Source organism: Oncorhynchus mykiss, chromosome 13, assembly GCF_013265735.2.
Source record: "Oncorhynchus mykiss isolate Arlee chromosome 13, USDA_OmykA_1.1, whole genome shotgun sequence".
NCBI classification, from domain to species: domain Eukaryota; kingdom Metazoa; phylum Chordata; class Actinopteri; order Salmoniformes; family Salmonidae; genus Oncorhynchus; species Oncorhynchus mykiss.
This window is the reverse complement of record NC_048577.1, coordinates 12,660,122-12,731,221: the sequence shown is the minus strand read 5'-3', so window position 1 is coordinate 12,731,221 and position 71,100 is coordinate 12,660,122. Positions and strand designations below refer to the sequence as shown.

General features: G+C 44.2%; 5 protein-coding genes across 8 annotated transcripts in view; 2 read left to right on the top strand and 3 right to left on the bottom strand.

Annotated features, from left to right (window-relative positions):
- The window catches only part of LOC118938209 (kelch-like ECH-associated protein 1B), a 21,677-nt gene extending 12,997 nt beyond the window's left edge, over positions 1 to 8,680 (top strand). For all 4 annotated transcript variants that reach the window (XM_036940242.1, XM_036940240.1, XM_036940244.1 and 1 more), the window contains exons 5-9: positions 616 to 912; positions 1,579 to 1,958; positions 3,825 to 4,030; positions 4,291 to 4,467; positions 6,490 to 8,680. In XM_036940242.1, the coding sequence (XP_036796137.1) occupies positions 616 to 912; positions 1,579 to 1,958; positions 3,825 to 4,030; positions 4,291 to 4,467; positions 6,490 to 6,767 (1,338 nt within the window). In that variant the 3' untranslated portion in view covers positions 6,768 to 8,680. The remainder of the gene's footprint in view (positions 1 to 615; positions 913 to 1,578; positions 1,959 to 3,824; positions 4,031 to 4,290; positions 4,468 to 6,489) is intronic.
- Positions 8,681 to 10,803: 2,123 nt separating this feature from the next.
- On the top strand, positions 10,804 to 19,538 carry LOC110485637 (volume-regulated anion channel subunit LRRC8C). The gene is made up of 4 exons (XM_021556737.2): positions 10,804 to 11,396; positions 14,153 to 14,301; positions 16,537 to 16,670; positions 16,939 to 19,538. Exons 2-4 carry the CDS (start codon positions 14,161 to 14,163, stop codon positions 19,118 to 19,120), a joined length of 2,457 nt encoding a protein of 818 aa, XP_021412412.2. The 5' UTR covers positions 10,804 to 11,396; positions 14,153 to 14,160; the 3' UTR covers positions 19,121 to 19,538.
- Positions 19,539 to 24,585: 5,047 nt separating this feature from the next.
- On the bottom strand, positions 24,586 to 26,842 carry LOC110485642 (cyclin-dependent kinase 4 inhibitor D). The gene is made up of 3 exons (XM_021556746.2): positions 26,601 to 26,842; positions 26,096 to 26,265; positions 24,586 to 25,639 (listed from the first exon to the last, which is right to left on the bottom strand). The coding sequence occupies exons 2-3, from the start codon at positions 26,237 to 26,239 to the stop codon at positions 25,247 to 25,249; spliced, it is 537 nt and encodes a 178-aa protein (XP_021412421.2). The 5' UTR covers positions 26,240 to 26,265; positions 26,601 to 26,842; the 3' UTR covers positions 24,586 to 25,246.
- A 409-nt stretch (positions 26,843 to 27,251) lies between these two features.
- LOC110485639 (AP-1 complex subunit mu-2) lies at positions 27,252 to 33,820 on the bottom strand. The gene is made up of 12 exons (XM_021556741.2): positions 33,589 to 33,820; positions 31,855 to 32,011; positions 31,562 to 31,629; positions 31,232 to 31,362; positions 30,175 to 30,322; positions 29,509 to 29,635; positions 29,231 to 29,373; positions 28,771 to 28,842; positions 28,536 to 28,694; positions 27,961 to 28,086; positions 27,684 to 27,759; positions 27,252 to 27,514 (listed from the first exon to the last, which is right to left on the bottom strand). Exons 1-12 carry the CDS (start codon positions 33,628 to 33,630, stop codon positions 27,489 to 27,491), a joined length of 1,275 nt encoding a protein of 424 aa, XP_021412416.1. The 5' UTR covers positions 33,631 to 33,820; the 3' UTR covers positions 27,252 to 27,488.
- A 12,505-nt stretch (positions 33,821 to 46,325) lies between these two features.
- LOC110485636 (low-density lipoprotein receptor-like) lies at positions 46,326 to 70,595 on the bottom strand. The gene is made up of 18 exons (XM_036940239.1): positions 70,218 to 70,595; positions 58,323 to 58,448; positions 58,010 to 58,132; positions 56,994 to 57,371; positions 56,585 to 56,707; positions 56,328 to 56,450; positions 55,848 to 55,970; positions 55,515 to 55,643; positions 55,054 to 55,225; positions 54,729 to 54,956; positions 54,298 to 54,416; positions 53,896 to 54,035; positions 52,011 to 52,152; positions 51,736 to 51,888; positions 51,132 to 51,407; positions 50,240 to 50,403; positions 47,970 to 49,908; positions 46,326 to 47,655 (listed from the first exon to the last, which is right to left on the bottom strand). Exons 1-17 carry the CDS (start codon positions 70,294 to 70,296, stop codon positions 49,873 to 49,875), a joined length of 2,634 nt encoding a protein of 877 aa, XP_036796134.1. The 5' UTR covers positions 70,297 to 70,595; the 3' UTR covers positions 46,326 to 47,655; positions 47,970 to 49,872.
- Positions 70,596 to 71,100: the final 505 nt, after the last annotated feature.

Below are 71,100 nucleotides of genomic sequence, written 5' to 3'. Positions count from 1 at the left end.
GTCACCGTCACCGTCAGGCCATTCAGCTGCTAAACAGATGAATGGCTTTTCTCAGATCTGTAGTCTCTTCCTGTAATTGGTGTCTTTGAAAAGTCAGAGTCCGTTTCCTCAACTGACTTGCTGTGTTTAGTTAAGGGAAACGTCAAGGCTTTGCTAGGGTGGAGCACCACCACCTGCACCACAGTGTGTCATCACTGAGCAAATAGTCTCAGCTGTTACTGTGCACCATCTTCGTTTCTTTTCTTTCTTTGGCCCTCAATATGAATAATCCTACTATTGTGTGGTAGTGGGTTAGGTGAGTGTGTGTTGGGTTAGTTTTGTGTGTGGGCTCATGGGGGTTTACCTGTATGTTCAATGTACAGGCAGTCAGTCTGCATGACTTCACAGGGAGTCAGACTGAAACTGTAACCATGGAAGAGCTGGTTGGCTGGCTGGTTAACAGGAAGAGATGTCTCCTATATATTCTTCAAAGATCACTGATTGTCTCTCTCTCACACACACACACACACACACACACACACACACACTCCCACAACCAAAAGAATGATCATGAGTCATAATAAGATGAATACCAAAGGTGTGATTCAGCCTTCTCCTCCTCCTTCTCACCTTTAGGTGGCGACCCAGGAGGAGTTCTTCAACCTCTCCCAATGCCAGCTGGTCACTCTCATCAGCCGCGACGAACTCAACGTGCGCTGTGAGTCGGTGGTCTTTCAGGCTTGTGTGGCGTGGGTCCGGTACGACCGGGAGAACCGGCGGCCCTACGTCCAGGCCCTGCTCCAGGCCGTGCGGTGCCACTCCCTCACCCCACACTTCCTCCAAGCCCAGCTGCAGTCTCTGGAGTGGGACGACCAGTGTAAAGACTACCTGGCTCAGATCTTCCAGGACCTCACCCTCCACAAGCCCACCAAGGTGAGATGGTTGGTTGGTATTCTGGGTAATAAAACCTGTTTACAGTTGAAGTTCTAAAGCCTCACCCTCCATTGTTTCTGATGTGCATCAATGGCCTTGCTGCTGTATCTAGCACTTAACGTCCAATACTGATGCCAAGAACCCTGATTAAATCAAGTTTTAAAAAATCTACAAAGCCGGCCTCCCGAGTGGCGCAGCGGTCTAAGGCACTGCATCGCAGTGCTTGAGGCGTCACTACAGACCCGGGTTCAATCCCAGGCTGTGTCACAACCGGCCGTGACAGGGAGTCCCATAGGGCGGCGCACAATTTGCCCAGCGTCGTCTAGGTTAGGGGAGGGTTTGGGTTTTACTTGGCTCATCGCTCTCTCCTTGTGGCGGGCCGGGCTCCTGCAGGCTGACATCAGTCGTAAGGTGAAAAGTGTTTCCTCCAACACATTGGTGAAGCTGACTTCCGGGTTAAGCGGGCGGGTCTTAAGGAGAGTGGTTTGGCGGGTCATCGACCTTTCGCCTCTCCAGAGCCCGTTGGGCAGCGATGAGACAAGATTGGAATTGACATTGGGAGGGAAAAAAGGGGATATATAAATATATATATATTTCCAATGTATTTGTCTCCAAGGTAATCTCCTGATGGATCAATTGATTGATACATTTATGTGGTCCTCCTAGGTGATCTCGTGCCGCACGCCCAAAGTGCCCCAGCTCATCTACACGGCAGGGGGATACTTCCGTCAGTCCCTGTCCTATCTGGAAGCCTACAACCCCTGTACTGGGGCCTGGCTGAGGCTAGCTGACCTTCAGGTCCCCCGGAGTGGCCTGGCTGCCGTGGTCATCTCTGGGCTGTTCTACGCTGTCGGAGGAAGGAACAACGCTCCTGACGGGAATATGGACTCCAACACGTTGGATTGTTATAATCCCATGAACAACTGCTGGTTGCCTTGTGCTCCCATGAGTGTACCCAGGAACAGGATAGGAGTGGGGGTGATTGACGGGATGATCTATGCTGTCGGAGGGTCGCATGGATGTATTCATCATAACAGCGTGGAGAGGTTCGTAGAACTGAGATCTGATTGGGAGGTTTGATGAAGGGAGCGGGAGTTGTGTTTTTTGTGTCCTTAGGTTGGGGTTATGATTGGTTAGGTATGTAGGATTGGAACAGTGCCCTTTGCGCCATAGGACTTGCTCTTTTCTGCACGGAGCAAAGTGATGTTATACAAGGAAGTAAACTCAGCAAAGAAAGAAACGTCCCTTTTTCAGGACCCTGTCTTTCAAAGATCATTTGTAAAAATCCAAGTAACTTCACAGATCTTCATTGTAAAGGGTTTAAACACTGTTTCCCATGCTGGTTCAATGAACCATAAACAATTCATGAACATGCACCTGTGGAACGGTCGTTAAGACACTAACAGCTCACAGACGGAAGGCAATTAAGGTCACAGTTATGAAAACGTAGGACATTAAAGAGGCCTTTCTACTGACTGAAAAACACCAGAAGAAAGATGCCCAGGGTTCCTGCTCATCTGGCTGAACGTGCCTTAGGCATGCTGCAAATGTAGGCATGAGGACTACAGATGTGGCCAGGGCAATAAATTGCAATGTCCGTACTGTGAAACGCCTAAGACAGCGCTACAGGGAGACTGGACGGACAGCTGATCATCCTCCCAGTGGCAGACCACGTGTAACAACATCTGCACAGACCACGTGTAACAACACCTGCACAGGATCGGTACATCCGAACATCACACCTGCGGGACAGGTACATGATGGCAACAACAACTGCCCGAGTTACACCAGGAATGCACAATCCCTCCATCAGTGCTCAGACTGTCTGCAAAAGGCTGAGAGAGGCTGGACTGAGGGCTTGTAGAGCTGTTTTAAGGCAGGTCCTCACCAGACACCAATGTCGCATATGGGCACAAACCCACCATCGCTGGACCAGACAGGACTATCAAAAAGTGCTCTTCACTGACGAGTCGCGGTTTTGTCTCACCAGGGGTGATGGTTGGAATCGTGTTTATCGTCGAAGGAATGAGCGTTACATCGAGGCCTGTACTCTGGAGCGGGATCAATTTGGAGGTGGAGGGTCCGTCATGGTCTGGGGCAGTGTGTCACAGCATCGTCGGACTGAGCTTGTTGTCATTGCAGGCAATCTCAACTCTGTGCGTTTAAGGGAAGACATCCTCCTCCCTCAAGTGGTACCCTTCCTGCAGGCTCATCCTGACATGACCCTCAGCATGACAATGTCACCAGCCATACTGCTCATTCTGTGCATGATTTCCTGCAAGACAGGAATGTCATCGTAGGCCATGGCCAACGAAGAGCCCGGATCTCAATCTCATTGAGCACATCTGGGACATGTTGGATCGGAGGGTGAGGGCTAGGGCCACCCCCCCCGCCCCCCCCCCCCCCCCCCCCCCCAGAAATGTTTGGGAACTTACAGGTGCCTTGGTGGAAGATTGGGGTAACATCTCACAGCAAGAACTGGAAAATCTGGTGCAGTCCATGTGGAGGAGATGCACTGCAGTATTTAATGCAGCTGGTGGCCAAACCCCCCTTTGTTCACGGACACATTATTACATTAGTCACATGTCTGTGGAACCTGTTCAGTTAATGTCTCAGTTGTTGAATCTTGGTATGTTCATACAAACATTTACACATGTTAAGTTTGCTGAAAACAAACGCAGTTGACAGAGAGGACTTATTTTTTTGCTGAGTTTATATACAGTATTTTATTTTTTATCTCAAGGAAAGTATTTGTTGTTTGTGCCTAAAAATAAACCAGGAAGAAATGATTTTGTCACGATTTTCCAACCTCACACTAAATATAGTCCAGTTGGTTGATTTTGTGGGCGTGTCTCTATCCTGCCCCACAGGTTTTGTCGGTGTGTTTGACTGACTGTCTCTCCCCTCCTCAGGTATGACCCAGACAGGGACCAGTGGCACCTGGTGGCCCCCATGTTGACACGGCGTATCGGGGTGGGCGTGGCGGTCATCAACCGGCTGCTGTACGCGGTGGGCGGGTTCGACGGCACACACCGCCTCTCCTCCTCAGAGTGTTATAACCCAGAGAGGGATGAGTGGAAGAGCATGGCTGCCATGAACACTGTGCGCTCTGGGGCAGGTGAGGAACAAAGGGACAGAATGTACGCTCTGATTCTCTACCCTTCTCTCGACACATGTACTTACACGCCCCTTAAGGCACGGACAGGAATGTGGTGGAAACTCTCCAGCCATGCTTGCACAAATCCAATGTTTTCAAATCGATTTTAAATGCACTTTCCTGGGTAAAGGGTGGAGATTCAGAGTGAAACCTGCAAGTAGGCCTAAAGTCCTACCTGTGTCAAGAAGGCCCTTCTAATAATGAACTTTGACCCATATCAGGTGTGTGTGCGCTGGGGAACCGTATCTACGTGATGGGGGGCTACGACGGCACCAACCAGCTGAACACAGTGGAGCGCTACGACGTTGAGACTGACACCTGGAGCTTTGCAGCCTCCATGAGGCACCGGCGCTCCGCCCTGGGGGTCACCGCGCACCATGGGAAGATCTATGTACTGGGTGGGTATTGTAAAAGCAGGTTCTACTGCAACAATGCTTTAGCGTAATTATGAGTCATTTGCTTCGGGGGCAAGAATTCTTTCTTTGAACACCGTAAACAAAGCCCCGGAGTCCTCCCCAAATACCCATTTTGTTTTTGCTAATACATTATGACAGAATCAACCCCCATATGATGTGCAGTATTTAGTACCACAGTGTTTAGGTCACATTTAGTTTTCCAGTGTCGAAGTGACAGAGAGAAGCACATCTTATTGTTTTTATTTATTGATTTATTTTGTTACATTTTTATTTATTTTTTACCATTTGTCGAGAGACCTATCTGGTGGTGTCTCACGGAATTGCAGGACTGATTATTGGCAAGTCAGTTTATAATTGGCAGCTAGCTCCATTTGAATGATACAGCAGCAACACCTGGTCGACAGCATCGGCTTTTAGGCCTCCTGCTCCGGCTCCTAGAGGGAAGTGGTGTGAGGTGATGCAGAGGCTCTCCTCGTAGGGCGCTTTTAGGCCTCCTGCTCCGGCTCCTAGAGGGAAGTGGTGTGAGGTGATGCAGAGGCTCTCCTAGTAGGGCGCTTTTAGGCCTCCTGCTCCGGCTCCTAGAGGGAAGTGGTGTGAGGTGATGCAGAGGCTCTCCTCGTAGGGCGCTTTTAGGCCTCCTGCTCCGGCTCCTAGAGGGAAGTGGTGTGAGGTGATGCAGAGGCTCTCCTAGTAGGGCGCTTTTAGGCCTCCTGCTCCGGCTCCTAGAGGGAAGCGGTGTGAGGTGATGCAGAGGCTCTCCTAGTAGGGCGCTTTTAGGCCTCCTGCTCCGGCTCCTAGAGGGAAGCGGTGTGAGGTGATGCAGAGGCTCTCCTAGTAGGGCGCTTTTAGGCCTCCTGCTCCGGCTCCTAGAGGGAAGCGGTGTGAGGTGATGCAGAGGCTCTCCTAGTAGGGCGCTTTTAGGCCTCCTGCTCCGGCTCCTAGAGGGAAGCGGTGTGAGGTGATGCAGAGGCTCTCCTCGTAGGGCGCTTTTAGGCCTCCGGCTCCTAGAGGGAAGCGGTGTGAGGTGATGCAGAGGCTCTCCTCGTAGGGCGCTTTTAGGCCTCCTGCTCCGGCTCCTAGAGGGAAGCGGTGTGAGGTGATGCAGAGGCTCTCCTCTTAGGGCGCTTTTAGGCCTCCGGCTCCTAGAGGGAAGCGGTGTGAGGTGATGCAGAGGCTCTCCTCGTAGGGCACTTTTAGGCCTCCTGCTCCGGCTCCTAGAGGGAAGCGGTGTGAGGTGATGCAGAGGCTCTCCTCGTAGGGCACTTTTAGGCCTCCTGCTCCTAGAGGGAAGCGGTGTGAGGTGATGCAGAGGCTCTCCTCGTAGGGCACTTTTAGGCCTCCTGCTCCGGCTCCTAGAGGGAAGCGGTGTGAGGTGATGCAGAGGCTCTCCTCGTAGGGCACTTTTAGGCCTCCTGCTCCTAGAGGGAAGCGGTGTGAGGTGATGCAGAGGCTCTCCTCGTAGGGCACTTTTAGGCCTCATGCTCCGGCTCCTAGAGGGAAGCGGTGTGAGGTGATGCAGAGGCTCGCCTCGCAGGGTGCTTTTCAGGACTACTGCTGAGGTGTGGTGGTCTTATTTGCGCTTTTACAGTCCCCAAAGCATGACCCATGTGGGTGCTACCAGCCTGATCTAGAGAGGAGGAGCTGTGAACATCGACAGACAACGAGGTACTTGGTGAAGAGCTCCATGGCCTGTCTTGTCAGATGTCTCTACCTCCCTGCCTGGCTGTTCCATCAATGCTTCCTCCGGCCATAATACTACCTTTCTGAACTGCCCATGATGAAAGACCTTCGCCCAATAACTACCAGATCCTCCTACATTTTTTATTGTTAAATTGTTTTGTTTTGAAAAGCAACTTTGCGATTCAACGTGTAATGAAAAGCACTATATAAAATGCATGTATTATTATTTACATTTGAGATACAATTCTCGATATGTTATAAAAGTGTTTTAAATCCCATCCTATGCCCTAAAGAGTGCTTCTCCTCTCCTCCTCCGTTCTACAGGAGGTTATGACGGGAACACGTTCCTGGACAGCGTGGAGTGTTATGACCCGGAGACGGACACGTGGTCGGAGGTGACCCGCATGATGTCGGGACGCAGTGGCGTGGGCGTGGCCGTTACCATGGAGCCCTGCCAAAAGGACCTGGCCCAGTGTCTGAAGCATGAGAGGACGGAGGTCACTGGCGGTTGTGAGGGTGTTAGTTTGGGGTGTTCAGGGACAGGAGGGGACTCTGGATCGCACCATAACTCCAGACACGGTGCCTTCGGCAAGGGGACTTGAGTCGTACGCTCTCCACCATCCCTGGCTCAGTCCTCTTCAGTCTTCCATGGAAAAGCGCCCCCGCCTTGAATAGAAGACAGAAACACAGGTCTTCTGAAAAACACAAGATCGCAGAGGCCCTCCCTAGCCATGTTGGTTTCACACAACTTCAGTCATATGTGACAAGTTGTTTAATGATAAATTGTATATAGTTTATGATCTAGCACGTCGATTCACTCACTGTTCCCGTGATAACAATGCAGATGGGCAAAGAAATAGGAGTTCTAGATTGTTTAATCTGTTCAAATCTACTTCTATGTGCTCCATCCCATACCACCACAGTAGCACTATAGCGCCCTCTTGGACCAATGTTTCCCTGGTCTACACCAAGAGGAGAAAGGGCTGTACAATATATTTGAAAGGCTACTAACTAACCTCTGTCTACTAAATTAGTAGTCACTTTTTTTCTATTTCAAGACCAGCCTGTGCAGATAAACCAAATATTTTGGGGAGGGGAAGAAATATACAAAATTGCATACCTTCAAACAACAAGTGTAAGACAAAGTACCTTTTGCTGAGAATTTTCCTGAACAGCAGTAAATGCAAACTTGTAGTGTATTCAAGGTTTAAAAAGGCTTCTATAGTTTGAATTTTCCACTGAAAATTTTAGATTTGATTTTACCTAACGAAAAATGTATCAACCCTACACAAAAATGTCCCTTAATTATAATCCACATAATTCACATTTCCTGTTGCTGAAGGATTATTTTCCTACTGTAGCAAACTGGCTCAAATTAAAGATCCTACATCTGTAGTACTTTTGGCAAAGTCTGTGGACAAATGGGGAATTTTAGGGTTTTCCTTATATAAGTGCCATTACTATGCCTGCTGGCATGATTACCACCATCAGTATACAGACCACTCTCTGGTGGCAAGAAAGCACGTTGGTGCTTGGGCCAAGGGTTGGAGACTTAGCCTACAGTGGTCGAAGTAGGCCTAGAGAGCCCCAAGACTGAGTCTAGATACAATCGGCTCAGTAGCGTCGCAAACCAATCATAAAGAATTTATGGGACGGGAATGTACTGAAAAGTGTTTAGAGTAGGGAACTCACAAGGACCGCCCATAAGGACAAAAGAAGTGTCAATTAATTTTCAAACATTGCACACAAATATATCTCCAATCTCCCCCCTGCGATTGCTTTTGGGTTTTAACACTCGTACACACATCTGCCCAAACCACGGGTCAAGTGACCATTGTTGTGCATTAAGTCACATTTGATAATGTCACTAAATGGGAAGATGAGGAGAAAAGGACTGAATCCCAAATGGCACCCTATTCCCTATGTCGTGCACTACTTTTGACCAGAGCCCTATGGGCCCTTATCAAGAGTAGTGCACTAAATATTTCCTAATGACTCGTACTGAATTGAATTCCGCTGCTCTCTCGATGGAGAAGGAATGTCAGTGGGCCGGAGCCTGCCAAAACTAAATTGGGAATAGAGTGCTATTTAGTACAGGCTACTTAAAGAAATGTATTTGTAACAGCGGTTTAATTAAACTACAAACGTTTTTTTAAGTGATGTTTTATACATTGATATTATATTCCAATGGAGTCTTGTACAGAAGAATTTAAGACCTGAGGTTTTTTATTTATTAATTTTGTCCTTTTTTTCTTGTTTGCTTTGACTGACTACGACTTTGTATTACAATTGGACTCTGATATTGTTTTCCTGCTAATGAGAAGCATGCATTGTATTTAGGCATGCCTGTTGAATGCCTACATTTGTAAAGAAAGGTTGCCTCTTTTGAAAGGGACTTTTTTCCTCTTCTTAGTAGTTAAAGAAATAGAATATTTAAAGAAATGCTTTGTACATTTTTCAGCAAACAAACACTGTACAAAACACATTGTATATTAAAATATGTTTATTTTAACAGTGGCATATGTTCCTTTGTCGAAATCCCAGTTCTGGGCTCATATTCACACAGTCTGATTTAGAAGTGCTGATTATAGGATACGTTTTTGCCTTTTCGATCAAAATGAAGAGGGTGATCTGAGCCTAGTTTAGCAATACTCCAATTAGCATTGAGAGAACGGCACCTGGATCCGGTTCGTTAGAACCATCGATGAACTTGGCCTTACGATACTTTCGGGAAACCGGGCCCTGATCGGGGAGTGTCTGCACAAAGACAGTACAGTACGACGATGGGCAGAAACTGCTTCTCCAATAGAAATCCCCGATCACGCTCCTAGGCGATGTCATGGCGACTTTGGCTGGCTAAGATCATGCGCAGAGACACGTAATCGGTTCTAACGGTCGTCTCGCGTCAAATCAAAGGCATGCCGTCGATATATTGTTGTTTTTGACGAAAATGAGAACTTGTCAGTTTGTCACTTTCAGGAGGTTAGTCATAACATGCTCAGCTACTTAAGACACTGTCTCGAATCTCGGTTGTGCCTTTCAGTTTCGAAAACGTTTACAACCAAGGAATACTTTTTCCACTTCTCTAATTGACTTCTCTAACGCCAAACTCCGGCATGGTCTGCTTCACAAGCGTTCCCAGAAGTCTCGCAATATTGCACCTCTGGGTTTAGAAACTCTGTGGTCTGCATCACGTTGCCACAAGATGGCGCCTAAACACAGATTTTCGTCATACCACCAGATGTCCACGATATCACAAGTTATTGATGATAACATTGATGATGTGGATTTTTGATTAAATTTGCAATATTAAAATAATAGTTAACATATTTTACTATTAAGGGTTTGTTTCATATTTGTTCAATATTATTTCTTATTTTATAATAGCTGTAGGCTGTAAACCAAGTAATTAATTGTAAGTACTGGCCATTCATAATGACTTGACATTTCACATTCCCTTGGTGAATCTGGCAGCGGAATGCAAAATAGGGACTGGGCTACAGTAGATTTAGATAAGTAGCCTAAACTCAACTCCATATACACTACATGACCAAAAGTATGGGGACACCTGCTCGTCGAACATCTCATTCCAAAATCCTGGGAATGAATATGAAGTTTGTACCCCCATTTGTTGCTACACTCCACTCTTCTGGGAAGGCTTTCAGATGTTGGAACATTGCTGTTGGGACTTGCTTCCATTCAGCCACGAGCATTAGTGAGGTTCGACACTGATGTTGGGCAATTAGGCCGGGCTCGCACTCAGCGTTCCATTTCATCCCAAAAGTGTTTGATGGGGTTGAGGCCAGTCAAGTTCTTCCACACAGATCTCGACAAACCATTTCTATATGGACCTCGCTTTGTGCACGGGGGTATGGTCATGCTGTAACAGGAAAGGGCCTTCCCTAAACTGTTGCCATAAAGTTGGAAGCACATAATCATCTAGAATGTAATTGTATGCTGTTGCATTAAGATTTCCCTTCAGTGGAACTAAAGGGCCTAACCCGAACCATGAAAAACAGCCCCGGACCATTATTCCTCCTCCACCAAACTTTACAGTTAGCACTATGCATTGGGGCAGGTAGCGTTCTCCTGGCATCTGCCAAAACCAGATTCGTCAGTAGTACTGCCAGATGTGGAAGAGTGATCACTCCAGAGAACACTGCTCAAGAGTCCATTGGAGGCAAGCTTTACACCACTCCAGTCGACGCTTGGCATTGCACATGGTTATCTGCGTTATTGTTATTGGGTGCTGCAATCTATAGTTTTTGCAAAAAATAGCATTTTATGTGATGCCTGTCAAATTGCGCCGCGAAATCCAATAGAGTTCGAAGTTTGCCACTTCAAGCATGCACTGCCAGTCTTATGGATCATTTTATAAAGATACATTATTTAACGCTGTGTACGTGTGCTTGTCCTGATTGTTATAGAGTTGTCAGTGGGTGTTGCAATCCATAGTTTTTTATTTAAAAAAAATGGCATTCTATGCATCCCCTGCCAAAACTAAGCTGTTCCTTCTCTGTTAACAATGGCTCCCTTGGTGGAGGTCGCGTAAAATGCTATTTTTATTTTTAAAAACTACTGGTTGCAGCACCCAAAGAAAATAACGCAGTTACACAGGCCAAACAGTTACAAGGTACACATTACAGAATGGGCATTTCTGCAAGTATCGACTGATACTGACTCAATGTAGTCGGAGGTACACTCTGCCGACCCGCAACTCGGCTCCATTGAAAAGTATGCAGTTGAGTTATATAAATGACTATACAGACCAAGAAAGAAACAAAAAATGCTGAATAATAATGATGATGCACTTCTCTTCATTCTAGATCAATGTCAAGGTGACATTCCTATTTAATAGCCTATGTAAGCAAAAAATAGACACATCCGTAGATTTTTTTTTTGCCACACTGTCACTGGGTGGGCCAGTCAAAGGAAGATTAAGCGTCGATGCGTCGTACGTATTTTAGGAGGCGGAAGGCTTGCATTACCTGTATGGACTTCGACAATCCTGTGTGGCGTGGTAGGCTACTGAACGACACCTCACACTCAAACAACTATCTCAAACTTAAACTTGGTTCCATGTTGTCATCGACTAAAAGCCGAAAACAATAAGTATTTCCCCGCCTCAATAGCCAATGGACCTGACTGGCAGCGATGGGTCAGAGTTCTGATACTTTTTGTTAGGAGGGCAACTCGCGGACTACCCCCCCGTGGATCTCGCACGAGCTCAGGTAAATTGCCCGCTCTGAAACAATTCATATCAGAAATATTTGAGAACTGTTGGTTCTTTGAACGTATTCTTTTTATTTCATACATTTGAACTTAAAAAATAACTCTCATTAATTGTTTTGAAAATATATTATGTGAACTCATAGTCTAAACCTGTACTTTTGTAAACGAAAATTGTGTATTCAATTTTGTCTGACAGATGCTTTTCTCACAAGGAATGGCAGGAGCCATAACGAACTGTGAAATAAATTGTCTCGTGCAATAAGCTGTGTTTTCCTGATTCATTGTGTAGTGTACTGTATGTAATACATGAGTCATAAAGTGTCCGTTTTTAAAAAATATAGGATAAGTTATAGGCAGGCTACCCTATAAAAGTGTAGGCTACTTTCACAAAGCATGTTGAAATGTTTATGGTTTTGGTCAATATAAGTAAAGTTTTCAGAATGAAATAGTTGCATTCTCAGTCATTAGCTAGGCTATTTGCTTTAAATACACTGACACGAGGGAGACAAAACTACTAAGCCTGTTGTGAAATGGTCATGAACCTCTTGAATTTAAAACACCCAAGATATGATTACCTCAACTGTATCACTTTCCTTAGAGACCTCTCTGTTGATCAGCCATTGTTGTCTTGTCATACTATGCCGAACAAAAATATAAACACAATATGCAAACATTTAAAAGGTTTTACTGAGTTACAGTTCATATAAGGAAATCAGTCAATTGAAATAAATTCATTAGGCCCTAATCTATGGATTTCACATGACTGGGAATGCAGATATACATCTGTTGTTCACAGATACATTTAAAAAAGGTAGGGATATGGATCTTGCCTAGTTAAATAAATAAATAAAAATGTAAATAAGAAAACCAGTCAGTATATGGTGTGACCACCATTTGCCTCATGCAGTGCGACACATCTCCTTCACATAGAGTTGATCAGTCTATTGATTGTGGCCTGTGGAATGTTGTCCCACTCCTCTTCAATGGCTGAACGAAGTTGCTGGATATTAACGGGAACTGGAACACGCTGTCGTACACGTTGATCCAGAGTATCCCAAACATGCTCAATGGGTGAAATGTTTGTTGTGTATGCAGGCCATGGAAGAACTGGGACATTTTCAGCTTCTAGGAATTGTGTACTGCACATTTTAGAGTGGCCTTTTATTGTCCCCAGCACACGGTGCACCTGTGTGCACACAGGTTTAATCAGCTTCTTGATATGCCTCACCTATCAGGTGGATGGATTGTCTTGGCAAAGGAGAAATGCCCACTAACAGGGATGTAAACAAATTTGTGCACAAAATTTGAGAGAAATAAGCCTTTATTGCATAAGGAACATTTCTGGGATGTTTTGTTTCAGCTCATGAAACATGGGACCAACACTTTACATGTTGCGTTTATGTTTTTGTTCAGTGTACTTTGGCCACTTTGGACTACAGTTCCGGCTACAGGCCGGCCCCTCGTTTTCCCATGCAAGGCTCATAGATACTGTAGGAGACACCTCAGGAGAAATATATTCTATTCCCTCCCCAACCCCTTTTGAAAACACAAAATACATCTTTCTTCCTAAATTATAGGTTATTATCAGGTTGCTTATAATCCAGTCTTTGTGTCAGATGAGTTTTCTAAGCAAATTGGCATTTAGTGTCATGAATCTTACCCTGGAGGTTAGTCACGGGACCTTGGCTTGCTGTATAAAGCAGGCAGACAGGCATTCGAGGCATTCAGTTACTGTCCGATTGAACATTAGAATGGGCAAAACGAGTGACCTAAGCAACTTTGAGTGTGGTATGATCGTTGGTGCCAGGTGCACCGGATCCAGTATCTCAGAAACGTCCGCCATCCTGGGGTTTTCACGCATGACACTGTCTAGAGTTTACAGAAAATGGTGCAACAAATAAAATGGCCCCATCCTGCCTGGTATCAACGGTACAGGCTGGTGGCGGTGGTGTACTGGTGTGCGGAATTTCTTCCTGACAAATGTTAGGTCCCTTGATAGCAATTGAGCAACATTTGAACGCCATGCACCGAAAAAGTCAGGCCGTTTGGAGGCAAAGCGGGGCCCGACCCAATACTCAATGGGTGTACCTAATAAATTGACCACGTTCGTTACTCATCAAATTTTCACTGAGCAACTATCTTCATTTACTCCCGTTACGGCCGGTATGCAATTCCAAAAAAGGTTGCTTGTAAATGTTTACTTAGAAGAAGATAGTCGCTCAGCGAAACTCTTTGGTGAGTAACAAACATATTTTGACATTATAACTCTTGCAGAGTTGGTGAATGAGAGTTTGAATCGGAGCTTCCTGGGTGCTAGAGAGGTCTCTAACGCACAGATACTGGGGCACCCTGTAGGCAGCTCTGCAGAGTGGTCACTATCTGGCACAGCCACAAAGACATAAAATCAGATTTTAACCCTAACCCACACTGCTAACCCTACTCCCTAACCTTAACTTTAAATACAGACCAAAAAGCTCATTTTTGCAATATATTCAATTTTGACTTTACAGCTTGCCCATATAGCAGAAATCGTTCGGTTCTGCCTCCAGGACAAAATTCATGACAGTAAACGTCAACCTGCATCTTCTAATGTGGGGCAGGCTTACTATAACCTTAAACATGGATATTTTGTAATATAGTGACTATAACTAAAGCCATACATTATGTTGCTTATGATATGCTTATTTTTGGTTTAATCCTCAACTGGTCACTTCGTCATTATTTCTGCATTCTCTTCTTCCTCACTTTGCTACAGTGATCAGGATGATACCAGTAACTGAGTTCCGGAACTTTGCCTCATCACAGAACCCCGAGTTCCGGGTTCTAAAGCCATGGTGGGATGTGTTCTCGGAATACCTATGTATCGCCATGCTCATGATCGGAGTGTTCGGATGCACCTTACAGGTAAGACTAAACTCAAACAAACTAATCACCAATGAAGGTATACATTTTCATTGAACGAAGAGTAGATTTAAGTCAAAACTGGAACATTCACTGTCTTCTTGGTAAGCAACTCCAGTGTAGAGTTGGCCTTGTGTTTTAGGTTATTGCCCTGCTGAAAGGTGAATACATCTCCCAGTGCCTGGTGGAAAGCAGACTGAACCAGGCTTTCCTCTAGGGTTTTGCCTGTGCTTAGCTCCATTTAATTTGTATCCTGAAAAATCCCCCGTCCTTAACAATTACAAGTTTACCCATAACATGATGCAGCCACCACTTTGCTTGAAAATATGGAGAGTGGTACTCAGTAATGTGTTGTATTGAATTTGTCCCAAACATAACAATTTGTATTCAGGACAAAAAGTGTATTGCTTTTCCATTTTATTTGCAGTTTTACTTTAGTGCCTTGTTGCAAAACAGATGCATGTTTTGGAATATTTATATTCTGCACAGGCTTCCTTCTTGTCACTCTGTCATTTAGGTTAGTATTGTGGAGTAACTACAATGTTGTTGATCCATCCTCAGTTTTCTACCACAGCCATTAAACTCTAACTGTTTTAAAGTCACCATTGGCCTCATGGTTTCCTTCTTCTCCGGCAACTGAGTTAGGAAGGAGGCCTGTATCTTTGTAGTGACTAGGTGTATTGATACACCATCCAAAGTGTAATTAATAACATCACCATGCTCAAAGAGATATTCAATGTTTGTTTTTTATTTTATTTTTACCCATCTACCAATAGGTGCCCTTCTTTGTGAGGCATTGGAAAACCTCCCTGGTCTTTGTGGTTGAATCTGTGTTTGAAATTCACTGCACGACTGAGGGACCTTAGAGATAATTGGATGTGTGGGGCACAGAGATGAGGTAGTCATTCCAAAATCATGTTAAACACTATTATTGCACACAGAGTGAGTCCATGTGAGTTATGTGACTTGTTAAGCAGATTTGTACTCCTGAATTTATTTAGGCTTGACATAACAAAGGGGTTGAATGCTTATTGACTCAAGACATTTCAGATTTTCATTTTTACTTCATTTGTAAGAAAAATAAAATAATTCCACTTTGACATGGGGTATTGTGTGTAGGCTAGTGACCAAAAAATCTCAATTTAATCAATTTTAAATTCAGGCTGACCCACCTGAGGAAGTCAAGCATTCGTAAGGCACCGTTCTAATCGAAGGGGGGGGGGGTATTTTTCTTAGAATATTTGTTGTTTTTTTGTTGTGATTTATCAGTGGGTGCTGTAGCACCCTCAGCACCTTTACTTCTTGAGGCTATGGAGGCCGATGACATCAGTCAGGGTAATTATTGAAGTTTGCAGTTTTGTCTAAAAAAAATACAATTTTGTTCCAAAATTTTTATTTTTTTTTACCTTTAAGTGTGTGTATATTACTGTATTTATTCTTGGGATATTGTTTTTCAACAGGAAAAATTCAAAAGATAGCTGGAGTGCGTCTTTAAAGCACATAGCAGATTAGCCCCCGGGGCATCATTGCAACAGCTGAATGTAAGCACCTAATGGAACTGTTGGATCTTGACAGATGTTGTCGGTGTGTAGCCTGTAGCGATAAGAATAGGAGTGCCTACAGTATATGAAATAAAAATACTTGGCATTACTTACTTTATATAAATGAAATATACTTTTACCTGAATAAGTTTACCTGTTATTAGTGATATGTGAGGACAACTTAAAAAGTAAATTAATGTACAATCCCATATAGAAAGCATTTGGCCCTGGATAATGAAAACATTTGAGATTTGATTAGTGTGTCCTGTTTAAATCTCCTCCTGCCACGTAACAAAGCATTCTTATCAGTGGTGGTGACCTCCAAGTGGGAAGGGAAAAGAGATACACATTAACTAGTGTTTTCCCTATATGCATTTAGCACTGCCGCTGCTAAATCGACCAATGTTTCCCCTGGAATCAGGTCACTAACTCCATATTTAGTATGTCATCTTCTCATCACACGATCCTAATCATTGGTTGATATCCCACCTGGGTTCAAACGGTATTTGAAAGAAAACAAATACTATTTGAACCCATGTCTGTTAGATATCAACTGGAACAGGAAAGAAATAGATCCCAAAAATCTAAGCCTTATGTTATGTAGGTGGCTACTCTGCATGTTGTTCCATTGCCTAATCTTTCCAATAGCACTCACTCTTCTTCTCTTTCTCTTTTTCCCTCCCTCTCTCCATCATAGCTCACCCAGGAGAAGATCTCCTGCCTTCCCAGCCATTTCTCCAGCTCAACTCCAGAGGCCATCGATTGCAGCCACATCCGCAGCCACGGCGAGAACGAGACATGGGAGCACCATACCTTAGTCAAGCCCGTCAGGTAGGTAGCCTAGAGGTAGAGGTTAGAATCCTAGCTCCTAAGGTGGGAAATCTGGTGGCCAGATAAAGCAAAAAGACACATGTCTATTTGGATAGTTTGGATCTGTTGATAAGCAACTTTTTGCTAAGGTTAGGGTTAGGTTTAGAATAAGGTTTACGTTTAGAGTATAGTTTTTGGGTTAGAGCGAGGTCAGTAGATAGTTAGTTGAAATGTTACTGATAGTCTGTACAGCATCTACAGAGGGACTATCCAAATTCTTATTTTACAGCCCTATCATCCGGGAGGTGTACGGACGCAAGAACAACCTTGACATCCACCAGTACATCTTCGTCAACCATTACTGCTACGAACGAGCCGTGCACTGGTACGGCAAGTACTTCCCCTACCTGGTGGTAATCCACACATTGATCTTCATGGTGGCCAGCAGCTTCTGGTTCAAGTTCCCTGGGACGTCATCCAAGATCGAGATCTTTGTCACCATCCTGGGGAAGTGTTTCGACTCGCCATGGACCACCCGGGCGCTGAGTGAGGTGTCTGAGGAGCGTGGCGAGGAAAAGATGGTGATATGGAGGAAGAACACCATTTCGAAGTCGATGGCATCGGCGTTCGCTGCCTCGCCGGACAGTGAGCCAGGGGCGGAGGAGGAGATGGTGGGACTTCTCCGGCAGTCGTCCATCAAGTCAAATCCAGAGAAGAAGAACCCGGAACTACAGCCAGCGGATTCACTCTTGGACAGGAAGGAAGGGGAGCAGGCTAAAGCTCTGTTCGAGAAGGTGAAGAAGTTCAGAACTCATGTGGAGGAGGCGGATCTGCTCTATCTGATGTACGTTCTCCAGACCTCCCTCAAGGTCTTCAAGTTCGTCCTCATCACCTGTTACAGCGCTGCATTGGTCCCCAACATTGAGATTGTAGTTCGTTGCTCAGTTCCTCCGGAGCTGACCGGCTTCGAAATCTACTGCTGCAACCACACCAAAGCCCACCTCTTCTCCAAGCTGTGCTACTGTTACATCTGCTTTGTGGGAGTCTACGGACTTCTGTGCATCTACACCCTCTATTGGCTCTTCCATCGACCTCTTAAAGAGTACTCCTTTGAGCATGTTAGGCTGGAGACGGGTATCAACGACATCCCAGACGTCAAGAACGACTTTGCGTTCCTCCTCCATCTCAGCGACCAGTATGATGCGCTCTACTCCAAACGCTTCGCCGTCTTCCTCTCCGAGGTCAGCGAGAGCCGTCTTCGCCAGGTCAACCTCAACCACGAGTGGCCCGGCAAGAAGCTGCGGGGACGCCTCTCCCGGAACGCCGACAACCGTCAGGAACTCCATCTCTTCATGCTCCCGGGTCTCCCCGACACCGTCTTCGATGTCCCTGAAGTGGAATCTCTCAAACTGGAGCTGCTAAACAACGTGACTATTTCATCCAGTGTAATCCAGCTAGGTTCTCTCCAGGAGCTGTCCCTCATCCACTGCCCTGCCAAGCTCCAGCTGGCTGCCCTGACCCACCTCAGAGAGAACCTCAAGGTCCTCCGGCTAGCCTTTGAAGGACTGGAGCAGGTACCAATGTGGATGTACACACTTCAGAGTCTCGAAGAGCTCCACCTGAGTGGCACTTTGACCCACGAACTCTCCCGCAGTGCAACCTTAGACTCCCTGAGAGAACTCAAAGCTCTAAGAGTCCTGACGCTTCGCAGCCGCCTAACCAAGATCCCTCCGAGTGTTGGGGATGTGGCAGTCAACCTCCAGCGTCTCTGCATCTATAATGAGGGCCTCAAACTACAAGCCTTCAGCAGCCTAAAGAAGTTGACCAACCTGGCCTCTCTGGAGCTGATAGGATGTGAGCTGGAGCGCATCCCCAGCGCGGTCTTCAGCCTGTCAAGCCTGCAGGAACTGGACCTGAAGGAAAACAAGCTGACGACAGTAGAGGAGATCTTGAGTCTACAACATTGCCGGCGCCTGGTAACTCTTCGTCTCTGGCACAACGGCATCACCTACATCCCTGAGCACATTGCTAAGCTGAAGTCCTTAGAGACGCTGAACGTCAGTTGGAACAAGCTCCGGAAACTTCCGTCACGTCTCTTCTACTGCACCAAGCTCCGGCACTTGAACCTGTCCCACAACCAGCTTACGTCGCTACCAGCCGAGGTAGGGATACTCCAGAGTCTCCAGTTCTTCTCAGCAGCCTTTAACTCCCTGGAACAGCTGCCGGAGGAGCTGTTCTCCTGCAAGAGGCTCAAGACTCTGGCGTTGGGAAACAACTGCCTGCTCTCGCTTAGCCCCAGGGTGGCTAACTTGGCCCAGCTAGTGCGCCTGGAGCTCAAGGGGAACAGACTAGACTCTCTACCGCCGGAGATAGGGGACTGTCCCCTTTTGAAGACCAGTAATCTTGTGGTAGAGGACAACCTGCTGGATCTACTGCCGTCGGATGTACGGAGCAGGATGAAAGACAGTTGAGAGACAGTTACTTTGCTTACTTTAAAGGGCTTTTTACTCCTCCTGGTGCATAGGCCGCTGACAACAATTGAGAGATAGGCTAAAGGGTCAGGTTTGGTTGCTCTTGATTGGTCAGAGATGTCAGCTCCGTGGGAAAGGATTGGACCTCTGGTTGGGTTTGCAGTTGTGAGGACAAGAGGGATTTGCTTTTTTAAAGGCAAATAAGAGCCCAAAAGTACGAGAGGACATGTAAGGACGGAACTATGGACACACCGTAGCATATAAGGTTCAAGAAAGGACCTTTTGGAGGGACATACAGTATAGCAATAGAATAATTAGCAAATATAATATATTTTGGTCAAATCCTCTTTAAATCATGTTCACCTACTTATTGCCATGACTGTACTTTTAAACATGTTTTTTAATACAAAGATGTCTATCAAATTGTCCTTGATGAAATGTCATCCTTAAAGCGTATGTCATATGATGATTCTCTTTGTTCATTTAACTTGCTGGTGGCTTGGACATCGTTGCTCATGAAGGCTGTCTTGCAGGCTTGTTAAGGGCACTATTCAATCTGTATCACTGAAGTGCATTGCACACTAGAAATACTGTAAAGGTTATTCCCGATTGAGCTGACCAATGCAAAGTTTACCGTGAATGCAGCCTCCACTAACTCTGAATTTCCATGATATGGATTGATAAGAGCCTTAGGTTTACAGAGATAAACTGGCAAAGTGAGTTACTGTTTTATGCCATAGAAATGATGGAGGGTGATATGAACACACATGATACAAGGTAGTGGGAGGGAAACATCTAAGTATCAGTTTCTCTCTTCTCAAAGATTATACCTCTCTTGTTCAATTTATTTACCTGCTAGATTAGTGGTGTACGGCTAGAGGAATCATATATTTCTGAGATCTCTAAAGAGAGAACTTCAGTTGCATCCAGCCAGAGGGGAAAAGGGATGGGGATCCTGTATCCTGTTCAACTGGTTGTTTCATACAGCACAAAGGGTTCTTGTACCACTGTCATGGAGATGTGACAAACGCAGAGTGAAATCTTTTCAATGCCGGTGCCTTGGGAGTTTGACCTTTTCCCACATTAACTGAGTGACTTGGAGAGTAACTCATTGAATGAATGTTTTTCATTGTGTTTTATGCATATCAGTTGAAACTAGATGGAGGCCAATTCAACTAGCGAATCATATACAGTAATACTGTAAGCTTCATTATGATACACTGCAGTGCATTCACAAAGTGAAACGTGTTATTTTACAATGTAGTACACCACAACAACACAATGATGACACTGGTAGGCAATGCACAAATGTATTTCACAACGTTTTTACAATCCACCTGTAATGAGTGAATGACGTGGACCCAAGTGAAGCTTCCTTATTCCTTTGTTGTTGTCATCCCTTTTTTGACTACCTTTTCAGCTTGTGAGTCACACAACCAACGTTACGAAATAAACGAGGGCTGAATCTAAGGTCAGCACTATAAAGGGTTGTACACAGTACTGTACTGTAGTAATAATGTAGCAGTATGAGGAGTCAGCTGACAGTACTATACTGGAGTAATACTGTAGCAGTATGAGGAGTCAGCTGACAGTACTATACTGTAGTAATACTGTAGCAGTATGAGGAGTCAGCTGACAGTACTATACTGTAGTAATACTGTATCAGTATGAGGAGTCAGCTGACAGTACTATACTGTAGTAATACTGTAGCAGTATGAGGAGTCAGCTGACAGTACTATACTGTAGTAATACTGTAGCAGTATGAGGAGTCAGCTGACAGTACTATACTGTAGTAATACTGTAGCAGTATGAGGAGTCAGCTGACAGTACTATACTGGAGTAATACTGTAGCAGTATGAGGAGTCAGCTGACAGTACTATACTGTAGTAATACTGTATCAGTATGAGGAGTCAGCTGACAGTAGTATACTGTAGTAATACTGTAGCAGTATGAGGAGTCAGCTGACAGTACTATACTGCAGTAATACTGTATCAGTATGAGGAGTCAGCTGACAGTACTATACTGGAGTGATACTGTAGCAGTATGAGGAGTCAGCTGACAGTACTATACTGCAGTAATACTGTAGCAGTATGAGGACTCAGCTGACAGTACTATACTGGAGTAATACTGTAGCAGTATGAGGAGTCAGCTGACAGTACTATACTGCAGTAATACTGTAGCAGTATGAGGACTCAGCTCTTTCAACAGGTTGCATACCTTACTACAGTATTATACTATAGTGATAGTACTAGAAGGCAGGGATGTAGTCACTAAACCTTGACTGCAAGTTCTTTATACTCGAGTCATGAGTTGAGTCACGAGTCCCTTGGTATTGCTAAAAGCTGCGGTTCAAAAAATGTTTAAATGTCAAATCTGTTAATATGTTTCACATTGTAAGGATAACTAGATAAAACAGCTCTCTAACATTTGCTGTTGTAGCTAGTACAGTATGTTCAATTCTGCAGCAAGATACTTTTTCTGACAGTCACTACTGGTCGAGTCCAAGTCGAGTCACAGTCCTAGACTGGAGTACTACAACACTGCTAGGAGGTATCAGGGGGCAGTTTAGAACACACAGACATGTACAAAAGGCATCAGGCCATTGATCTGATTATTTACAGATGCAAGTTACTGCACAATGCCACAATGAACTGGGTCAGACACAGCCATGTTAACACACAAACACCAAAGTGTTACTGTTGTCAGTGTGTTGTGTTTCTCCTCCTGTAGAAGGAGCCCAGTCTTGCCCTGCCTTTTGTCTCCATAACAAGCGTTCATATCAGCCAAGCCAGGAACATACATACCTCAGTAATACCTAATCACACAGGCCAGCCCACACACTCACAATCACAGACAAGGCCAATGGGGGGAAACTGCACTTCCCTGTTCATGCTGGAGCTACAGTAGGGGAGTAGGCTAGGTTGGAAGGTGGGGGAGTGGATAGAGAGAGAGAGCAGCCAGTGGAAATTTCCAAAGGTGTGCAGACAGCACTGTTTGTCACACCAGTGTGTCCTTGGTATGCACATGCACACACACACGCGTCCCACTCTACTCTGCCAATCATTTCCTTTCCCTTTCAGGCAGTAGTGTCAGTTAAAGGTTGATCTGGAGTTTGGAAATGACGTCCAGGATTAGTCAGACACAACCCAGTTTAATAACCCCCGAGACAGAGCCATAGACAAGCCCTAACGGAGCCCTAACCTCTGGGCCAGACACTCCGGTAGAGCTGATAGAATTCGATAGGTGCACAAAGTATGGTAATTGCGTCTTCTGGCCTTTTGATAGGCTGGGTGGAGTTCCTACTGTATTGTTTACACCTAACAAATCACTATCAGATCTACACAGGAGGGGCTAGGGATTGTTCCTGGAAGGAGCAATAGGTTGGGTGTTGACTCTAAACTGTGCTGCTTAGCAAGTAGAGCACGAGCAGAAGTCTCAATGCGTATCATGTTATGTTTGTTTCGGTGTGTACCAGCCAACAGGTCTGGTCATCCTAATGCAATATTTACACAAATAGGAGTTGATCTCATCTCCTCTAAGATACTTCCTGTATTTGCCTCCCAGCAATATAATTTAATTCCAGCAAACTTGAGAAATGTTTACCAATTGTGTGATTTAAGTTACTCAGCGTGTTGTATATCTGGGATAGCCTGGTTCCAGATCTGATTGTGCTGTGTTGTTAATGCCTATGGTCATTGGCGTGATAATGACCATAGGCGTTGGCAAGACGGCACACACAGATCTGGGACCAGGCTATATCTGGGAGGCAGGAACTGTGTCAATGTTTCCTATCCTAACAGATGTGATAAGCTCATAATGACTCATTATATTACTTCATCATGCATGCTAAATATACAGAAATTGAACCGGTATGATGGAAAGGTCTAGCATGGGTACCAGTCTGTTTCTCTAACATTCCACTCCTTGTTCTCTGTGTCATATGGCAAAGATGGTTTAGCATGACAAGGAGTTGCAAGGAGTGGAATGATAGCTTAACCTACTGGTAGCCAGACTAGGAAAGGCCATTGTTATCATAACATTATCATTATGTCACCATACTGCTTAAGCACTATTTCAACCCCAAATACAGGTTACCCATAGGCACAGGTCTAGGATCAGATTATTTCCCCCCATTCTCAAGAGAACAAGTGATAAGGATGTTTTGTTAGGTGAATTTTGGCTTGTGGCACACACTGTAGGAAAACAACACATCCATTGTGCCAGGCAGTGCCTTTCTATGTGCCCTTCTATGCCTGGACTTGGGTAAACTGCCTGGACAGCTCTTAACCAAACAGGGCCTTCATTCATCCCTGTGTGCATGCGCCCGTGAGTGTATGTCCAGGTATCTGCCGTTACCTTTGTGTTTTCTCTGTGTAGTACATTCCATCGTGGAGTCATTAGAAATGTCCTTGTTGACTCACCTTGGAGTTAACACTCATGAGTGCAAAACAGAATACAATGGACAATGTTACCTTAGGTAAAGTACTCGATCTAGAAGTGTACTATCGCTGTAGCCACATTCACATTGCACTTAGCCCAGAGTTAAGAGAATGCAGTGTCAAAAGGTCTCATGTAAGATGTTTTTTTTAGAAATGCCAATACAATAGATGAATAACACAACTGATTGGGTTTACGATAGAAAGGTATGACAGTCATGAAGAAAAGACTCTTAAGCCTTAAAACATTTTCTGTCTATAATCATGAATTTGTGAAGGTTCTTGAAATTGCACAAAACCACCCCGTTATCTCAAAAGTGTTATGGGGACACCTGCACCTAGTCAGGTTTGCCCGTAGAGATACAGAAGACTCATGGATATAATCAGTTTCAGCGTGAACATTGCCATTGAGGGCTCCCACCATTTTAAAGAAGTCAACTGGGTGGGGATTCCCATGGGCTGTAGCTTCAATAGCGCTGCCACAGGTAGCCTAGTGGTTAGAGTGTTGGGCCAGTAACCGGAAGATTGCTGGATCAAATCCGCAAGCTGACAAGGTAAAAATCTGTCATTCTGCCTCTGAGCAAGGCAGTTAACCTACTGTTCCCCGGGCACCTTGGATGTCGATTACGGCAGCCCCCCACACCTCTCTGATTCAGAGGGGTTGGGTTAAATGCGGAAGACACATTTTAGTTGAATACATTCAGTTGGACAACTGACTAGGTAACCCCCTTTCCCTATCACAGCGCTATAATGACACAGATCTAAAGATAAGTCCTCCATCTCTGTGGGTTTGCCTCCCTTCTTGGCTCAACTCTAGTTGGATAGTGACCTCCTGTGGCCACAATAGAGAACTGCACTTGTCCTCACATTCTTGAATTAGGACTTCATGCTTGTAATAATATAGAAGATTCTTTTGATCAAGATTCTGAATTTTAATAGTCAGACATAATTCTAATTGTATAACCTGTTGTTGCTATTTTACCAACAGTAACTCTTTAGCCAAGTCCCATAGAATAGAAACAAAAAAGGTCAAGTTAAACACTTTATTTTGTGCTTCAGTCTTCCAAGAAGGAATGAATACTTCATTTTCAATAGTATTTGTATATAAATAACATCTCAAAAAAACAAAACCGACAATGTAGCTATTTACAAAAAGTTCATATGAATATTTTCAATAAATAAATACATGTAAAATTCCCAAAAATTCTAAATATGCCTAATAAAAGACAAGTTTTCAAAGATAAACACAACTACCATGCAATGCAGTCATCATGGGATACACCATGTCAAGTCAAAATATCAAAGTTACAAAATCACAAACAGTTCAATTTCCTTCACAGTGAGGAATAATAATGCAATATAAGTCATCACAAACACTCAATAATAAAGCCATGTACAAGTGTGCACTCCTGAATCAAAGGGGGGAAGAGGTCAAATTTACCATCAAAAGGTGCTTTGCTCTGTGCAAAAATGGTGTCCAAATAATGTCCACCATACTTATTCTTCCATAAGCTGCCAAAACAGGACGGTAAACACAAGTCAACCTCGACCAGTTACTAAAAATCATACTTTACATCAATGAATTCAAGTCACCAGGTTTTGAGAGGAGAGTGTAGAAGGGGAGTCTATGAACCATCCAATTTGGCATAGAGAGGGGGTGGGGGGGTTGGTGGTAGAGTCCATCTAACTCCTAAAGAGGGAGAGGTGGGGAGTGAGAGAACACTCTAGACTCCAGCTGTCTCTCTAGAAGCTCTACCACGTCCGGTGTACATGACGATGAGGCTCGGGCGAGGTCAACAGCTGTCTCTCCACTGGTGTTGGGGTGTTTCAGGTTGGAGAGAGGTGCAAGGAACTCAATGACGTCCCGGTAGCCCTCTCGGACAGCGATGTGGATGGGTAGGGTGCCGGTGTGGTCTGGCCTGTTGACTGACGCGCCGAACTCCACCAGAACCCGGAGTGTGTCCACGAAGCCAGTGCGTGCCGCATCATGTGCCGGTGAGACTCCTCGCCGGTCTGTGATATTTGGGTCGGCTCCGTGCTCCAACAGTAAGCTGGCCACGTTGGAGTTGCCCATCATCATCACCTAGGGAGAACAGAAGGAGACTTGACGTTAGAGGGCGTTATCAAATGTTATTCATCACATGATGCAGTGTTTGATATAGGCCTAGTGGGAGAGAGTTCATGGGATTGTAACAATTTAATTGTATGTAGGGTAATTATAAAGGATATAAGTAGCTAGGTTAGGTACATTTGTCAGAACTGTTGTCCAACACTTTAGCTATTAATGAGCAATAGACAAGGTTGTTACTTAATGCTTCAAAGAAAATGGTTAAACTCTGGTTTTCACTGCATTTCATTCAAACAAGGTATAAGAAACCATTCTGAGGAAGCAACCATGGGCTGACAGCTCTGTTGTTGTCTCCCTCTCACACCCACACAGACTTAGTTAGCTACCTATACTACATTCAAAGCCAACACAGTTTGAGTCGAAATATTACAGGCTAGGACACAATGAAAGTTCAATGAGGAAGTTGGTTACCTGTAGAGCGGTCTTTCCAAATTGATTGACAGTATCGGGGTGCACTCTGCATTCCGGCCCTAGCATCCTCCTGACCTCGTCCGTATTTCCCTTGGCTGCGGCAGCGGTCAGGCTCTTGGCCGCATCACTCTGACTCAGGACCATTGTGGACGGATTTCTATATTTTCTCCCTAAAATATGAATAGAAGAAATAGCTAGCTGAGTAGCTACCCAGTATCTAATTGTAATCAACTGTTCTAGTCTATCAACGCTAGCCAGTTCGTCTCGTTAGCTAGCTCACTATCATTTATCCCCAACCAGCAAACGTTAGCAAGCTAGTTGCGAGTAGTTCAACTAACACATTATAGTGAGAAAAAATGCATATATATATTACACACACTTCACAACGTTATTTCTTCGAAATTATGGAGCCCAATTCTAGCTAGTAGCACAGGATAAGAATGCTAGCTAGTAGCTAGCAGTCTCAAAGGGGAATCAAAACTCATATGAAAAGGTAGTTAGTTACCTTGTCTGATTTGAAATGATCCCGACCGTTACAGGCTCTTCTTTTCTGTCCTTTTTTCCGAGATACTTTTGAAATAAATCACAGCAGGTAAATGTTGAACAACTTTGAAGGCTGCAGGACCTTTAATTTGCGCGCTGAGAACTACGTTACCGTTTACCCAACCAACATTTACAAACATTGGACAGAACGTATCTCGACCAATCAGCGCGTTGAATGGCGAGGTGGGTGGAGTAATGACTTGGTTGCCACCATACAGTCACTGGTTGCTACAGCATCACTGTGGTAACAGTTGAGTCGACCAATGAGAAGCCATAGCGTAGAAGGCGGGCAATTTTGCGGACGTTGATGTCTTCAAAGTACATTCATTCACATTTCTAAAATGTTATAGTAAATGTCCAAAGTCAGACATTTGATAGTAAGTCTCCAAAGTCATGTAGAAAAAAAGGCGGGTTATTGAAGAAATCATTCTCAAATGCCCGCGATTGACAGTTGTGTCATTAAAACGCGGGTGTGAAAAACGTTTGATATGGGATTTTATATACTTTGGCTAAAATAGCAGCTAGCATTTTGGATGATATAAAACAATACATTCATATCTAAAATGTTTTGTTCATTAAATGTAATAATACACAAGAAAAACAACCCCATTACGTATTTCAAGGCTATAGTTTAATATAAACATTTAACAATCTAAGAGACAATGAGTAAAGCAATTAAAATCTCAAATTACATTGCATGACATAAAAGTTAAAATCACAAACAATTTTATACAGTAACATTATTAAGTAGAGCATTTCAATGAAATTCAAAGACATTTTCCTTTTTTATGCGTGCAATTAAATTGAACAATGATCTCTGGACGCAAAGGCAGAAGTTAGCCACCATGGTTTAGAAGTTACTCCGTAGTTGGTAATCTAAATGAAAGAAAATAGAACAATAAAAATACTATAGGATAAATACTAGTTCTAATTTTAAAGAGTAAAAATATTTTTTTCCTTAAATTTCTCTCTCTCTATGAATAAATGATGGGTCTCTTTTTGCTATACATGAGTAAGCTATATCTAAAGAGCATGGCAGTCCTACCTCCACTTTGTGTGATGTATCTGACCCAGGGCAAGGCCTGGTAACCACTCTTCTCTATAATTTTCATGTACCGCACCTTGAGGCATACAGAGTGACAGAGGAGAGGAGAGAGATCAGTGTAACTTGATATAATGGATCATTTGTTTTGCCTAACCAAATGAGGCACTTGTAGCCTATGCTAGTTTATGCTAAGTATGTTACCACTTTGGTTCCGCATAAGCTTGTTTTCAAAGGTCAATCCAGTATACTCACAGGCGGGAGCACACACACAGCTCACCTGTATCCCTGACACTGTGAAGTATGGAATCTCAAAGTTGACAGTGATGGGAGGTTTGCCCTCCATCTCATCATTCTCCACACTGGGCAGGCCAAAGCTGGCCCGCATCAGAAACTCCTTACCGCCCTGGAGACAGACAGACAGACAGAGAGGGAGAAAAAGAAAGAGAGAGAGGGAGGCGGAGAGATACAGAGAGAAAAATTACAGAAAGAGTGAGATGGTTCATATAGGGCCCTGAGTTTTTCATTCTGATGATGTGTCCTGACCAGAAAAAGAGGCTGGAGTTTTTCCAGGTCAGGAGCCTTAATGTTCTAAATTCTAGGGTTCATTGTTGACCCATTTACTGGCCGTCGTGTTTTCATGGTCATCACTCTCTCACTGTTAAGTTGGTCAAGGTCCCGACATCAGGGTTATCTATCCTGCTTACAGAGCTTTTTGTTGCAAAGATGCGCGCGCTTCACTCGGACGGGACGTTTGCTTGTAAACAAAAAAATGGCTCTATATATTTGGCCTTGAGTTTCATCGACAGGGAAGAACGGCTGGAGACAGAAGTGCTGCTTGGATGAAACACTTACAGGGAAGGACTTGATAGTCCACACAGCCAGGTTCTTCTCAGGGACGTATTTAGCGTGGCCTGTACTGGTCTTAAACTTGGGGGAGTCAGCGTCACTGGGGACAGGAACCCGCACCTCCACGTTGTTGGCTACTGACTGCTTCTTGAACTGACCTTTAGCCTATGGAATTAGAGAAAGGCAACTGTAGCATAGGACAATGCATAGATTCATACACTAAGTGTTACTATAACACTACCTTAACCATGATCTCAACTCGACTGTGAGAGAACTTCTCGATGACAGACTCAATCCATATCAGAGGCTTCACCTGTAGGGATACAGAATGTATTTAGTTCTACCGTCCACTGGAAAGCCATTATACTACTTTATCAGTGATGTAGTGGTAGGAAAATAGGTGGGTAAATGCTGATCGCCGTTCGCGGTGAGTCAAGTAATACTCCCATTACTTTCAATGCATTTTCCCCGAAAAATGTGGGTAAGTGCACACGCAAAATAAAAAATGGTGCATGAAGTGTTTACCCTCCACTACACCACTGGACTTGATACAGACAGGGCTTACAGCTCACTCAAGTATTGATTTCAGTACAGTAACAGTGCAATGGAAGGGTGAAACTGTATGAGGGAGGATGAGGGTATTTTAGGGAGGTCATGTACATTTTCAGAGATACAATATGAATGTATTAAAGGTAACTCACGTGAGTGTTGATGCGGTAGGACATGAGTTCAGACTCTCCGTCAGGAGGGATGAAGGAGATGGTGCGGTCACTCTCGAAACGGGACAGACGAACACACTGGTGAAACTTAACGTCCTCCATCGTTACAGTCTTCCCTTTGTCTCCTGAACACACACACTCATTTTCATCAACATCTAAAATGCAATTGCATCTGAGAAGCAGTGACTGTGTGTGTGTGTGTGTGTGTGTGTGTGTGTGTGTGTGTGTTCACTGCTAGCCTGTGTGTGTATTGTACATACGGCCAGTGAGGGCGAACAGCGCTCGGTCATTGAGTCCCAGTCTCAGCTCAGGCATGCCAGACAGCATGGTCTTCAGCTTGACAGTGCCCACGATGTCACTGCTCATCACACTGCCATTGGCATTCACCTGAGGTCAACGCATGACACAGAGGTCAACCTCTGATGGAGACTTTTTATACAGTAGCTAGTTGATTTGTTGAGAGAATGCTCAGTCAATTAAAGATCAAATCCACACTAGGGGAAACAGCATCAGTGTTCACCCCAGGATCTTCGGTATTGTTTTTGTTTTGTTGAGGAGATACGGCAGAGAGGAGCACCCGGCAGCAGGGGAAAACAACTGCAGTAGGCCTATATATTCTGCTGTTTGCACGTGCAGTGATGTCTGAGGGAAAAACTGTGTTGTTTCCCGTAACTTCTGTTGTTGTAATATCGCAAACAGGCGTGGCAGTTCCACCAATTAAGGATTCCAGCTTTAATCAATTAAATTAATCAATTATTCAGAAAGCAAAGGTTATTGGTATTTTCAGTGATCAATATTTTCCTATGGAGATTAAAGCATTATAAACACAAAACCCATTATGACAATTATTGATATTGCCGAAACAAGAAAATTAATTGCCGAATTGCATGTATCAAACCCAACATCCTTATGGTAAAACCACTCACCAGTAAGTTGATGGACTCGATGACGTCGATGAAGACCTCATTCTTCTTGTACTTGATGCCCTCTGACCTCCAGGACACAGCGTTGGTGACAGTGGTGGGAACCTTAGTCTTAGCCACCTCCAGCTTGGTGCCCTCCTGCGTGATGTACCTGGAGAGACAGCCAGTATGGACATCAGTAGCTTGATCTCAGATCTGTTTTGTAAGACAATGAATTACAAGGACCAGGAATTGGCAAGACAGCACATACAGATCTGGAATCAGGCTAAGTCAAGATAAAAGTCAATGTACCTGTAGTAGAGACATACAGTATAGAGATCAGTCTGATTGGACTTTCAGAAGTTCCAAAACTTGTCCTTGCTTTATGGTGTTGGGTCTAGAACCAGTATCTGTCTATTAAAGCTGCATCTTTATAATAATAAATATGCCATTTAGCAGATGCTTTTATCCAAAGCGACTTTCAATCATGCACGCATACCTTTTATGTACGGGTGGTCCTGGGAATCGAACTCACTACTCTGGCGTTAGAAGCACCATACTCAACCATACTCAGTCCATTCTCTCCATTTACCCAGTACACATGTATGACTAATTGACTATATTGTAACAGAGAACATGTGTATCAGTGTGTGTTGTGATTGGCAGGCTCCCCCACCGCCTTCCTCTGCAGATCCTTTATGGTCAGCTGAAGAATGGACTGAGGTCTGCCAAGGGGCAGAAGAAGTGCATCAAGGACCACAGTAAGACCTTCCTGAAGCGGAGAGCCTGACAACCAACTGCCATACCTGGCGCCCCACCTTCCGCCTGGGTGTCACACACCTCCAGGACACAATCCCAGAGAGGAGAATCTAAACGTCTTGCACAAAGACACCAGCGTGCAGCGGGTACAGCCCTCTGAGGTGGAGAATTCACCTGCCCCTCATGTGGCAAACCACGCGGGTCTCGAATTGGCCTGCACAGCCACATGCAGTGGCACTGACGCAACTCCCCACAATTGGGAGCAGCGTCATCATCGAAGGACAGCCATAAGCAAGTAAGTAAGTGAGCGGGTGTCACTCACTCCTGCAGGATTTTGCTGTCGGTGGTCTGGGGGAAGCCAAAGTCCATGAGCTCGTCCAGTAGCTCATAGACCACCACAAAGTTGTCCTGTATGCTCTCCTCCTCCAACTCTGTAAAGTACTCTGTGAACACCTGGAAACAACACAACATCGATTGGCAGCCTCAGTAATAATATGTGAATTATGATCATGTTATGTCAAATGGGTAGGGAGAAACCAGTAGACACATTATGCAGGTCTTTTGGTAGTGAAAAACACTTCTGACTCAGCCATTGGGGTGAAAATGACAGCAATGGAGTTGTTAAGACAGCACAGACAGACCTCTGACTCACCTCAACCACTTTATAGAGGAAGGCATAGACCAGAGAGGCGTTGGAGTTCTTGTTGGTAGTGGCCACCACTGTGAGAGCGTCAAGGTAGATAGAACACACAGGCCTATTCTAAGGTCCTAGTGTAATATGTTTAAGAAGTTCATTATCATCTTTACTCTAGGGAAAAATACATATTTGTCTTTGTGTAGGTTTGACTAGCATCTCATTAGTAAAGCTAACATGATTTATACAGGCTACAAAATGGTAATGATTAACTTTTAGCTGGCTAGCGACTAAAATCATTATAAGGATACAGTACAGGTTGGTGTGCTTGATCCACAGGAAATGAACGTTGCCATGCGACATGATTGGACAGGTGAGCCCCTCCTCTTCCTGTGTCATGAGCAAAGGCAAGAAATGGTCAATCTCAGCCATGTCCACGTCGCCCTTGTAGTTCCGACATATGAGCACCTGCAGGGTAAGAGGGGAAATTAATAGGGAAAGAAAAACAATAACCTATATGGGTCAAAGGTCACCCTTAAGGCACCTGAGTTTTTCCTAAGCATGTGACGTGACTAAAAAAACTCATAGTCCTACTAGAGGTCAACGGGTGAGAGAGGTAATGAGGTAATGTAACGTAGAGGTCAACGGGTGAGAGAGGTGATGAGGCAATGTAACGTAGAGGTCAACGGGTGAGAGAAGTGATGAGGTAATGTAACGTAGAGGTCAACGGGTGAGAGAGGTGATGAGGTAATGTAACGTAGAGCAGATATGGGAAGAGTAGAACTAGAGATCATTATTCCAGCAACCTTCTGGATGTGTCAGGCGAAGAGGTCTCATAAACGTTACACAATATTTAATGTTGAGTCCTGTACATGTTCCATCGATTCCATATCTAAGGAATGCTAAATGAAGGACGAACATAAGGGCTTGACAACTCTTTGCCTTGACAAGTGATCAGATGGTTGAGATTGGGTTCCAGAGCTACACCTGTCACTCAATCAAGATGTTGCAGTGCCTACAAAGTCTAGGTGTACAGTAGTACCGTGCTACAGGCTTATAACGGTGGTTATTGTGGCTTGTCAGTTGTTGTGTCAGCCTAGGCCAGGGGTTCGGCAACAGGCGGCCCAAAACCGTCCCAAGTGATATTGTTTTTTAGTAAAATCAACATATAATATATATTTTTTAGGATTTTAGTTTTTGTTTAAAAAAAGACTAAAATCAACAAGAATTCAGCTAAAATTGAGTTTACTTTAATGATCGTGTCTTAATGTAATCAAGGAATTCAAATATGTCTTTTTGGCTTTATTATTATAATTATGTTCTGGCCCCTCGAACATAATCGGCCCGGCTGCTGAATATGGTTGCCTTGGCCTACTAATTTGCATGCAGCCTAATACAACCTCTTGCTGTTGTGCCACCTGAAACCATGTCCTCTTTCCCCTCCCATGACTTCTAGGCCTATTGTAGAGGGGTGGAATCTTTTTATCAAATTACACCTCTAGCTGTGAGAGATTCAGGCTATTCTGAATCTCTCACAGGATAAGAAACCTGAATAGAGCATTCTCTTCTGTTTATAACAGGAAGTACTGTGTTGTCTGCCCAACCACATGTGATTTATAATGTGTTAATCTTGGCACTATCCTTCTACAATGTACACAAGATGACAGGTGCCAGGCAACTTTGACTCACTTACTATATTCACTTTCATGTTTGGAAATGATATGTAATTATTTTGTGGCAGCTTTTTTCATAACACCTGGTATAAGAATTTGTCAAGTCTAAAAAGGATGCAGCCACTGGCCTTATGACCTGTTTTTATCCGCTTGTGTCCGGAAGTGACTTGTGCAAGGCTTGAATGGAACTGTCACAGGCAACGAATTAATCTTTAACGACGTGGCTATCTATTAATGTTTAATGGCAAGAGCAAACGTTGAACAAACTCGATTTCAATCCCAAACAAAAGCGAGTTAAGGTCAAGTCAAGCTAAAACTGACATTGTTTATAGCGTTATCAATGGCAACAATCAAAATGAGAAGTGATCTTACCTTTCCTTTCAAGTCCAGAACGAAGACAGCGGAGGCAGACATTATCAGCACCAAATGGATCACTCCGCAAGTATTTCAAACACTACACGCTTGTCCGCTTAAATTTTAAGCGTTTCCTTTCGCCAGTAAAGTAGTCTAAATGGGTATAAATGTACTCATGGCTTCCACGGTTCCTTTTCTTGAAGGGACACGTCAGATCTGACGTCACGGGCCTCCAGGTAAAACATTAACAGCATCGCACTCACCTGTATGGAAAAAAATAGGCCTGGACGCACTGCTCGATTATTTCGCGAGATGGTGCAATAGATCCAGATATGCATGTTGGAACTTTTAGCGCAATACTCTACTCACGACTTCCACAAGCGGGCAGACGTACATTAGATAAGTAACGATTGCAAAAATCCACCGATCGATTCTGTACCATACAGCACGGGAGGCTGGTGGAACCTTAATTGGGGAGGACAGGCTCGAGGTAATGGTTGGAGTTGTATAAGTGGAATGGTATCAAATATATCAAACACATGGTTTCCATCTGCTTAATGCCATTCCATTCGCTCCGTTCAAGACATTATTATGAGCAGTCCTCCCCTCAGCAGCCTCCACTGCCATACAGTCTATAGACTCTATGGTCTGTAGGCCTGGCCTGCTGATAACAGTTTCATGTGATCTTGAATTTAAAATAAAAAATATATTTTCTGCTTCACATATCTAGAATTTACTTTAGATGGCTGGAGCTTTTCCCAATTAGATTTATTTTGACCTGGTGACCTTGACTTTTAACAGGCATTATGTCTGTCAAGATGTTTTGTAAGTTAATGCAGTGATATTTATTGCTCTGACGTCACTTTTGGAATCTTGCAAAGAACTGGCTAACAACAAACTCACATGTTTCTCCTCAAAGTCAAACCCACCCAAAATGATCTGACACTTTATTATTTCATTACAAAACCCCAGGCCTTTCAGCGTTTACTGGCCTCTTTATCTGGACATCTTTACAAAGGCCTATAAGGATTAGTCTAGACCTGGGTTCAAATAGTATTCATCTTTATATATATATATATATATATATATATATATATATATATATATATATATATATATATATGTGTGTATGTATATATATGTGTGTATGTATATATATGTGTGTGTACTCTGAGTGTTTTATTGTGCCTGCATAAAGATGACAGATGGACAGAATTAGTTTGGACTTTTGGGACTATTCCATTGGATCCATTCACTGTGCCAGTCGAGCTCAATCAAGCCCAGCTAAAGTAATTGAATACTACTTGAACCCAGGTCTGGATTTGTCATGTGCACTCCCTTTACAGCTTCTTAATCTGTTATAACCCTTACTTTACAAGGCAACTCGCCTCCTTCCCCACTGGGGCCTCAGTCCCTCTGTAGGCGGCTTGGTGCCCTACATCTCCCTTCCTCTCTCTTCCTCTCCTCTCTGTAGGAAAGCTGTGTGTGTGTGTGTGTGTGTGTGTGTATTTAGGCTATAGGAAGGCCATGGCCAACAACAGACTTCCATGTAGGAGTTGTGTATGTTATGGGAGGGTTGGGACATGTGTCAATCTCTGTCAGTGTATTGCTCATTTTGTCCAAAAGCTTTGTTTGCACCAGCTTGAAGTAGCCATATCCAACCCACAGATAGGATAATTTGTAGACCTACTGGAGCTGTAAACTAGACAGCAACGCCTTGGTGAAACACACATGCTACATTCACAAAGGCTGTGGCCTGGCTATCAAATAATAAAGGGTCAGATGTGGGCCAATGGGAGACATGCAAACTAAGGAATGCTTTGTGTACCTTTCAGACACACACACTGTTTGTTTTAGTCAGTTAGTGCAGGTCTACTGCCATCTTTTCCAGCCACCCTTAACTTGACCTGTTTTTGGACAAAATGTGTCTAGAAACAGGTGACGTTATGGGTGACGAGCAAAGATGACAGTTTATCCAAATCAAAGTTTAGCATCCTCCACCAATGTTTGATTTTAAACTTGAAAAAATCACCCCCACACTCCAAATCAAGCATGGCCTACAGGAAGAGAGGGAGTACTGTGACAAATGTAAACATCAACATTAAACCCCACGATTCTTAATCGGACCTCTTCTTCCTCCCCTGTTGTTGTGGCCTGGATGTGAAGCCAGAAGGAAAGGCCATCTCCGCTGCAGCCTTGGGATGTGTCTCTAATGGCACCCTATTCCATACATTGTGCACTACTTGTCCAAAGTAGTGCACTATATAGGGAATAGGGTGCCATTTGAGATGCAGACTTGACTGACTGCAGTAGCCTTCCCATATCCCCCATATGGGGTACTTGGAGGTCCAACAATAACATATGGAAACGCTTTGTAGGTCAGACAGACTCCAAAGGAAACAAATGACTTGTAGGTCCGACAGACTCCAAAGGAAACAAATGACTTGTAGGTCCGACAGACTCCAAGGAACAAATGACTTGTAGGTCCGACAGACTCCAAAGGAAACAAATGACTTGTAGGTCAGACAGACTCCAAGGAACAAATGACTTGTAGGTCCGACAGACTCCAAAGGAAACAAATGACTTGTAGGTCAGACAGACTCCAAGGAAACAAATGACTTGTAGGTCAGACAGACTCCAAGGAACAAATGACTTGTAGGTCAGACAGACTCCAAAGGAAACAAATGACTTGTAGGTCAGACAGACTCCAAAGGAAACAAATGACTTGTAGGTCAGACAGACTCCAAGGAACAAATGACTTGTAGGTCAGACAGACTCCAAGGAACAAATGACTTGTAGGTCAGGCAGACTCCAGGGAACAAATTACTTGTAGGTCAGACAGACTCCAAGGGAAACAAATGACTTGTAGGTCAGACAGACTCCAAGGAAACAAATGACTTGTAGGTCAGACAGACTCCAAGGAACAAATTACTTGTAGGTCAGACAGACTCCAAGGAACAAATTACTTGTAGGTCAGACAGACTCCAAGGAACAAATGACTTGTAGGTCAGACAGACTCCAAGGAAACAAATTACTTGTAGGTCAGACAGACTCCAAGGAACAAATGACTTGTAGGTCAGACAGACTCCAAGGAAACAAATGACTTGTAGGTCAGACAGACTCCAAGGAAACAAATGACTTGTAGGTCAGACAGACTCCAAGGAACAAATTACTTGTAGGTCAGACAGACTCCAAGGAAACAAATGACTTGTAGGTCAGACAGACTCCAAGGAAACAAATGACTTGTAGGTCAGACAGACTCCAAGGGAAACAAATGACTTGTAGGTCAGACAGACTCCAAGGAAACAAATGACTTGTAGGTCAGACAGACTCCAAGGAACAAATGACTTGTAGGTCAGACAGACTTCAAAGGAAACAAATGACTTGTAGGTCAGACAGACTCCAAGGAAACAAATGACTTGTAGGTCAGACAGACTCCAAGGAAACAAATGACTTGTAGGTCAGACAGACTCCAAGGGAAACAAATGACTTTTCCTCTACCTCTCTAGGTTTTACTATACAGTAGGTCAACAAGTTAAACTGTTCAACAGTAGCTTCTTGCTACTATCTATCCCAGGGGTTCTTAAACTTTCATCTCAAGACCCAAATGAGAAATTGACCGTGACCCAAATTGCCCTCCAACGACTGATTTTAAATCTGATTTTAAACCTAACCTTAACCACACTGGTAAACTTATGCCTAACCCTTACTTTAAATTAAGATTTAAAAAATCAAAAACAAATCCATACATTTTTACGACTTTGCAGCTTGGCCATCTAGTGGGTCGATATGACTGTACATTCTATTGTTCCTTCAGTGCACTGCTGAGTGCCGTAAAGAGGTAGACATACACAACAGACGACACATTGACGCAGCTGCTATTGTCATGACCTAGTTAAGAACACCTGTGCCGGTCAAATCATCTCCCCTTCACATGATGGGTCAAACCATCACAAGCTCAGTTCATTTAACCCTCAGACTTCACCATGGTATGTACAGGCCTGACCGGGGCATATGGAGAAATGTAATGGACCAGCTAAGTGGTGATGCTCTTGACCAGTCTTACTCTCACTCCTACCAATTTATCAACAGTGTAGAGCCACCACTGAACATATCGATGGTAGAACTACTAGTGACTAGTTGGCCTACGACTATTTGTCCTACGACTAGTTGGCCTATGACTAGTTGGCCTATGACTAGTTGGCCTACGACTAGTTGGCCTACGACTAGTTGGCCTACGACTAGTTGGCCTACGACTAGTTGGCCTATGACTAGTTGGCCTACATGTGTCTGGGTGTGTTTGAGTGCAGCAGTGTGTTTCACAGTGTATCCTCCCCTGCAGCCTGAGAGGAAGCATTGCTCTGGGTAGTGGCTGGTGTCTTTGGGTCTCTGAGACAGAGACTATTGTTATTGCTTATCACCAGACCAGTACAGCCAGTACCACTGTGTTCTGTTTGGTAAACTGGCTAGTGACCTGTTGTTCCTGTTCCTGAAGTGACTTCCTGTTCTCATGTCACAAGACACTCCCTCTCGTAGACTGTCACAGTGGTGTGATGTTCTGACCCCGCCCCTTTGTGACATCGCTGGCCAATGGGAGATGGCGGAATGGCAATATGTAAATAGTCAGGTGAGGTGACAATGCAGGAGATAGTGTCTATGAGCCTATCCCCTGGGGACAAACATTGTTTGTCACCTGTGTTTCAGGGTGTGTCTTAAAGCCATAGGGGTCTAGCACACTGTGGATCTAGACTCATTTGAATGGCTATAAAGGGCGATAGCTATGTGCATCTGTCAACAGTGATGCTGATGGAGTGTATGTGGATACAGACCCTGTATAATTTCCATTGCTCTGCACATTCACACGTTTTACCTGCAGGCATCACTTTACCCATAACACTATTATAGCTTAGCTTCCATACAACATACTGCATCTAACGAAGGGGAGTGAAGGTTAGGCTAAAAAAAACAACCCCAGAATTGCACCTCCAGCTTTGTATTGCAGTTATATGTTGAATCCAAAGATTTATCAGAAGACTGTTGATCTACAGTAAAACTGTACTGAATGTCCCACTGGGGCCTCCTGGGGCCACCAGTACAAAAATGTATGCAATCACTTGTTATAAGCCACTTTAAGTAAAGGTGTCTGCTAAATGGCATACATTATTATAAATGTTGGCAAACTGTTTGCCCATGCATAGGTACCGCACAAGGCGATCCAATGTAATTCTCTATCCATTGGATGTTCCTGGCTGTGTAGGTAGACTCCACGTGTAGACCACTCCTACTAAGGAATGTGGATGCTAGTTCCTGGCTGTCTAGGTAGACTCCATGTGTAGACCACTCTTAGTAAGGAATGTGGATGCTAGTTCCTGTCAGATGTTATTCATTGATAGAGAACAGGTCTGTCCTTGAGGAGTGGATAACGACATCACAGCTCATAGACAAATCTATTCATTCACTTCCTGCATAGCTCACCTATATACTTTATATAAGTAAGCTAGATACCATTCAAATCAAATGTAAACTTTGTAAACAACAGGTGAAATGTGTACTTACGAGCCCTTCCCAAAAATGCAGAGAGAAAAATAATAGACAAATAATAACACAAGGAATAAATACACAATGACGGGGTACCAGTACACAGGGTACCAGTACAGAGTCGATGTCTAGGGGTACAAAGTAATTTAGGTAGATAGAGTGCCTTCAAAAAGTATTCACAGCCCTTGACTTTTTCCACATTTTGTTGTGTTACAACCTGAATTTAAAATGGATTAAATAGAGATTTTAGAGACACAATACCCCATAATGTAAATGTGGAATTTTTTTTTTCTTTCAAAATTTTGACAAATTAATAAAAAATGAAAAGCTCCTATTGGTAGATGGGTAAAAAATTACAATAAAAATCAATTTTTATCCCACTTTTTTACTTGATAAAGTGTGAAGAAGTCCAAGGGGTCTGAATACTTTTGCAAGGCACTGTATATCTGGTATCACCACATCCTCATCGGCAGACTCAACAGCCTTGGTTTCTCAAATGATTGCCTCGCCTGGTTCACCAACTACTTCTCTGATAGAGTTCAGTGTGTTAAATCGGAGGGTCTGTTGTCCGGACTTCTGGCAGTCTCTATGGGGGTGCCACAGGGTTCAATTCTTGGACCGACTCTCTTCTCTGAATACATCAATGAGGTCGCTCTTGCTGCTGGTGAGTCTCTGATCCACCTCTACGCAGACGACACCATTCTGTATACTTCCGGCCCTTCTATGGACACTGTGTTAACAACCCTCCAGGCAAGCTTCAATGCCATACAACTCTCCTTCCGTGGCCTCCAATTGCTCTTAAATACAAGTAAAACTAAATGCATGCTCTTCAACCGATCGCTACCTGCACCTACCCGCCTGTCCAACATCACTACTCTGGACGGCTCTGACTTAGAATACGTGGACAACTACAAATACTTAGGTGTCTGGTTAGACTGTAAACTCTCCTTCCAGACCCATATCAAACATCTCCAATCCAAAGTTAAATCTAGAATTGGCTTCCTATTTCGCAACAAAGCATCCTTCACTCATGCTGCCAAACATACCCTTGTAAAACTGACCATCCTACCAATCCTCGACTTTGGCGATGTCATTTACAAAATAGCCTCCAATACCCTACTCAACAAATTGGATGCAGTCTATCACAGTGCAATCCGTTTTGTCACCAAAGCCCCATATACTACCCACCATTGCAACCTGTACGCTCTCGTTGGCTGGCCCTCGCTTCATACTCGTCGCCAAACCCACTGGCTCCATGTCATCTACAAGACCCTGCTAGGTAAAGTCCCCCCTTATCTCAGCTCGCTGGTCACCATAGCATCTCCCACCTGTAGCACACGCTCCAGCAGGTATATCTCTCTAGTCACCCCCAAAACCAATTCTTTCTTTGGCCGCCTCTCTTTCCAGTTCTCTGCTGCCAATGACTGGAACGAACTACAAAAATCTCTGAAACTGGAAACACTTATCTCCCTCACTAGCTTTAAGCACCAACTGTCAGAGCAGCTCACAGATTACTGCACCTGTACATAGCCCACCTATAATTTAGCCCAAACAACTACCTCTTTCCCAACTGTATTTAATTAATGTATTTATTTTGCTCCTTTGCACCCCATTATTTTTATTTCTACTTTGCACATTCTTCCATTGCAAAACTACCATTCCAGTGTTTTACTTGCTATATTGTATTTACCTTGCCACCATGGCCTTTTTTGCCTTTACCTCCCTTCTCACCTCATTTGCTCACATTGTATATAGACTTGTTTATACTGTATTATTGACTGTATGTTTGTTTTACTCCATGTGTAACTCTGTGTCGTTGTATCTGTCTAACTGCTTTGCTTTATCTTGGCCAGGTCGCAATTGTAAATGAGAACTTGTTCTCAACTTGCCTACCTGGTTAAATAAAGGTAAAATAAATAAATAAAATAAATAAATAAATATCGTAATATGTGATATAATAGCACACCTTGACGACTTCAAATGGATCATATTGACGTACATGTGTCGTATCTTGTGACTATAGTGAGAGGAAACATTGCAACATTGCTATCAGTCAGGGTTAGTACTAGGAGGTACCATGCAGACAAGATTGTGTTAGGGAGTGAGAGAGAGTATTGGGTCAAATGAAACGAATCTCCATAATATTGCCTGCCGTAATGGGATCCAAGCCCTTGGCTATTATCTATAGTACACAGAAGCATTCTCTCTTGTGTCTAGGAAGGAGATAAGGGGCTGTATGTACAATGTATCAGATGTCTCAGAGCAGGAGTGCTGTGAATGAATAAGATGGACGGCAGTATTCACAAAGAGTCTCAGAGCAGGAGAGCTGATCAAGGATGAGTTTAGCCTTGTAGAGATTTAGTAGGATTAAATTGACAAGAGGGGACCTGATCCTAGAACACCACTCCTACTCTGAGACGCTAGACACATTCGGCCCCAGGTTGGGGGTTGATTGATCGACGCTGGTGTCTGTATGAAGGACAGGCCTTGGCCTATTTGAAGGACTGGTATAACTGGACTCTTTAAAGTATCGCCTAGCTATGACCAGCCCCTAAAGTGAACATTCTTGTCAATTACTCTTAATGGTGTGCCTTTTTGCTTGTCAATGACACTGTCACTGAGGAGTGTGCAGTAGCGGTTTGTGGGCAAAATAACTGGGGAAGCCAGAACAAAAGCCATATTACACCCTATGTGTTTTGATAATTGTGTTGTTTGCTCTATAACCTGTTAGTTCATATGTCTTGACCCCGTGGTATATATATATATATACAGGCCTAAAGCAGAGACAATAAGAAGACACAGTGGCAGAATAAATTCAACCACACCTTTGTTTCACCACAAAACCGAAGAGCAACCTCTGTCCTGTGAAGTCCACAAAACATATTGCCTGTAACAAACAGTTACATCACCTACAGCAGTGGTTCCCAAACTTATTATAGTCCCGTACCCCTTCAAACATTCAACCTCCAGCTGTACCCCCTCTAGCACCAGGGTCAGCGCACTCTCAAATATTGTTTTTTGCCATCATTGTAAGCCTGCCACACACACACACTATACGATACATTTATTAAACATAAGAATGAGTGTTAGATTCTGTCACAACCCGGCTCGTGGGAAGTGACAAAGAGCTCTTATAGGACCAGGGCACAAATAATAATATAATAATAATCAATAATTTTGCTCTTTTATTTAGCCATCTTACATATAAAACCTTATTTGTACATCAAAAATTGTGAATAACTCACCACAGGTTAATGAGAAGGGTGTGTTAGAAAGGATGCACATAACTCTGTGGATGCCCTAACTGGAGGCAGGGCATGAAAGGGTTATATAATGAATCCAGTTGCTTGTGTCATCTGTTTCGGGAAAGTACCTGCGTAATTGCTCACCCAGCTCACTCAGGTGCTTCGCTACATCACATTTGACATTGTCCGTAAGCTTGAGTTCATTTACACTCAAAAAAATCATACAATGATGGAAAGACCTGTGTGTTGTCCTTGTTAATGCAGACAGAGAAGAGCTTCTTGATAGCCAGCAGACTTTTGTATGTTGTAAAAGCGTTACATGGTCGCTGCCCATATCATTGCATAATGCAGAAAATACACGAGAGTTCAGGGGCCTTGCTTTAACAAAGTTAACCATTTTCGCTGTAGTGTCCAAGCTATCCAAGCTATCGTCTTTCATGCTATCAGGCATTCCTTTGGCAGCAAGAGCCTCTCGGTGGATGCTGCAGTGTACCCAAGTGGCGTCGAGAGCAACTGCTTCCACGCGCGTTACCACTCCACTATGTCTCCCTGTCATGGCTTTTGCACCATCAGTACAGATACCAACACATCTTGACCACCAACGTCCATTTGATGTCACAAAGCTGTGCAGTACTTTAAAAATATCCTCTCGTGTTGTCCTGGTTTCCAGTGGTTTGCAGAAAGAGGATGTCTTCCTTATTTGACCCCCCATAAACGTAACGGACATATACCAGGAGCTGTGCCAGGCCCGCCAGGTCTGTTGACTCATCCAGCAGTAACGCATAGAATTCACTGGCTTGTATGCAAAGCAGTAATTGTTTCAAAACATCTCCTGCCATGTCAATGATGCATCGTGAAACAGTGTTGTTGGATGAAGACATTGTCTGTATAGTTTTTTGGGGCCTTTTCCCCCAGCATTCCCCCAGTCATAAATAGTATGGGGCTTGCCTGTCCTAGCCACTCGGTAGCTCACCATATAAAACGCTTCTAGCCCCTTCTTATTAATGGTATCTGTTGCTTTTATACATGTCTTACTACTTGAAAGTCATCTTTATTCTCACTCAAAAAACTCCCGTGGCTTATTTTTCAAATTGTCATGTTTCATTTCTAAATGTCTGAGTAAGAGTGAAGGTTTCTTGCAAGAGAGAAACGGTTAATGTGATTGGATGTGAATTATTTGACTAGGCTACCTGTATTTGACATTGTGTTGTTATTTCGCTGAACACTAGATGGTTTAATTGTATTTTTGGCAGTGAAACGAGGCTACTCAGGCAAGAAAAAACCCCACCCAAATGTATAGCCCCGTTGGAAAATATAAATGTACTGTTTGAAAATATGAAGACTTAAAAAAAAAAAATTCAAGCAAGTTCATGTTTTCGCCATTTTCGGAACTATTGATTTAGAACCACAAAGAGTTTACCGCTAGTCTCTAAGAAAACAGGTGCTGCCTCCACTATTCCAGCACCATTTCACCTTCAACATTTCAACATCATCTAACCACCTATGCTTAATCTAATACAGTGACAACTAAAATATACCAAAAACATTTAGTCCAATCAATGTAAGCTACAGGAAATATGTTGTGGCTGTTCTGGTGTGTGTGTGTGTGTGTGTTCTGGTATGTGTGTGTGTGTGTGTTCTGGTGTGTGTGTGTGTGTGTGTTCTGGTGTGTGTGTGTGTGTGTGTGTGTGTGTGTGTGTGTGTGTGTGTGTGTGTGTGTGTGTGTGTGTGTGTGTGTGTGTGTGTGTGTGTGTGTGTGCGTTCATGCAAGTATAAACATTTTTCTGACTCACCCTACTTGTAGACAAATGCCATCCTCCTCTCTTTCATGTTTCCTAAATGGTCTGTGACTCTGTCATACAGTACCATATATTTTGTTGTCCTAGCCTACCTGGCTAAAATGCTCGCTATCCTGACTTCCTTTCATGGGCAATGATGCATTAACCTACTAGCTACATGTTGAACTTACATCCTCTCAGGCCAGGGGTACAATGTATGAATTTATAGTGGGATCAGAATTGAAATTATAATAATTTGCCAGGACAGAGAATTAAGTATCCCTATCTCCATCCATGGCTAATTTAGGAAACAGACTATTCTAGCTAGCTATAGCCACCGGAGGACAACAACACAACGAAATGCAACAATTCAAGTTGTTTCTGTCAATGACGTATGCTCTCGATGAATTTGATAGGAGTGATGCCAAATCCAAACTGGCTTCCCTTGACACTTTTTTGGGGTCAAGGGAGGCCAAATGCTCACTGGCTTCCCTTGCATTCAATGCTACGGGCGGCAATAATGTCATACCCTTTTGGACCAGACAGAATCAGATAGATGGCCTACACATACAGAGACAGAGGGGCACACTCTCCGGTGAGATACATTCAGCCTCTTGCGAATTGAAGGAAAATGATGAAACACAGAGAGACGAAAGATAAATTATTTGAAAATAAATAATCTGTACATTTTTGGGGAAGCCTGGCTCCCCTGGGTACCATGAATACACACCACTGGTGGTGTGATCTTTGTTTGTCCAATCCCTGCTCCCTCTCTGGTTTAGTTTCCAAGCAAACGTCTCCAGCTGTTAAAGCAATCTTGAACCAAAGACTGTAATGTTGCAGAGTTCTATAAATAATGTAAGACTGTAATGTTGCAGAGGGCTATAAGTGTAGATTCTCTTCCCACAACTCACTATGGTGGTTGATTCCACATCTTAATCCCCCTGTTCCGGAACTCTCTCTCTGTTCCATTATGCAAGTAGAGTGCTGATTGAGTCTCTGGTGTATAGAGGAAAGAGTGGGAGGATAGAGGGAAGACCCATCATTATGGATGAATTATGGATGATGTTAAATGATGACAGGATGTTGTCTGTAGTTTGTTTGGGTGTGTCTGTATTTGAGACCATCTGCACTACAGACAGTTCTACAGTTAGACTCTAGAACTCACCCATGTGTGTAATTCCATGTTCCGGGGGAAATGTATGGGTAGTCTCACAGCCAGATCAATCCAACTTTTTTTTGTCTGATCTCCACAACTTTGTATCACATTATGCATTTTATTATCTGAAGTCAGGATGGAAATACACTTAGATTTGTAGGTCTACTGGCAATTCCTCACAAAACCCAAGTTAAAAGAAACACCTATATACACACCGTGTATACACCCTGGAATACACCCTTACCTATCACATTTTCCATTGCAAAGACAAGTGATGACTCAGGGAATCCAATGTACTGTAACTTGAATCAAACCCTCATTGCAAAGTCATGGTGTTTCCCTTTGAAAGTGAAGACCAACTGTACACTTTGGGTGGTTCCCAATGAACCACTTTAAAAGAGAACATGAAACGCGACAATGTGCACATTCATCAATCTCTCCACACTGTAATTGTCCTAAATAACCCATTTCAGTGAGGTTACTGAAATACCCTGTAATACTGCAGTGAGTATAATATGAGTTTATCCCTAGCTATCCAGTTTGAGGCTTTCAGGAGCATGATATTACACGTACAGTACAGTTGTCATTCTTGACTGGAGGGTTCTTTCTGAGGGCCTTATGACTTTCCAAAATGTGCTAATTTCCTTGTTACAAATACATCTTCACCTTGACACGTGATAACAAAAGCTGGACTTACACTGGCTTTGTGAAACACACTGACGGGAAGGAGATGATGTCAGAGAGACTGAATACAATACTGAGCACAAAAAACAACTTTATGAAACATTAACAACAACTGACCGAGAACTAAAATAAGTTGTAGCTTAGGCCTTCGCCCCGAATAAACAGTAGAACTGAAAGCCTACATCAAAAAGCCTTATTAGATTGGCTTCCCACCGTTATCAGGAACGGGATGAGTAATACAGTATGTTCAGAGGCTAGAACGTTAAGTACAGGTTGTGTGTTTTTTTTGTTCTAACGATGACACAGCCGTACAAGACAGTATCTGAGACGTGACAGAAAAAACTTGATCATTATTTATCTTTTATTTAACAAAATAATCACAACACAAACTATACAATGGTCACTTTGAGATTGGATTCTCTGAACAGGAAAATTAAGACTCAACAAGAAGAGCAATTTGCATGTAACAGGCAATCTGCGGTTGGTGCTCTGTCCTGTGGACTCGTACATCTTAGGGTCATACACAACATTGTGCTTTACACACCACAACTGAGGTCATAAAACACTGCACAACGGGGACAATTTAGTCTATAAAATGTAAGATCCTCAATCAGCTGTGAATGAAAACATAACCATATAACAGAACAAACATCAACTTCACCTGAACCATAGATATATGTCTATATATGGATCTGAACGTTACACTGTTGTTCAGAACCAGCAGTGTCATTCACACAACCAAGATAATGATTCAATGGATAATGAATCAAGACAATGAACATTGGTTGGTTGGTTATGATGATGGGACAATATTAACAGCTGTGTAACCATTCACAGTAGACACGAGAGCTTAGGAAAATTAAACATCCAATCAAGATATTTATACATGTGTATATATATATATAAATAAATAAAACAAATCTGTAATATGTACAACATATTTTTCATGTTTTAAAATGTACAAAATTAACAGGGTGATACCACAGCGAACTGAGGATGTAGTATTTACAGAAACATACAAACTATATACATATTCTCAAAAATAATAATTAGTATCGTCATATCATACCAGGATGTCATTCAACATCATTCACCATAATTTATTTTGTCAGCTTTCCACCTCAATAAAAAAATCAAACGGTAGGTGTTTTCTTCATGGCTTAACTCTTTAGAACAGTGAGCAGCATACAGACATAAACCAGTGGCTTTTAGTTAGCCTTCAACTAGCCTTCAGCTACTGGCCTTCAACTAGCATTCAACTACTGGCCTTCAGCTACTGGCCTTCAACTAGCATTCAACTACTGGCCTTCAACTAGCATTCAACTACTGGCCTTCAACTAGCATTCAACTACTGGCCTTCAACTAGCATTCAACTACTGGCCTTCAACTAGCCTTCAGCTGCTGGCCTTCAACTAGCCTTCAGCTGCTGGCCTTCAACTAGCATTCAACTACTGGCCTTCAACTAGCCTTCATCTGCTGGCCTTCAACTAGCCTTCAGCTACTGGCCTTCAACTAGCATTCAACTACTGGTCTTCAACTAGCATTCAACTGCTGACCTTCAACTAGCCTTCAGCTACTGGCCTTCAACTAGCATTCAACTACTGGCCTTCAACTAGCCTTCAGCTGCTGGCCTTCAACTAGCCTTCAGCTACTGGCCTTCAACTAGCATTCAGCTGCTGGTCTTCAACTAGCCTTCAGCTACTTGCCTTCAGCTGCTGGCCTTCAACTAGCCTTCAGCTAGCCTTCAGCTGCTGGTCTTCAACTAGCCTTCAGCTACTTGCCTTCAGCTGCTGGCCTTCAACTAGCCTTCAGCTACTGGCCGTCAACTAGCATTCAACTACTGGCCTTCAACTAGCATTCAACTACTGGCCTTCAACTAGCATTCAACTACTGGCCTTCAACTAGCCTTCAGCTACTTGCCTTCAACTAGCATTCAGCTACTGGCCTTCAACTAGCATTCAGCTACTGGCCTTCAACTAGCATTCAACTGCTGACCTTCAACTAGCCTTCAGCTACTGGCCTTCAACTAGCCTTCAGCTACTGGCCTTCAACTAGCCTTCAGCTGCTGGCCTTCAACTAGCCTTCAGCTGCTGGCCTTCAACTAGCCTTCAGCTGCTGGCCTTCAACTAGCCTTCAGCTGCTGGCCTTCAACTAGCCTTCAGCTGCTGGTCTTCAACTAGCCTTCAGCTGCTGGCCTTCAACTAGCATTCAGCTACTGGCCTTCAACTAGCCTTCAGCTACAGGCATTCAGCCATCTTCAAAAACAATGCTCATCGATTTATTGATTTGGATGTAACTTGTTGATGCACAAATTGGAATATATTGAAAATGCACAAGGCGTGTAAAGCCATAACCAGATAGAAGGCAATAAGGCAACAACTCAACTCACTAACTTGTGTAAGGCAACAGTTGACAGAGGCTATAAGATCATATTTACCAAGAGACAATGTCTGCTGCACGTGCCAAGGCAAGATAACTATCATGTCAGCTATAGTTGACTATAGTGAAAGGAGGTCATAAGGCATTTGGGCTCTTCTAGACACTGTATACCACATACCGTAAGAACATGTACGTCACTAGACATTACACACATTAGTGGAGTGAGTATAGAAATGCTTGCATTGATGATGGCAAAGGCACCAATATGTAAAGAGACCAATGACAACTCAAAAGTTTCACCTCAGAGTAGGGCCAACAACTCACACGTTTCAGCTCAGAGTAGGGCCGACAACTCACACGTTTTTAGCTCAGAGTAGTGTCACACCATAGTTCAATGTCCCCCCTGGGAAAGTCTCCACTTTAAGATGTGGTGATGTTCGGTGCTAAGTGACTAGGCACGTGCATGTGTCAATGTCAGATGGTAAGGCCATCCAGAGGTCTCAATGTCCATTGTTAAGTACACCATAAACATACAAACTAGGTACTGTTTTCAACCTTCAAAAGATATGACAAGACAGCTTTTTGACTGCAGCCTGTTTTAAACCCACAATCTTCAACACATCCTTCATGTCGTGCTAATTGTGTTTTCTAGTGCTTTCGTCAGGCTGACAAAGGAAGTGGGATCCAACTGAACTCAAGAATCAAATGGGTTGGAAGTGTAGGACGTCTTCTGTACAGTGCTATGCACAATCTTATGCAACATTAGAACAAAAGTTTGCCTATTTTACAGTAAGTAGCCAAATGTACACTCATTTACAAAAGAGCTGCTAAGTGATATGTAACAAAAACAAACAAAGTTGAAGCTGTGTTAGATGGTTGTCATTTTGAACTTCCTTGTGCCAAAGAGCCAAGGTCCAGGACCTAGCCTGGTACCAAATCTGTACATTATGTGCTTAGACATTTATTCTTCTCTCTGACGAGGAGTTAGCCTAAAATACATACATTTGGGACCAGGCCACCTAGGTAAGAACTCTTACATTATGAAAGAACGGACGACTACAGTCCAACTGTGCATTTACTGTGTCTTTCATTTTCAAGTCCTTCCGATGTTTGACAAAATGGCCTCCAGATGTTTTTTTCTCTTCAGGGTTGTGTTCGAGACCACAACGCTACCAAGTCATTTTCTGTGTGATTCCGTTTGTATATGTTTCTTCTTCTTCCATTCCTTTCTTTGGGGGTGGGTTTCCATGGCAACCAAGTTATTCTTTCTGAGTTTCTTTTTTCCTTCTTCTTCGTCTTGGATGGCAGCACAGTGTTGAGGTCGGAACGGAATCTTCGGAACAGGAAGCCAGAAACTTAGGTCATCGAGATGAGGTCATCATCATAGGATTGGAAAGGACGTGTCAGTAGCATTAGGGTTAAAATGACCTCCATCGGTTTATGTTTGTCACTTTTTCAAACAAAAAATCTCTCTTTAAATACAATTCTTCATATCCACTTGTTCTTCTTCTTCTACTAGTCATGCCAGGTCTTCTTCTAGGCTCACCATCTGTCTCTGTGAGGGGAGACAGAAAATAACCATAAACACAAAGTCACACAACACTGAAAACCACTACATGCAGTATTTCATAGGTTATACCATAATCAACAGTCACATGCTTTCTATTAGCCACTGCAGAACACCTGCAGGATTGGGGTCAAGTGGATTGCAACTCCACATAGGAAAACAATGGGCAATTCATCCCATTATTTCACTTAATCGAAATGGAATTGATCTTAACACAGTATGAGAATTTAAATGGAATGAACTCTAACCCTGGTGACACGTGTAGTCTAAGTAATAAGACAGTGACTGGGTTGCTTGGTGGGTTGCTAGGTGACAGTACCTGTGGGTAGGTGTATCCGTCCTGGCTGTGGTTTCTACAGATGTGCAACTCGTCCTCTGTGGTCTTCTGGTACACGGGGTTGTCAAAGTGGATGGTGTTGGTGTTCTTCAGCCTCCAGTGTCTCCATAGCAACACTGCACCAAACAGCACCAGGCACATCATCACTGGAGAGAGGAGATAGTGGGTCAAAAGTTCAGTTCTTGTTGTTGTAATTGTTGTTGTTGATAAAGTATGGTAGGTAAAGCCAGTTCAACTTTTACAATGATATGTGTTTTACTGAGTGTACAAAACATTAGAAACACCTTCCTAATATTGAGTTACACCCCCCTTTGTCCTCAGAACAGCCTCAATTTGTCGGGCATTGACCCTACAAGGTGTCGAAAGCGTTCCACAGGGAGGCTGGCCCATGTTGACTCTAATGTTTCCCACAGTTGTGTCAAGTTGGCTGGGTGTCCTTTGGTTGGTGGACCATTCTTGATACACACGGAAAACGGTTCAGAGTCAAACACCCAGCAGCGTTGTAGTTCTTAACACACTCAAACCGGTGCACCTGGCACCTACTACCATACCCCGTTCAAAGCACTTAAACATTTGTCTTGCCCATTCACCCTCTGAATGGCACACGTAGACAATCCATGTCTCAAATGTCTCAAGGCTTTTCTCCTCCCCTTCATCTACACTGATTGAAGTGGATTTAACACACAACATCAATAAGGGATCATAGCTTTCACCTGGTCAGTCTCATGGAAAGAGCAGGTGTTCCTAAGGTTTTGTACACTCAGTGTATATCAACACGTAAGTCAATACATAAACAGAGAGTAGGTTACTACAGTACTACTGTATTTATCAGTGCACTAGACATTATGCTTATACTACAAGGTAAAATACTCACTGATAGGTAAGACAATGTAGAGCACAGTATGGTGTGATGCCTCAGCTACTTTGGGCATGGCAACATAGCCACTTTGACCTGTGACCGCCGTTTCCTGTGGACTGTGAGTGGTCGAGGACCTATCAGGGTCCTGAGGCTGGGCCCGGCGGGCGGAGGAGGTAGTTGAGGTAGTTGTAGTTGTGGTGGAAGTGGGACCAGCTGGCTGTTTGGTTGGGGCCCTGGTAGGGTTGGGAGCTGCAGTTTTGGGAGTGGTGGAGGGAGCAGTAGTTGTTGGAGCTGTTGAGATAAGAGACGGGGGTAAAGGTCACTAAAGGTTAGAGGTTAGACACACAAGAACGTGTCAGTTTGTTTGAGAAAAGCTTCAATGACCATGAACAGTGAGTATGAGGATAAACACTAACACTTTGACATCCATTGGCTTTTGAACTAGCTTTTAACTACAAAATATTTGGTCTTAAACAGATTTTAATGATGAAAATATGAATAACATTCCACCCAAGAGGTGGGCGATCTGGTCATTTGACTGCAGGAAAGGGGTATAAAGGGCAATAGTTGCACCTTCTCCTCTAAAGTTCCATAGGGTTCGACAGAGGAAAACACATACCTGCCACACACTTCCTCATGTCCAGGCCGAGGGTCATGTGATCAGGACAGGCACAGGTGTATTTGGGGGAGTGTTGGTTGATCTGGGGAGCAGGTAGACATAGGAACTCACAACCTCCATTCACAAAGTTTTTCTCTGTGCACCAGTTCTTTCCTATAGGAGAGAGAGAGAGAAGCGTGAGAGTGAGTGTTAAACCACCTGATTCAGCTTTTAAAGTTAATTACAGTTATTCATGTAAGATTTGTTATGTTTTTAAAAAGCGTGCGTTGCCATACCGATGGGCTGCTTGAGGTTGTGGTATACAATGATGTCCTCTGGCTGCATCAGGTCCTCCGCCAGTACAGTGATGTCATTTCCTGTCAGGCGGTTGGCGCTCATGACCGCTCTGTCGCCCATGTCGGTCCAGAATACTTTCTCCTGTGAAACAAATGAGAGAAACCAGAAAAAAAGAGAGACAGGAAGAAAAACTAGGTTAACCAACTGTACATAGTCAGTACATACAGTACTTAATGTTAACCAACTGTACATAGTCAGTACATACAGTACTTAAAGTTAACCAACTGTACATAGTCAGTACATACAGTACTTAATGTTAACCAACTGTACATAGTCAGTACATACAGTACTTAAAGTTAACCAACTGTACATAGTCAGTAGATAGTCAGTACATAGTCAGTACATACAGTACACAAAGTTAACCAACTGTACATAGTCAGTACATACAGTACACAAAGTTAACCAACTGTACATAGTCAGTACATACAGTACACAAAGTTAACCAACTGTACATAGTCAGTACATACAGTACACAAAGTTAACCAACTGTACATAGTCAGTACATACAGTACACAAAGTTAACCAACTGTACATAGTCAGTACATAGTCAGTACATACAGTACTTAAAGTTAACCAACTGTACATAGTCAGTGCATAGTCAGTACATACAGTACTTAAAGTTAACCAACTGTACATAGTCAGTACATAGTCAGTACATACAGTACTTAAAGTTAACCAACTGTACATAGTCAGTGCATAGTCAGTACATACAGTACTTAAAGTTAACCAACTGTACATAGTCAGTACATAGTCAGTACATACAGTACAAAGTTAACCAACTGTGCATAGTCAGTACATACAGTACTTACAAAGTTAACCAACTGTACATAGTACATACTGTACACAAAGTTAACCAACTGTACATAGTCAGTACATACAGTACACAAAGTTAACCAACTGTACATAGTCAGTACATACAGTACACAAAGTTAACCAACTGTACATAGTCAGTACATACAGTACACAAAGTTAACCAACTGTACATAGTCAGTACATAGTCAGTACATACAGTACTTAAAGTTAACCAACTGTACATAGTCAGTGCATAGTCAGTACATACAGTACTTAAAGTTAACCAACTGTACATAGTCAGTACATAGTCAGTACATACAGTACAAAGTTAACCAACTGTACATAGTCAGTACATACAGTACTTAAAGTTAACCAACTGTACATAGTCAGTACATACTGTACACAAAGTTAACCAACTGTACATAGTCAGTACATACAGTACTTAATGTTAACCAACTGTACATAGTCAGTACATAGCATATCATAGTCAGTACATAGCGTACTTACAAATCCATCCACAAACAAAGACAATGTATCTGGTGGAAACCAACAGTTTCAGATATGGGGCTTATTAACCTCCTATGACCTGGATACTGTAAGATCAGTTTGGTCTCCATTCAGCAGCTACATGGATGGATTTCTGTAATACAGCTAAAGCTGGCTAGCTGCATGGCTAAACTCATGAACCGGGCTGGTGTATAAGACTCAACCTGGAAATCCCCTTTAATTAAAGCTACCACAGCCAGGTTGGTGTGGGCTGGAGGGGGGAAACCATGGTGCTCGACCCAGGGACCTAAAAGAGGTTCTGGGGCCACAGCCAGGGTAGAGGGGGGAGACCATGGTGCTCGACCCAGGGATCTAGAGGAGGTTCTGAGGTTGGATTGTAACCATTGCCCACATGGACTGGACTCTACTGGTTCAGTTAAGTCTCCATTTCCCTTCCTACAATTCCTCTAGGACCTGTCCATTACTATACTCCAGATGGAACTCAGGTTAGGGAGACCTTAATGTCCACATTCCATCACTATTTACCTCGAAGACGGCGAGAGAGAGGGGGTGAGCCAGCTTGTCCTCGTTGTAGATGAGTGTGTGTCGTCCTTCTCCGTTTACGCCGATGCTGGAGAGGGTGTGCATCTTAGAGTCCACCCAGTACAGACGCTGGTTAACCATGTCTGTTCCAGAGGCAGGGAGCGTTAGAGAAATCCAACTGTGTAATCATTCACTTATAAACAATGCTTCCACGCCTGATAACGAGGCAGATTATTTGAATGTAAATAATGTACACCTACAGAATGATAGAACTTCCAACAATAACACATCACAACATCTCAACTGTTCTGTATACGAGTATAAGAATCATGCGAGACAGCAAATTACAATGTGCCCAATCACACATCACTATATTGCAGTGTCCAATCAGTGGACTCTTCTTACCAAGAGTGATGCCGTTAGGCCACTTGATGTTGTCCGTTACCAAGGCGACGCGGTCGGCTCCGTTCAGCCCACTCTTCTCGATCTTGGCCTCGTCGCCCCAGTCAGTCCAGTACATGAAGCTGGAAACAGACACAGTACCGTCAGTCAAAACTCCTACCTCGAACACACTTCAGAACAACATCTGGAGGTCTTTAGAGAACATCACACACACTGACACGTTGAGCTTCTGCCATGTTTCTTGTTGCGAAAGAGATCCTCACTCATTCAATTATTCCAATATGTTCGACAACAAAAGAATCCTGTCGAAGATTTTTCTTTTTGGTTTTCCTGGCAGTCAACGCCCTATTGAGCATGATACTGATAAACAGATCAGTAGGCTATGACCCAAACAAGGTTAATAAAATCAATCAATCAAATCCCAAGTTTCTTACTTATTGGCTGGGTCCACCACGATGCTTCTTGGTTTCTCCAGTCCTTCGCTGATCAGTGTCTTTCGCCGTGTTCCGTCCGTGGTTGCCACGGAGATGGTCTGGAGCACACTGTCCGTCCAATAGATGTTACCGTGAATCCAGTCGACGGCCAGGCACTCCGGCGCCTCCATCTGGCTGTCAATCACCACGTTGTGGTGGGAGGAGTTCCCTGCCAAGTTCATGTCGGCGCTGGGGAAGGGTGCAGGACAAAATATATGTTTGTTAACTAACAAAAACAAAAACGCACACACACACACACACACACCTTCCCCCAGCAGGTCCTCACCTGTAGATCTTCCTGTGGTACAGGTCAGACCAGAAGATCTTGTGTCCAGGCATGTCCATGTCCAGGGCCACCACGTTCTTTAGTCTGGGGATGAGAGGGACGTACTCGCTACGGTCCAGAGTCATCTTCCTCACCTCGTGGCGGTTGGTGAACAACAGGTAGGGGACAGTCCCTGGAAGACATACAATTAGATTTAGAAAGTTTTAGATTTCGACCTCAAGTCTGACACTTCACCTAACTGTTTACATCACATTTAAAAGTTGTTTAATAATGAGGCCTCAGAGAAGCTACCGAAACCTCTTCTTTGCTTTAATTTGTTCAGACTATATCAGAATTGCTCCCAAGGCTCTGTTCATATATCCACACTAGCAAGCAATCTGTCAAGCATCCATTCTAAGTGGTATGCTGGGGTGGCTGTCGGAATGTAGCTTAGCTAGTGTGTCCCTAAATCTCACACGTACCTGTGGCAGCCTTGCAGGTCTTGGTCTTGGGGTCCAGTTCATAGCCCTCCTCACACTCACACTTGTAACTTCCCAGGATGTTCACACAGATCTGGGTACAGGTGTCTGGGTCAGCACACTCATCAATGTCTACAGGAGGAGGAAAACAGGGTTAGAGGTCAGAAGATAGGGTCAGGGGTCAGCTGTGGCAATTCATAGTGTGATTTGATCCAAATCCAATGTCCTGCCATCTTATCCGGCACTCGTCACTATAGTGACTTAGAGCTCAGTCATTGCAATCTTCTGATCTGAGTTCAGAGCCTCAGTGCCATATTAACATTTATTTCCACACACCTTCACATTTCCTGTTGTCCTTCCCCAGACTGTACCCAGCAGGACAGGAGCAATTGAAGCCAATCTTCAGGTCGGTACAGGTGTGAGAGCAACCGCCGTTATTGGTCAAACACTCGTTGTTGCCTGCAGAATCAGACCGGAAATCAGTTAGAAGAAATATATCTATCTAGAAAAGTATAAGAAACAACCATCATCCTCAATGTCCATGATGACAGCCTTTTCCCTTAGGCAAGACTAAACCAGTCACCTCACTCTTTACAACCACTAACTAGTTTGGCCAGACCAGACTGGCCTGAACCACTTGGCTAGCTGTCTCCATCACATTTCCCTAGCTGGGATGTGGTCTCTCTCCTCTGTTTTCCACTGAATGGTATGTGGGTGTAAAGGGAGTTCCCTATGGGCCCAGGGTCAAAAGTAGTGGGCGAAACAGGGATTAGGGTGCCATTTGGGACGCAGAATATCTCTACGGTTCCAACTCACCACACTCCCTGATAGGTTCGTCGGACATGTCTCGGCAGTCTTTCTGCCTGTTGCACACCTTGTCCACGGTGATGCACTCCCCACTCTTACACCTGAAGTTATTCGGGCCCTCACACGCATCCACTGGGGGGAGAATAAGAAAGAGGAGAATATTATTAGACATGTAGTACAGCTATAGGGACAGTGTGTGTGTGTGTGTGTGTGTGTGTGTGTGTGTGTGTGTGTGTGTGTGTGTGTCCATTAGGGCTGAGCCTCACCGCTCTTGCAGTCAATCTCATCACTCAGATCCCTGCAGTCAAACTGGCGGTCACACTGACGGCTACCATGGATACAGGAGCCATCATTACACTGAAACTCATCTGGCTGGCAAGTGGGCCGACCTACCGAGAGAGAGAGAGAGAGAGAGAGAGAGAGAGAGAGGTTAGATAAACAATACAACAAGACAGATGGACAGATAAAGAAAGAGCGATTGGGATTTTCTCTTAGGAGTCCCTTAGTTCTGTTCATACAGTATAGTATCTGTTCATACAGTATATCTTGGAAGATGAACATTTGTTTTCGTAAACGCTTAACTAAATAAGCATATTTCTGTCTTTGGAAAAAAAAATGTTTCAGAGAGAAAGGACAGAAGTTGAGTTGAATATTGTCAAAAACCCTTCCACTCACTGCAGTTGGTTTCATCTGAATTATCCTGACAGTCCTTGCCTCCATCACAGCTCCAACTCCTATGGATACACTCCCCACTCCCACAGTGGAATTCATGTGGCCCACAGGGCTTTGTTGTCGGTTTGGTGTCCCTCCCGCCACAGTTCTGGGGCCACTCGTCTGAACCGTCGGCACAATCGGCGTCACCGTCGCAGGCCCAGAGACGCGGGACACACACAGTGTTGTTACACTGGAAGGCGTTGGGACCGCAGGTGGCGGTGGGACAGGAAGTCTCGTCAGAACCATCGGAACAGTCGTTGTCCTTGTCGCACACGAAGGAGACGGCGATGCACTGACCGTTGGAGCAGCGGAACTCGTTGTCGGTGCAGTTCTTTGCGGCTGGAGGGAGGAAGGGAGAGCGAGGGCTGGAGGGTTAGGGATATGGAAGGTTTGGGACTGGGTGACAGTATTTGTACTCTATTGTGCCTTTAGGATGTTATTATATCTGTAAATAATGTGGTTGTCACTAAAAGAATGAGAGGTTTTTGTCTAAGGGTTCAATGGGTGCAGAGTAGACACAAGGACCAGAGTCGTGTGGTGATAGTACCAGTTAGTGATTACAAACTGGAGTCTTATCACATCATCATGCACTAACTACAGAGGTAATCAGTGTTGAACAGAACAGTTGTCTTCAGTATGATGATGAATGCAGTGTAATCAGGTATGACAACGATAGAAGAGTTGGCTACAGCATATACACTATTGGACTAGACTAGTGAATGTAAATATGTAGGATCTTAATTTGAGACAGTTTGCTTCAGAAGGAAAATAATCCTGCAGCAACCGGAAATGTGAATTATTACCTGGATTATAATTAATGGACATTTCGAGTCAAATTTCAAAGTGGAAATTTCCAAACTTCATAAGCCTTCTTAAACTTCAAATACACTACAAATGTTAAATGTTCTGCATTGCAGGAAAGTTCTCCTGCAACAGGATGGTCAAATTAAGATCCTACATCCGTACTGTTATCTTACCACAGCTCTTCTCATCAGCTCCATTGTCACAGTCAGCTTTGCCATCACAGTGCCACGTTCCGGAGATACACTTGTTCAGTGGGCCTCCGCAGCTGAACTCAGTGGGCAGGCAGGTCTTAGCCTCTGGAGACATAGAGAGACATGAACAGATAGAGACATTAGAGTCTATGTGACACATCTTAGCAGTTTTATCTTATCTGAAGAGGAGGAGGACGAGGATGAGGAAGAAGAGGACGAAGGATGAGGAAGAAGAGTATGAAAAGAAAGAGGAGAGAGAAGAAGAGTAAAAGAGGAGGAAGAGTCAGTTACTCACCGCAGGCGGCTGGCAGCTCGTCAGTTCCGTCACCACAGTCATCACCTCCGTCACACACCCACCGGCTGGTGATACATTTCCCGTTGCCACACCTGAACTGACTTGTCCCACATGTATACGCAGCATCTAGGGGAAGAAAAACCCAGGATAACTGTAAATGATTGACAGACAGGACACATTTAATCTTTTATAGATCTATACTAGTGTAATTTAAAAAACAAATTGTTTTATTTATTTAACTAGGCAAGTCAGTCAAGAACAAATTCTTATTTACAATGACGGCCTAAAATATACACAAGGTAGTACAAATATAATATACAAGGTAGACAGTTTAACAGAGTGTATTTGATACAGACTCAGTAAGTTTTTACAATATAGGGCAATAATTCATTATACATATTTTCTGTCATGCGACACTAGTACCACATAACATTAGGCTCACGCAGAGGATAGAATAGGTCTGTAGTAGTGACGGATGTTAACTAACATTTAACTAAGTAACTTCCCTCGGTTAGTTCATGTTCAACAACGCTCGCTGACAACAGAGGGCAGTCATCTGACGGCCATTAAGATTGGGATTATATCTAGTTGTTGGTGAGAAGAACACATCCTCTACAATGTTTTGTAGTGCCCCTCTGGGACCAGCAATTATGTGTGATAAGAACTACAGTAGTGAGAGTCCAAAGATAAAGGAACAGGATATGAGGTAAAAAGACTACAATATGCAGCATTTCTAAACAGGAAGTGAAGGAGTTTCCCCATGGGAGAGACTTATATCTCTTATCGTTCACACACTGGAGCTACTGTATCTCATGGTCTTTCAGCAGACAGTGAGAACTTGACTGCCATTTTGTTATGCACTCAAGACTGTTGCTTGGCAACTACTGTTTGTGCGTTTCTCATGTAAACCTTCAAATGAAGGAAATTAGTGTAGGACAATGTTGCCGAAACAGAACACACACAAGTGTCAACTCACACACCATTGGCCCACATATACAGCATCCGGTAAGGGAAATGTAAACAACTTATAGACCTACTGTACAGACTTGAGCAAGGAAATACATTTTTTTCCTCACTTAGTTTCTGCCAGTAGGCCTATGAATGAATACCACGTTACTGTTTGACTAGCCTATTCAACAGTGAAATGAGATTTAACTCCAAAACGGCCCAGTTTATTTTGGGTTGCTGAGGTCACAACCTCATTGAACTCATCTGACCAATCAAAGTGAAGATGTCTTCAACAAGGAAGTGAGAGCCATCAGGTAAAAGCTAGCATGGAGCCTTCAATATTCTGCAAGGTCTCGGTCACTAAGTCAGTTTATCTCCCTCCACTGTCAAATTCCACTGTGCCTGAGGCAACAGAGTATGAGTCAGAGCCTGAGGCTGTCTCTTTAAGACAATGGGGGGGGAGGAGTCATAATCACACCACCCGCTGCTGATTGGCCCTTGAGGAACATTCCTCAAAATACTCATAACAAGAGCACTAGTGAGAGCAACAGGGGGAGGTGGGGCACAACCGGACACAACACCAGGAATTTTCTGAACTCAAGCTGTCAATTGTTGACACTTGTAGTAGTAACCGCTGCTACACCAGCATGACTCAAGTCGTAAAGTCGGTTGCTACACAGAGAGTTAGTGAAGTAGATTCAGAAGATAGAGGTTGCTTGCTCCGTCTATTGGCATGTGATGTCACCAATGCTCACACCTTCATGTGTGACTTCATGTGGGACTGTAATATCATAAGACGATCTTGTATTGAGAAATGTTGGCCTGACTTGATCAATCAGGGCTTTTCATGGGAAAAAACGACTGCTGAACCCCTCGCCTCAAATGCTTAATTACACAGGCACTGTAACCACCAAGACTGTGGCTATGTTTCCAGTGAACCCAACACACACACACAGTCCCACACACACACAGTCCCACACACACACACACAGTCCCACACACACACACACACAGTCCCACACACACACACAGTCCCACACACACACACAGTCCCACACACACACACAGTCCCACACACACACAGTCCCACACACACACACACACACACAGTCCCCCCCCCCCACACACACACACTACCAGATGTGGAGGTTCCAGGAATAGTTTCCCCCCATCCTATTCCAGCTGTTCTTGGAGAGAGTGGTGATACATTTACGAGGCCGGCTGACTGTTAGCTCGCCCTGAGACTTATACAGTCTCTCAAGTGAAAACGGAGACGTTACTTGGCCCCGACACGCACTCTGCCTCTCTCTCTCTTTCCATGATCCTCTCTGTCTCCCCTCCCCCTTTCTCTCTCTCTGTCTCTCCCCTCTCCTCTCATCTCCTCTCTCCCCTATTTCTCTGTCTGTGTTTTAATTTTCTCTCCTGCTAATCTTCTGTCCCATCATCTACAAATGGGTCACAAGCCTCTCAAGCTGCATACTGTGTTCTCTCTACCATTCTCTCTCTGGGTCACAAGACGCTCAACCTCCAGCAGTATAGCCCACTGTACTCTCTCAACAGGCATCTGTGTGTACAGTATGTTAGACTGTACGTCACAACTATGTCTACCATTCTCTCTCTGGGTCACAAATATCCCTTCCTAAGCATACTGTACTGCACTCTCTCTTTGTAGCCTATACGATTAGATATACATTGTGTAATAGAGGACTTGTACTGTATTCAACTTAGCCTCTAATTGAAATGCAGTGGGTGAGAGTTATTTTCCCAGGATGTTGTAAATGTAAAAGCCCAGCAGTTCTGAATGGAAACCTCTTTCCATTGACTAGCTTTGAATGTGAGACGTTATCAACGACAGAGGCCAAGTCTAGCTTACGTTTGAACCCAAAACCATCTGGCTGGAAAGGTTGGGCCACGCCATAGCTATACATAGCCCTCTCTCCCAGTGTGGGCGTGTCGTGACATCAGATTGTATTTGTGGGCGTGTCGTGCGTATCATTGATCGATAACTAAGCCATGCACTTTGCGTAGTAACCAAGCACAGAAGACGGAGGAAGTTTGTTTGTGGCACACTATTCAGGTTACAGTTAATTATTATTAAACAAACAATCATAAAATAGAAGTTTGGTTCCTGTCTACTTAACTTCCTTATGGGCCCACTTAATGCAGTCCGCCTACTGTCTGTACGGTTACTGTAAGTGCAGTGAGTCACCATATGGGCATTTCATTTGTCTTTGAGGTTGTGACTAAACTAAATCAAGATAACAAATATGGGGTGATTTCTCTGACGCGTTTCCTTGAGGGATAATAGTTGTATTGTATTGCATTGGTTTTCTTCACAATTACTCCAGAAAAGAATTGTCTTGGGGAATTTACTTCAGACAAAGTGAGTGGGAAATCCTGTTGTATTTCGAGTTTAACGTTACTTTAAAAAATCTACACAGTTTTACCAGCAGGGTACTTTTCATTAGTTACAACAGATCACATTCAAACTAGCTCTGCATGCAGCCTGTAAACTATTGCATAATAATCTCAGATTCTAAGAACCAAAAAGCCATTATAAGCAACTTTCCTTATTCACCAATCAGCACATTCTTAGGTGTCTCTGCCTGCCTGCCTGCCTGCCTGCCTACCCGCCCGCATGTCTGTCCGCCAGCCCGCATGTCTGTCCGCCCGCCCGCATGTCTGTCCGCCCGCCCGCATGTCTGTCCGCCAGCCCGCATGTCTGTCCGCCCGCCCGCATGTCTGTCCGCCCGCCCGCATGTCTGTCCGCCAGCCCGCATGTCTGTCCGCCCGCCCGCATGTCTGTCCGCCAGCCCGCATGTCTGTCCGCCCGCCCGCATGTCTGTCCGCCCGCCCGCATGTCTGTCCGCCCGCCCGCATGTCTGTCCGCCAGCCCGCATGTCTGTCCGCCCGCCCGCATGTCTGTCCGCCCGCCCGCATGTCTGTCCGCCAGCCCGCATGTCTGTCCGCCCGCCCGCATGTCTGTCCGCCAGCCCGCATGTCTGTCCGCCCGCCCGCATGTCTGTCCGCCCGCCCGCATGTCTGTCCGCCAGCCCGCATGTCTGTCCGCCCGCCCGCATGTCTGTCCGCCCGCCCGCATGTCTGTCCGCCCGCCCGCATGTCTGTCTTGCAAATGGAATTACCGGCAAGTCACCTGATTCGCATTTTCCTTCCTATGCCTGATGCCATCCCCACACAATTTGACCCACGGGGGAGGAGAGGGAGAGACAAATAGACAGAGTGAGGCAGAGACAAATAGACAGAGCGAGGCAGAGACAAATAGACAGAGCGAGGCAGAGACAAATAGACAGAGCGAGGCAGAGACAAATAGACAGAGCGAGGCAGAGACTAATAGACAGAGCGAGGCAGAGACAAATAGACAGAGCGAGGCAGAGACAAATAGACAGAGCGAGGCAGAGACAAATAGACAGAGTGAGGCAGAGACTAGTGATGAGGGGGTTGACTCATAACCCGCAGTCCTACAGTTAAATCCGCGGGGCAGACGGGTTCATGGTCATTAAATATTGGAGGATGTGTGTGTCAGGCAGGTTAAATAAAGAGAAACAATACCTTCAAAATATCCATCAATGTAGAATTCTAGTGCAATTTCTATCAACAGGCTTCTTGGGCTTCTTATTTTGTTATTGTAGGCTATCTGGCATTAGTGCAGAAGGCTAAGCTTTCGGGCCTAGCTGCACTCCAAATAGCCTACACAGCCAATCGCCAAATGCTTTCGGGAAACAGGCAGAAAAAGTTAAGGACATGGTTGAAATTTCATTCAATAAGACAAAAGCTGCAAAAGGAGAGTTGAAAATAAAGAGAAGGGAGGGCCTGAAAAGAAATGTTTGGGACAGATGTGGTGAAAGAGGAGGATAGCAGTGCTGGCTATGTTCTGTGTGATTGTGAGACACTATACACATTTGACCGTCACAAGACGGGACTTAAAATAAGCCTATGTCAAGGGAACTGTAGCCTACTGTTCAGATGGGTTAAATGGAAACTGAAATCTGGACACTGACTGTAGGTCTATAACCTCTCACACAGCCTTAATAATAACTCCTGCAGAATGTAGCCTTTCTTGCAGGTAAATTATAAACCAAATGTAGGCTAAACTTAGACTTGGGAACAGGAGTGGAGACATATGATTTGTTGAGAATGCATTGCTCCGTTAGATACCGTCTGTAGAGGTAGGTCCTGAACAGGTAATCAAATGGCTACCCAGACTATTTGCATTGTGTGCCCCCCCTCCTTTACACTGCTGCTACTCTCTGTTTATCATATATGCACAGTCACTTTAACTATACATTCATGTACATATGTACATACTACCTCAATTGGCCCGACTAACCAGTGCTCCCGCACATTGGCTAACCGGGCTGTCTATCTGCATTGTGTCCTGCCACCCACCAACCCCTCTTTTATGCTACTGCTACTCTCTGTTCATCATATATGCATAGTCACTTTAACCATATCTACATGTACATACTATCTCAATCAGCCTGACTAACCGGTGTCTGTATGTAGCCTCGCTACTTTTATAGCCTCACTACTGTATGTAGCCTCGCTACTTTTATAGCCTCACTACTGTATGTAGCCTCGCTACTTTTATAGCCTCGCCACTGTATGTAGCCTCGCTACTTTTATAGCCTCACTACTGTATGTAGCCTCGCTACTTTTATAGCCTCGCCACTGTATGTAGCCTCGCTACTTTTATAGCCTCGCCACTGTTTTTCACTGTCTTTTTACTGTTGTTTTATTTCTTCATCTACCCATTGTTCACCTAATACCTTTTTTGCACTGTTGGTTAGAGCCTGTAAGTTAGAATTTCACTGTAAGGTCTACATCTGTTGTATTCGGCGCACGTGACAAATAAACTTTGATTTGATTTGAACGACATAAGATTTCAGTTGGGCTTCGATGCACATTTTATCAGAAACACGTTGGGTCCGGTCATTTTCACAGCTTTCTTTTTCCTTACAACTGGTCAAACTGATGTCAAAAAATCTTCTGCCGTCTTTGACTGTAGCTTATAGGGCATTTTCCATTTTGTGTGGGTTAGGGTTGGGTGTGGGCCTCAGAATTACAATGGATCTGGCGGTTGTGGATGGCTTATTAGCAATTGCGGGCGGGTGTTGGTGAATAAACAGCTGACCCGCACACCTTTAGCAGAGACACACAGCTGACCACAGCTGCCATCCGGACAGGGCCTTAATGTAGTTAGGTGCTTGTTGGATGCGGCCAATTTCCCGTAAGGACCTATCCACTGCTACTGGCTCACTGTTAAATACAGGAAGCCCTATTGGCAGACAGACTGAGCTCACTTCTTGTAATGTACGCCTACTGTCTTCAAAAGGTTAGCATCATGACCAAGTTACACCACGACCTGAATAGACCTTCATATGGCTGCCTACATACAACGGAAATCACCTTGATCTAGCTGTGCTGCTGAGCGAGGAGAGGCAGAGCGAGAAAGATAGAAAGAGACAGTGAAGGAGAAAGAGAAAGAGAGGAAGTTAGAGGGACAGAAAGAGAGAGCGGGAGAAAAGAGAGAGAGAGAAAAAGAGAGTGAGAAACATTTTACAGAGAGAGTCCCCACCTCCCAATCTCCATCAGGTTCTATTAATAAACGCTGCCTGCCTGCTTGATGACAACTTGACCATGTAAGGTCCTTCAACACTGATGCTACGGATGGAAGAGAAAGAACGTGCTCACTAAACACCAGCCCCTAGTCTGCAATGGACTTTCCAATAGCCCCAAATGTCCTCCATGTAACCTGTTATATATTTGAACTGGAAAGCTGCAGCCTGCCTGGTGTTCAACCTTCTCAAGTTCTCCCATGTCACCCCTTCTCCTCCGCACACTCCACACTGGCTTCCAGTCCACTCCACACTGGCTTCCAGTCCACTCCACACTGGCTTCCAGTCCACTCCACACTGGCTTCCAGTCCACTCCACACTGGCTTCCAGTCCACTCCACACTGGCTTCCAGTCCACTCCACACTGGCTTCCAGTCCACTCCACACTCCAGTCCACTCCACACTGGCTTCCAGTCCACTCCACACTGGCTTCCAGTCCACTCCACACTGGCTTCCAGTCCACTCCACACTGGCTTCCAGTCCACTCCACACTGGCTTCCAGTCGACGCTCGCATCCACTACAAGACCATGGTACTTTCCTACGGAGCAGCAAGAGGAACTGCCCCTCCCAACCTTCAGGCTAGGCGCAAACCCTACACCCCAATCCGAGTACTCTGTTCTGCCACCTCTGGTCTCTTGGCCCTCCCACCCCTACAGGAGGGCAGCTCCCCCTCAGCCCAGTCAAAGCTCTTCTCTGTCCTAACACCCCAATGGTGGAACCATCTTCCCTCTGAAGCTAGGACATCAGAGTCCCTGCCCATCTTCAGAAAACCATCTGAAACCCTACCTCTTCAAAGAGTATCTTAAGTAATCCAACAACACTAGCACGTAACTCCTCCGCCTTACTAGCTCTGACTTTGCTGATAGCTCCTTTTATTGAAGAAAAACGTACTTACTATGACTGAGATTTGTGGTTGTCCCACCTAGCTATCTTAAGATGAATGAATCCAACTGTAAGTCACTCTGGACAAGAGTGTCTGCTAAATTACTAGAATGTCAATGTAAAACTAGAGCTGAAAAGACTATATTGTTTAGCAGCAACACCAACCGTCTCTGCAGCTTTAGTTGAAGTGTATGAAAGGCTACACTGGATGACAACAGGAGGACGGTCCATATAGGTCAAAGGTGAGGCTAATATTGGAGTCCTCATCAACGCCCTTGTCATTGTGTGTGACAGGCTTGTTTCTTTAAGTTAGTTTGCCTATGCATTTCTGCTTGTTTTGGCAAACACACACCCACGGTGAGAAAAGTGTTTGTATGTAAACACAAGTCTTGCCAAAGGTCAGGGCTTGGTCTTTCCATAGCCATAGATTAATTTAGAACTAGATGACATGTGCACTGATGGTCATCTGTCAAGATGCTAAAACAACAGAACTCAGTCTGTACTAGTTCAGATAACTGCAATTTTGGTTTAAACTCGTTCATCCAACTGCATTCGGCTTATACTAGTTAATCTAACTGCACTTGGTTTATACTAGTTAATCTAACTGCACTTGGTTTATACTAGTTAATCTAACTGCACTTGGTTTATACTAGTTAATCTAACTGCATTCGGCATATACTAGTTCATCTAACTGCACTTGGTTTATACTAGTTCATCCAATTCCACTTGGAACTTCATTGTGAGGTTATTAAGGGTGTTTTTGCATGCCACTGGTGACTGATTGAGAGATCTGGTGTGTTAGGAGAATGTACATCATGCGATGCCTATCAGATGCTCTTGGGGCTGCATGATTCATATGGGGATTATTCTAGAATCTATTCTATTCTAGAACCACTGATGCAACTCTACAGGGATTTTCCCATTATTCTCCATGGTGTCAACTAATACAGCCCCTTGGGGCTCCACACATACAGTAACGGCAGACCTACTGTTGGGGCTCCACACATACAGTAACGGCAGACCTACTGCTGGGGCCCCACACATACAGTAACACTAGACCTACTGTTGGGGCCACACACATACAGTAACGGCAGACCTACTGTTGGGGCTCCACACATACAGTAACGGCAGACCTACTGTTGGGGCTCCACACATACAGTAACGGCAGACCTACTGTTGGGGCTCCACACATACAGTAACGGCAGACCTACTGTTGGGGCTCCACACATACAGTAACGGCAGACCTACTGTTGGGGCCCCACACATACAGTAACGGCAGACCTACTGTTGGGGCTCCACACATACAGTAACGGCAGATCTACTGTTGGGGCTCCACACATACAGTAACGGCAGACCTACTGTTGGGGCTCCACACATACAGTAACGGCAGATCTACTGTTGGGGCTCCACACATACAGTAACGGCAGATCTACTGTTGGGGCTCCACACATACAGTAACGGCAGACCTACTGTTGGGGCTCCACACATACAGTAACACTAGACCTACTGTTGGGGCTCCACACATACAGTAACGGCAGATCTACTGTTGGGGCTCCACACATACAGTAACGGCAGACCTACTGTTGGGGCTCCACACATACAGTAACGGCAGACCTACTGTTGGGGCCCCACACATACAGTAACGGCAGACCTACTGTTGGGGCTCCACACATACAGTAACGGCAGATCTACTGTTGGGGCTCCACACATACAGTAACGGCAGACCTACTGTTGGGGCTCCACACATACAGTAACGGCAGACCTACTGTTGGGGCCCCACATATACAGTAACAGCAGACCTACTGCTGGGGCCCCACACATACAGTAACGGCAGATCTACTGTTGGGGCCCCACATATACAGTAACAGCAGACCTACTGCTGGGGCCCCACACATACAGTAACGGCAGATCTACTGTTGGGGCCCCACATATACAGTAACAGCAGACCTACTGTTGGGGCTCCACACATACAGTAACGGCAGACCTACTGTTGGGGCCCCACATATACAGTAACAGCAGACCTACTGTTGGGGCTCCACACATACAGTAACGGCAGACCTACTGTTGGGGCCCCACATATACAGTAACAGCAGACCTACTGCTGGGGCCCCACACATACAGTAACGGCAGATCTACTGTTGGGGCCCCACATATACAGTAACGGCAGACCTACTGCTGGGGCCCCACACATACAGTAACAGCATACCTACTGCTGGGGCCCCACACATACAGTAACAGCAGACCTACTGTTGGGGCTCCACACATACAGTAACGGCAGATCTACTGTTGGGGCCCCATATATACAGTAACAGCAGACCTACAGTACTGCTGAGGTCCCACACATACAGTAACGGCAGACCTACTGTTGGGGCCCCACACATACAATAACAGCAGACCTACTGCTGGCGCCCCACACATACAGTAACAGCAGACCTACTGCTGGGGCCCCACACATACAGTAACGGCAGACATACTGTTGGGGCCCCACACATACAGTAACGGCAGACCTACTGTTGGGGCTCCACACATACAGTAACGGCAGATCTACTGTTGGGGCCCCATATATACAGTAACAGCAGACCTACAGTACTGCTGAGGTCCCACATATACAGTAATAGCAGACCTACAGTACTGCTGGGGCCCCTCACATACAGTAACAGCAGACCTACAGTACTGCTGGGGTCCCACACATACAGTAATAGCAGACCTACAGTACTGCTGGGGCCCCACACATACAGTAACAGCTGACCTACTGTTGGGGGCCCCACACACACACACACACACACACACACACACACACACACACACACACACACACACACACACACACACACACACACACACACACACACACACACACACACACACACACACACACACACACACACACACACACACTCTGCACATGTCAGCAGCAGATTTAATCGCTACATTAATGAATACCTTGAACTATAAACATTGGATGGAAGTTCTAATCTTCAAATCCCTGGGAGCAGGAGTTAGTCTGCATCGCAAATGGCATCGTCCCATAGGGCTCTGGTCAAAAGTAGTGCACTTTAAAGGAAATATGTTGCCATTTGGGATGCAACCTTAAAGATTGAGGGATAACAGTAGAACGGACTACCTAGACTAATACACAACACAATATTAACCTAGAGGCCGGTAAGTTCACCCTTAGCCTACCTACTGAAACCAATAAGGAATTTGCCTCGACTGCTGTTAATGCATTGCAATACAATACAATGTAATACATTGTAATAATGTTGGCAAATAAGTTCATGGACATGTGAGTTGTGTGATAGTGTGTTTAGTTCCTACTGTGGGTTGCTGGTTGGGGGCCACAGAAGTAAAGGTGAAGGAAGTTGGTGGATTTTTATCATATCAAGACATCTAAAGAAGGAAGCAGACTTTGCTTGAGGTGATAAACATATCCTCATAACATGCATCTATTAATAAGCCTATTACATTTCATTGTTGATGACAAAAGCTATGATTTTAAATGCCAATTGAGAATGTATTTTGACATTAAGCTACATCTAACCTACAAATGCATAAAATTAGTGATCAAGAAGGTCTGCAACAATCAGAATTTTGTAGCATAATAGTCTATCCTTCAGGTGTAAAATAAAACCAAGTTCTATTTCCTCCATATATGGCACAGAAGCTGGGCTAAATAACCTCTTGCCACACGGTATAGAAGCTGGGCTAGACGCCCTTTTGCCGCGCCCTTTCTCGGTGACAATCGTCTTTTTCCTCCAACACGTCAAGCCCACAGGTAAAACCAGACAGCTTTGACATATGGACCTACCGGATGTGACGAGCCGATTTCTCATTCGGATTGGCTCGCGGCTACATACTATTTGAAGAACAGCCAATCGACTTCCCGAGCGTAGCTTCCGTTCATACGGACGAAATAGATACATTTGAACTTTTATAGATAAACATATTGTCAACGAAAATTATAGGTTAAGTTCATCTTTAATCGCCTTTGAAAAGGAAAATGTCTTGAAAAGCTGTTAGCGCTTGACTCTCAATGTCAAGAACATGCCCCCTTCCTGCGCACCAAACCCACTATTAGTTCAGCCTAGGACACGAGGGTATAAACATTGGTTTAATTGAACATTCGACTGGTATTGTAAGCACCAAAACAGAAATTAATTCAGAAAATGTCAATTTAGCCATTTATTCTATGTAAGGAGCACGGTTGCATTTGCAATTCCATGTCAGACATAAAATAAAAAGATCACTGAAATATAGGCAATTGACAACTCTGTCATGTTATAAGTAATTTAAAGATGTCAAATTCCATGTCAGATCGTTTAGACCAGAGAATCCTAAGGGCAAAACCCGCTCTGCACTCAGCCGGAGTCATCCCCAAAAATACGCATCATAAGCATCTTGCATGATACAATTGACTTCACATCCTTACCTGTAGGAGCAAAACAGTGGGAAAGCAACACCAGGCAACATGCTGTCACCCCGGTGATTCCCACACGAGTCGGTAGCATCTTTTCTCCTTTGGGCTTCCACGCAATTCGAAGTGTTTCTTCTTGGTCTAATATCGACCACCCGGCACGCAAAATGTTTGACAGCTAGCCTACTGAACAGCACTAGTTCAACTCAACTGAGAGATGCCTCTATATATTTGTGGATGTTGCAGTCACAGCTAAAACAAACTGGGATAAACGAATGACTGTTGTTTGGGTATATAGAGAAGATTTACTGTGCGCCTGTGTCTAGGTCTAGTGCCAGGGAGAAATATTAGATTTTTTGAGTCACTTCTGACTATTTCTATGTGGTCCTACAAGTGGGCGGGATCAGCAGAGTGGTGTGATATTTGAAATTCGACATCAGCACCGCAGGGGTGGAGCTACAGCAGTCACTGACAGAGAGGAAGAGAAAGAAAGAGTCACCCAACCACAATGTTACTGTTATCATTATCTGGATGGGCTGGCTTCCCTGTCTTGCCTAGCCTGGCCCCACCTTCAATTTCAATTCAAGGGCTTTATTGTCATGGGAAATATATGTTAACATTGCCAAAGCAAGTGAAGTAGATAAAAGTGAAATAAACTCAACTCAACAAAAAAAGAAACGTCCCTTTTTCAGGACCCTGTTTTCAAAGATAATTTGTAAAAATCCAAATAACTTCACAGATCTTTATTGTAGCTCGGGGCGGCAGGTAGCCTAGCGGCTAGCCTAGGCTAGATCTTGGTTGCAAGATCGAATCCCTGAGCTGACAAGGTAAAAATCTGTTGTTCTGCCCCTGAACAAGGCAGTCAACCCAGTGTTCCTAGGCCGTCATTGAAAATAAG

Bases quoted from the DNA above. Each gene is read 5' to 3' on its own strand.
- LOC110485642 (XM_021556746.2), bottom strand. From the start codon at position 26,239: ATGGTCCTGAGTCAGAGTGATGCGGCCAAGAGCCTGACCGCTGCCGCA. The intron at 25,640-26,095 runs GTAACCAACTTC...TGTTCTCCCTAG, and splicing joins TTGGAAAGACCGCTCTACAG to GTGATGATGATGGGCAACTC.
- LOC110485639 (XM_021556741.2), bottom strand. From the start codon at position 33,630: ATGTCTGCCTCCGCTGTCTTCGTTCTGGACTTGAAAGGAAAG. The intron at 31,630-31,854 runs GTATCCTTATAA...ACGCTCTCACAG, and splicing joins CAAGCACACCAACCTGTACT to TGGTGGCCACTACCAACAAG. The intron at 30,323-31,231 runs GTGAGTGACACC...CTGTCTCTCCAG, and splicing joins GACAGCAAAATCCTGCAGGA to GTACATCACGCAGGAGGGCA.
- LOC110485637 (XM_021556737.2), top strand. From the start codon at position 14,161: ATGATACCAGTAACTGAGTTCCGGAACTTTGCCTCATCACAGAACCCC. The intron at 14,302-16,536 runs GTAAGACTAAAC...TCTCCATCATAG, and splicing joins TGTTCGGATGCACCTTACAG to CTCACCCAGGAGAAGATCTC. The intron at 16,671-16,938 runs GTAGGTAGCCTA...CTTATTTTACAG, and splicing joins ACCTTAGTCAAGCCCGTCAG to CCCTATCATCCGGGAGGTGT.
- LOC110485636 (XM_036940239.1), bottom strand. From the start codon at position 70,296: ATGCTACCGACTCGTGTGGGAATCACCGGGGTGACAGCATGTTGCCTG. The intron at 58,133-58,322 runs GTGAGTAACTGA...CTATGTCTCCAG, and splicing joins CGAGCTGCCAGCCGCCTGCG to AGGCTAAGACCTGCCTGCCC. The intron at 51,408-51,735 runs GTATGTGTTTTC...TTATCTCAACAG, and splicing joins CATGAGGAAGTGTGTGGCAG to CTCCAACAACTACTGCTCCC.